Below are 60,948 nucleotides of genomic sequence, written 5' to 3'. Positions count from 1 at the left end.
TCCTGTCCACTTACATGCAGACATGACGTGTTAACTGTCCCTTCAACTGTTCTATTACACTGTCCTATTACAACCATGAAGCGTACTCTGTCCTTTTAGTGCTCAGATCGGTCTGATGATGACTAATAACGTTCGAGAATTTTGTTATAGTTTTGATTAATAATGCGCTGACACTGTAAATTTGATTTGGTAATTCAAAGGAGATGAAAGAGAGAAATCAGTAACCATGTGAGGGAGACCTAGGATGGCCAGAAATGGATGCAAAGTCATCTGTTTTAGGATTGACATTTAATTTGATCATTTGAGTGCATAATCTTATGTCCGAACGTAACTGTTTGTGCGGGATGGAACTTCAACTCGGCCGCAGTGATCATTTGAATGCATCATCTGATGTCCGAACGTAACTGTTTGTGAGGGATGGAACTTCAACTCGGCCGCAGTGAGACCAAAAGTACTCTGCGACAAAATAAGGAAATCACATTCAGATAACAGAAAATGGTCTAACATGACATTGAAAATACCCTCCACTGGCCCTGAGCGTCGATGCTTCCTTCCTCGGAGAGATGTTATGTGATGCGGGATTATATCCAAAGTAACTACATCTGAAGCATAGTTCATGAGTGCGTATTGTTTGACATCTTTATCATCTGTTGCTAGAAACAATTTGATGTCCGTTTGAAAACCTCTTGTTTGCTGTGCTAGGGCGTCTCTAAGATTTTGTGCACAACGGAAAAAGGCCCTGTAATTAAGGTTGTTGGAGTTTGAACCTCTGTGGAGAGCCACATCGCCCATTCTTATATGAATTCCCACTTTTAAAACTTTCTTTGTGAGACCGAGTGAGTGTCGAGCTGCACTTAGCCTGGTTTCTAGCTCTTTAGACTTGAGAAAGAGGAAATCGAAAGCACACCCTACCAAGGAGTTGTTGGTTTTTCTTAGCGATTCATTTACGTTTTTCTCAAGGAAAGGCTTTTCCAACAAGGCGTTTGCAAAATTCCAATTGCTGACAATCTTCTCAACGGGGTGATCGAAATACGATGAGAGGTCTGCCTGCCGCAGCCACGCTTGAAAATCTAGTTTTGTTTTCCACGGCTTCAAAACATCACTTCGAGTCTTCTTGAAATGTTCTTTTTTTCCTAAATAATGTATCCTTGAGTCGAAATGTTTTAAATTCTCCATAGAATAGTTCCACTGAACACCTTTTGGGACAAGGAAACGTTCAAGTGGGGCTCCATGATCCCAGTCTATTAAAAGTGCTCTTTGTGTCAAGATAGAGAGAAATAAAAGTGAAGTAACTCCTCCAAGTCTATTTCCATAACCCGCGCACTCGTATCCTTCTTCTTTGCACGTGAACACGATAAACTTTTGCGGGCGCCGTGCTTGAAGAATGTCCTGGTGAAGTTTTATATAACTTTTCTGCCAGTTATGAGCGCATCTTGCCTCTTTGCGTTGTTCATATGTTGGCATCTGTTCAAGTGACAAACTTTCGCCATCTAGACTGTCATTGGCATGAAATGGATACAAAGAACGCCAGATTCCTAAAAGAATACAACGAAATAAGGGTAGAAAATGTCAAGGTATCTGCAGTGATGAGATAAATATTTTGAAACAAGAAATAGCATTTTTTTAAAATCTTAACCACAACGTTAAAGTTGCTCAAAAACCTTTTCAGACTTTGGGTTATGTTTTCGCCAAACCTAAGGATCCTGTCACGAAAAAACAACGAACCGACGCCATTTATTCTATTCCTTGCAATGACTGTGACAACGAATACATCGGACAGACCAAACGTCAGTTTGGTACACGTTTGAAAGAGCATCAAAAAGCGGTTTTCTTTTGCAAAAAGAAAATTCAGCTTTATCAGAGCACACATGCCTAACCAACCACGCAATTGGGTGGGATAATTCTAAAATTATCACCACTAATCGGCATTACCACCAGCGCCTTTGTTTGGAGGCTTGGCATATTAACTCCGCCCTCGCTCCTTTAAATCGTGACGATGGCGGCTTACTTCCTGGCGCCTTTTTACACCTCGTCAGAAAAAAAAGAGAGCTAATAAGTGATCATATAAAAGGACCTCTTGTTGCAGCGTTTAGATCACCCCGGAAGAGGGCATTAGACAGGAGTGTCGAAACGTTGGGTCTATGCATTGTAACTTCTTTGGTTACATTCATTAAATCTGTAAACCAGAGTAGAATCAAACCATGTCTGTAGTGGTCCTTTGTATCATTTTAATTCTTTAACAGTCCAAACTAATCTCTTATCCAGATCCTTCTCTTCAATTGTAATTGACAACCACTTGGCCGCCGAAGGTCTGGGTAAGAGAATTACGCTCTAAAGGAAGAGAATTAACAACGTCATATTCTAATTGGTTATACCTTTCACTTCCTCAGCTGACTGATATAAGCACTAAATTAACGAGCTGGTACCTGAAATTGGCGTCCCTCCTGTCTGTTGATGGTTCGCTGTTCCTTCATTTCTTTGGACAAGTAAATAAATGGTGAATATGACCACGCCAAGAAACAGAATCAGTTTTCTCCGAGTCAAATTTTCATTGGCGAGTATCCTACATCTCCTCCATTTCCTCATCGTGGCTTCAGATTAATTACAATCAATTATCTACAGAATTAGAGAAGAAAGATAGTTATATAGGAAAATACTTGAGCAAGGAATTTTTAAAGATTCTTGTCATAAAACCATAACAAACTGAACGAAAGCTAGTTGATAATGACAGTGAAATATTAGCAGCCGGCGGGTATAATCTGGGAGCAAATAAACCATTCTTTGGACAAATCGTGGAAAAGGTTTACATTCAAGCTGCAGCTCGTTTATATCTAAGAAGCTAAGGTTGCGGCATTTTTCTGACCCAGTTTCTATAGAGTGAGATAAATCAAAGCAAATAACTCTTGGACTGGTTTGCACTTAGCTTGCACTGCATCTTCAGCTCTCGTTTGAAAATCGACTTCAGACAATTGTGAGTTTTTTTTGCGTCATTACTAGTACTGACTCAGTCGGTAGAAAATTTACTCAAGATTACAATAACCATAAAGTAAAAACCATGAAAGCCTGTGGAAACTAATTGGGCATAATTTTTTTTTCTTTATCCTAGAATAAGGAAAACTTTTTACAACCTCGCACAGTGAGACGAGAGGAATTTTGTAGAGCTCTAACGTGAAGGAGAAATGTGAGAACTAGAACGATGTTGAGAATGCAGTTTTTATTCTTTTACTACTTTTCATTTTCCCTGGTATATTTTTTTTGACGAAATGAGTGCAATTAGCAGTATGGAAATGTACTGCTAATTGTATGTATCATTTAGTTTGAGCGTGAAAATGAACATGACTTGTAGCATTTAAAATCAGGTAGTGGAGCTTGTTTGATTTAAAGCTGAAAGAATATTTATATAGTTTCAGTTTTCGTCTGTTGAAACTAAATTGATATGGCCGTTGTTTTGAACACTTTTGAGTCAATAAACCACTGAATTAACAAGATAGCTACCATAACATTTGGCGTGGAAGTCGCTTAAATGAAATCTCTGATGCTGTCGCTGAAAACTTTAATAGAATCATATTCTTTACTCTGAACATAATTACAACATAGCCCTTGAATCCATTTGAATTTGTGTTCCTTGGCAATGTATGGGTAGATTACATACTGTGGCGATAGGTTTTTCGCGCTAACTCCTAACTGGACTCTTGCGGGGAACGCAACAATAACGGGGGCAAAATAGCTCGGTAGAGACCGACTTGCAGCAGTAACAGAAACTCGTCACGGTTTCTTGGTACACGGAGACTGCTGCTTCAAGCCAACTTGCCACGGTCGTCAAGGATTAGACAGCGTTTTGGTTTTGACCTCTAGTGTACTCAACTTCGCAATCGCAAAAAGCTTTATAAATATAACTTAAACTGCGCGACCGCAAAAATGCATAAAATTGTCCAAAAACTAAAATACATAAATTTTCTCCTAACAATATGTATGTATCAATGTCGATGAAAAATTATCTGATTTGAAAGAAAACTTTGAAGCTAACGCAAATGAAAATCCGAGCAGCTAAAATCAACATTGACATTGCATATATTTTCGTTGTAGTTTATGCCGATCAAAAAAATTTTCGGATGTATCTCATTTTATTTTCCTACCCAAAATAACCACAAGAGTATACTTTCACCAATGGCTTGATTTACTGATACAAGTGCCTGAAGAGGTTAGAAAAGGTTTAATGATCTTGAAATCAGTAAATTTGAACCATAGAAAACTTTCTGAAAAAGTGAATTTTCGGATTTTCTTTTTGTTGGTTTTCGGGTCATGTTGTGAACGAGACGATGAGCTGCATATTTACTAATATAGAATATATTACAATATACTTCTATGGCTATATGAAAGTGTACCATGAATCTCCTGTTACCTTGTAAGGTACTTTTAAAATTCAACGCATCGAACGTACTTTCCAATCGGGCGATTGCGCTTGTTTTGGTGTGGAAGTTATCCTGAATTTAAAGACTGCGTGATCGTATAAAAATCAACAAAGCAGATGCGAAGCTTGTTCTCATATATTATTTGAGGCAAATGCATGATTTGAATATATATAGGTAATATATATTTTTGCTATAATCTTTAACATAATTAGATGGAAGGAAACTTTTATTTGCAGATTTCAAAGGCCTCCTGAGACTACAAAATCATTTAAAAAGTATTGAAAAATGGTCGACTTAGTTATTTCTGGAAAAATGAAGCTCGTATGAAACTTGATCTAGCTGCGTCATTAAAATACATCTCTGCGGTCCTTTAAGAATATGTAGGATCAAAACCGCTCGGTAGAGGTGATTGGTTACTAACGAAAGCCCATAAATCAAAATGAAAACAGCAGTCTTGTAGTTTATTGGCAGTTTTTGTTTTTGTATTCACACATTATATATGACTGAATAAAAACTTGGGGAGCTTCTGTTGGTGAGTTAGCTTAAGTGATTAGGACTATTGAAGTTGTCTGTGGTCAGGTATAGAAAAACCTTAAAAAAACATATGACAAAGAAATTGTTCCGGCTCCTTGGCGATGATCCGACACCACCTTTAACGATGGAGTAAAAAATATGTTATACTAGAAAGTGTCAGGATCGTTACCAATGAGAACATTTGAGCAGTCTTAGTCTTAATTTCTGCTGGTTCGAGTTAAGAAAAAGGCGGTGGAAAAAAATTTTAGCGCGCCGCGTAGGCTTCTGGGAGTAGATGAGGCGTGTATTAGGTAGGGTCCATGAAGGCGGCGCGTTAACATTAATTTTTTTTACTGATGTTTTTATGCTCGCGTGACGGAGTTCTCCGAAAAGTGGGGACTGTTCGTAGTCTACATGGCAACTGATGTACAAGCTGAAGAGCCGTGACGTGTACACGCACCACACTAAGGTGTGTCATTAGATTTCTCAAGAGACACTGGGACGTACGTGTACGTCGTGGTATTCTTACTGCGGCTGGACTTGACGGGACTGAGTACAGTACAGATGCGTTATTGACCCAGAGGATGATGACTGGATATTGGCGAGTTCGTTTTTTGCAATTTTATTGACGAAAACGAAGTCGAGGTCCATAAAAATGCATAAAAGGAACGAGGCTAATATCTAGCCATTTTGTTTGGTCAATAAAAGGATTTATTATATTGCAAAAAGATTATGTTTCATTAATAATCAAGAATAACTTGTTTATTTCGAGAGCCGGGAAAAAAAGCCAACTGTGAATGTAGCACAACAAACCCACGAGATTCGTTTATAATTTTTTGTTTTGACTGTTTTCTGCCGCTTTTTGCGTCTCTGTCGCCAACATTGTACAAGGATTACAAAGTTAGTACTAATTCAGTTGTTTTCTTGCGCAAGATCAAAGCGGGCAATCCCGTGCGGGCACAATGGGCCCATCTTGCCCGCTCGGGTAGCCAATAAAAACACAGGATTTGCTTCATATTGCCCACGCGCGCTGCTATGTTTGTGTATTCGTCTGTGTAATGTGAAAAAAAATTCATAGTTTACTATAAAGACGTGATCTCGATACTCTGAGACTGTAAAACTGAAGAAGGAAATATTCGATAAGTTTTATTAGTATCTTCCCACGCTTCTCGAGTTTTTTTCCCATAATTTTACAAAAGAGATGATAAAATTATGCAAAATATCTGGGTCTAGTGTCATGGAATTGGCGATGGATGGGAAAATCAGAAAACAAGCTTTCAAAAACGAAATCTTCTCCTAATTGTGCAAAACCCTTGCTTCTAGGTATGCCTTATCCCTGATGCTCAAGATCATGTATTGAATTATTACGGCATTGTGGTATTTTCCGATCAAACGGCTTTCATATTTTCAATGCGCACGTCCAGCGGACCTACCTTCGCAAACTTTCATTCGCTCTGACGAAGGGCTAGCGCTCGAAACGTCAGCTTTGAAACTCTTTGCGGTCGCAAATTTACGTTATCAAGTCAGTTGATAATACCAAATTATCTTGTTAAACTCCTCCACCGACGCGGCACCACTCTTTCCTTAGAGCGAACTAGTTAGTCTGATTAGTTCCCAGTACCTACACGTAAAAGGAACGCCTTGTCGTTTAAATCTTAATGGCGCACGAGATCATTCAGCCAACATTTTCACCACGAAAATATTGTCAAGTTTGACCCAAAAAATCCGGTAAATAGTGAAAGAAAGACTCGGAATGGTAAGTTGATGAATTAATTATAATCTTTAAGCAAGAAAATTTTTTTCTTTATCGCAGGAAATAGTCGATCGTAATGGCGTGCAAACTTAAGAGTTCCAAAATTTTATTAATTTATGGTTTCCATTCCTCGATCTTTCTAGGGAGATATATTATTTCCTTTTTTTTTTTGACCATCAGACATTTTTCCTGCAGAATTTTAATTTCCTTTAATGTATCAAGCTTTCGAACATCAAATATAGAAACGGTGTCATGCGATACGAGATATATTTACTTCTGTCGATCAAATTAATGGCACCGCGATTTTTGCCTTCAGGAGGTTTCTGTAGTTTTCGTTTTCTCGTTGGTTCTTTTCTTCCATACCGATAACAACTTTTTTTTACCCATTCCACACTAACGAATTTAAAATGATCTGCTGCTTGGAGTTATATATGCTGAGGTTCAAACTTTTTCTTATTTAATTAAATATTTTTTAGACCAGTTTTGATTTTAATTTTCCCATGTTTCAGAGTATGACAATGAACTCATGACAGAGGGAAATGAAATGTCAAGCTGGTTTAAAAAATTGTACCAAAAAATTTATATGCAAACTGCAATTTTTCATGTACTTTGATTTGTATGAAGGTTTCCAAGGACAAAACTTTTGACCTGAATCACCATAACATGGGATAGTTTGATATTTTGAATTTTATCATTATTATCAATTTTGATAAAATCTTAGCTGCCTGGAGGCAATCACCTCAACCACTACCTCAAAATCTTCATTTACAGCCTGTGTAAAGATCCCTTTTTCACAATGATGCATTTTTGGCATAAATATAAATGCTTTTGAATCCACTCTATTTAAGCAAAAAGGCGTAAAACAAAATTGGTCTATATCCAGTCATTTTGACTTGATATTGAGTAAATCTGAAATGCCTCACAAGCTAAAAAAACAGGATCAGATCATGTGTTGGCACTAGCTGTACTAGAAGGCGACATTGACCTATCTTGCTTGCTGAAGCTATCCCATTTTGTTGCCATGCTATATGTCCTGATAAAGAAGAGTGAAGCAATTCTGGTATATTATGTAACTTGGTGGCATTCATTCCTTTCATCTTATTATTTTGGAGGTTAAGGTTCATTATGAGAGTATTAGTATGATCATCTTACCAACACTTATTTATTATTAGCTTTTGCCCCAAGAATGGTAAATAATTAACTTGATGGCTGTAAAAAAATGAGCTTATATTCCTACAACCTTTCAGCACAATCCATTTTATGTTGGGCCAAACAAATCAAGTTGCTTGTCATTTTTGTTTAATCAGTTTCTCATATCTCAAGATTTTATGACAGATAGTAAAACATTGGTTTACCCAATGCTTTTACGAGTTTGAATATAGAAATATGTGGTTTTAGGTTTTACCAACTTTAAATAATTTATGGGTGATGACATATCATAAATTATTTTCTCTTTAGAAAATGTTCCAGTCATTTTGAAAATTTTCAACAATGAAATTAGAACTCATGGTTTTATCCACAACAGGTTTTTAGTTTTGAATTTCAGAGTACGTGGACAAAAACAGTTATTTTGCAAACTATTCATAAAATCTGAGTTGGGAATAGATAAAATTGTTTGCAAATTTTTGGGCACAAATCTAACTCTAAAGGAGATAATATTCTCAAATGAACTCTATCTGTGTCTTAGAAATACCTTTTTAATTTGTAAAATTCTGAAATATCCAAAGTATGTAATGTTGCAAATATATATAATATGCAATGAGAGGTGCTACCAACTGGTTGAAAAATCAAAGAGAATTATACGTACCTCCAAAGTTCTTGAAAGTTTGCTACTGAAGTCTCTGATGACCAATACTACATGATTCCATACTTCTCACTCCCAGAGAGTATGTTTCAGTTTGAAACTTTTCCTAGATATCTTTGGATTTTTAACCATGGTCTTCATCCTTGTAAACTGGATGTGAATGATGATTAAGTTTATGAATTAATTATGGACTAATTTGTTTATAAGTGGAACTACCAGTTATGGCTTTTAGCAATCAGTGCATTTGTTTTCTAGAGTAGTCCAGACTTTTCTATATGTAATGTTCAGCTTCAGTTTCTTTCTGTAGGTTATTATTTGAATAGTGTTTATGAAGATATCTGGGATTCTGAAACAATATATTAACATTACTATTACTATTGCTGGATTATGATAAAATGTGACTTTCCAAATCTCAAAAAAAAAAAATGACATTTAGCAAGACAAAGAACTATATCCTTGCATAACATTTCTAGAAAGTGTTATTGATGTGCATGAATATTGGGCCTGGAAATCTGATCCTATTCTATAGGCATAATATGATGTTGCTTTTTGTGTTGCAGGCATTGTTTGGGGTTCAGTTTGTGTTGAGTGTTGTTATGGCAACCTTGTTGCAGAAGTTTTCTCCATTTATTTCCCTTGGACGTTGGATTCTTTGCAATAATCAGTAAGCCATACAAATTTTTTATAGCACTGACTCTTTTATAAATCCAGAAATTCATACAGGGTAGGTCCACAGGTAAATTTACTGTTGAAAGCTATAAAATATGTGCCCTTTCTGACATCCAATAAACATTTGAGTGTATTTATTTGAGTTATTGTGTTTGCCGTCCTTCTACATCTATGCTATTAAGATGACAGTGCAATTTTATTCACTCAAAATATAAGACAGTGCACTCAGGGTTCACACAGGTCCTGGAAAATCTGAAAAGTCCTGTAATTTTTGAAATTTTCCAGAACTTTCCAGTTCTGGAAAAAGAATACAGGTCCTGGAAAGTCCTTGAAATTTGTTTAACTTAAGCAATAGAGTTTTTAGAATTTATGTTGAAGAAATGTATGTAGACTGTAAGTAGAATTGATTTTGAAATCTTGGGAATGAAAGGGTTTATGGTGGAATTTGGTGTCATGGAAAATTAGTCCAAGTCCTGGAAAAGTCCCTGAAAAAGAATACAAACCCTTTCTACTGAATAAGCCAAAAGTAAATTACGCCTGTAGAATGTGTCTGTACTTCTAAGACTAAAATTTCCTATTCAGCATTGTTTTTATTGAGATTAATCTCAATCATTACCAACATTCTTGAATGTTTCTTCAAATAAAAGTTGTAATTTAAGAAACCATTGGTATACAATGCAACAATCAACAAAGAACTGTGCCTGGGTTCTCACCCATTAGGAGGTAATTTCCTAATTGTGATATTTTCTTCTCACCATCTTCACCGATAGCCTTGTTCGATATCTCCATCCAACTGATGATGAACTTAAGGGATTGATTGGAAAAAACTCTGTTGCTTCAGGCAAGAATAAAGGAAAAAAAGCCGCACCGATAGATACAAGGTATGTGAAGTTGTTCATAACAGCTATTACAATGTAAACTTAACTTCCCCATCCATAAGTCCTTTACACCGCAATATCTGTATGTATATTCTCTATAGTGTTCTCCATGCAAGAGCTGACAAGGAAATTTGATAATTTTATTTATTTTTGTAATCTTGATGTGGGTTTCAAGGGTGATTTTGTGATGAAACTTGATGCTAGTCATGTTTAGGGGTTAAAATATTAATTTATTTTCAAAAGTTTAAATGCAGAACTTGTTAAATAAGAATAAGATTCATATGGGTAGAATTTTGCACGGCAGTATACGAGCAATTCATGTGGAATTTCTGGGTGTGACGAATAACCGATTGGACCTTGAAATTCATTTGAACACCCATTAAGAGTGATCAAGATAAATTCTACAATTCTCCTTTCATTTTTGTATTCTTTCACATGGACAGGTTTTGAGAATGAAGAAAATTAACGCCAAAGGGATATTATTTTGATACAACACCATACTTAATGATCTAGTAACAACTGAAATAGCGAGGTATGAAATGTATGAGCCCTGGTTGACAGGATGAGCTTTACATTTTAGGCCCTAAAGGGAAAATGATTTTAAATTCAATGAAATCTTCATCAGAAAGCTTAATAAGTTTTGCTCATTACTGATATAATCACTGTCAATATGTTTTTGTCTTTTCTGGACGTTGCATGACTTAACGTATGCTGTATTTTTTTTCTTCTACGTATTCCATGTGGTGTAGAAAAAGGCAGAGTAATGCAGCAGCTGTTGGGGGTAACAACGACGAGGTCAAGACTTTTACAGTCCCGTGCAACATTGATGTCCATCTAGACAAGGCTACGGTACGTTTAAAACTAATTCTCTGTTCTTAAAGCCACGGCTAAAATGAGTGAGAAGACTGCTATGAGATTTCACTGTCACTCGGGACTACTCTGGTACAGTACCATGCCGCTTACATGCCTGCTACAACTCAGAATATACAAGCAAATAAGTAAATACTAGCAAGCTTTGAGCAAAACTATGTGAGTTGCTAGGGGTCGGGGGAGGGGTGGGGGGATTACACCATGGACTACCATTCGCCCTACCGGTTCAAAACTAATACTCGCCTCATGCTCTAACTGACATGCTCTTCTCTTTGTACATGGCATTTAGAAGGAGAGGCAAGGAACATCTTTGATAAAGACAAATCTTTGATTCATTCTTTTTGACATTTTGTTTGCAGATTGAAGAGATTGACTTGTTGCCTCAGTTTCTTTACACAGACTACAAATGGATGGTCGATTTCTCCTTCTGTGCGGCTGTGATAAACGTCCTTGTTGAAATCTTTGCTTTTTTTCTTCCTGAAATCTATACTCAGGAACTTAATTTGGCACTTGTATGGAACTGTCTCGTCATCTTTTTTGCTCTGTATCCTTTGTGTTAAGATTGTGTTTAATTGAAAGTCGTTAGTTCAACAGCTACTGTTACTTTTCAAACCAGAATGTGTTTTTCGAGTCCCAGTGTTTTTCTAGGTTAAGCTTTTCACGCGTTTCACTTTTGATAGAGAAGGTTTGAACATAGACAGACAAGTTGACAAAAAAATGTTACTATTGATACTGAGCCGTCTGGAATTGGCTTTAACAACATTACGAGTGATTGGAGAATCAAAAGCATAAATGAGGATTTTCAGGCTTGGTTTGCAGTACAATAATACAATACAATACAATACAATACAATACAATACAATTTAATTTACGTCGGTAACGTAGGGGGTGATTACCCAATCCCCCGAGCCTAAGGGCTCATGTTGAGTCCGCAAACTGCTTGTAAAGAACGTGTGAGGGTACTGGAGAGAAAATTGCTAAATGAAACAAGTTACCAGAAAAAACGCGACCGTTATCCATCCTTTAGATCTCACTTTACCATCGTAATCCTTTGTCCCTATAAGTAACTAGCATTTTCAAAATTTCTCCTCGAATTATTACCCTTGAATCAAACATTAAGGTCGTTAGAATTAAGGGAATGGTCACCATTTAAAGACGTTCTTGATTGTTAATTAAATTCTCCTTGTCAGCACCTTAAGAAATGTGTAGATAACTGTATGGAGAATGTACATACTGATGTTAGGGTTTGAAGGGTTAAACGGTTCATGCTTCTTAACTGAAATTCAGTAAGGTGTTGTTTTCCTTGGCCGCAGCTTATTGGAGGGGGGATGACACAGGCGAGCGATCCATGTGCCTCACTTTCGGTTTGTTCTTTTTTGTGGTTGCTATGGCTGTTCTTGTGATCGACGAGTCTCTTCTGGACTTCGGACTTGACAAAGGTTAGTTAGTCTGCAAGAAGGCTTTCATAAGCCCGGCAAAACGAGTAGCAAAGCCTCGCCAGCTTTGCCGCACGAGCTACAACGCTAACGCAATAAAACAAAACTGTGGAAACTGTAGAAACCAATAAAGGTGCTAATGACAAACAAACGTTCGTGTAGCTGACGGTACGTTGAGCAAAATACAGTAATTTAATTGGAGAGAGTAAGATTTCAGTTCATTATACTACAGGTTACGAGACGTTTTCAGAAAAAGCGACCGAGTTTATGGAGAAACAAGGGCTGTCTTCCAGGTAGGTTGTTAATGTTACAGTTACTAAAAGTTGTTGCCCAGCGAAAGTTTCGTATCTTTTAATTCCATTCCATTTGCCAAAGCCTTTACACTTAAATTTGTGTACCCTTCAAATTATGGGTGGTCGAGAACACCCGAATTTTCTTCCAACGCCAGCATTTATTGTCCTTTTCTATAAGTACAAAGATATTTACCATTTGGGTGTTTGAGAACTTTATCGAGGATGCTTCTTCTGAACTGCAGGGAGCTTAGCTCCTTAATACTAGTGCAATAACTTCCGATCGACTAGTTTGTCATCCAGGTCAATAGCTATACTTGTGGCCATCTTCATAAAAACCGCGGTAGTGCGAATCAATCTTCCATGCAAACTTATGAAGGCAGTATGTTTATTTTTATGCTAACAGAGGTCCCGCCCCAAAGTGGATGTTTAAACTGTTCTTGGCCGTAGCTTCAGCCATCCTTGGTGCATTTCTTAGTTTTCCTGGCATGCGTTTGGCCAATATGTATCTGGATTCACTGTTCTACTGCAGGGAGACACGTATTATGTTGTAAGTCAACCTGTTATTCATTACACGTTTAGTGCTTAAGACGACACAAATCGAAACCAGCAGCAGGAGCAATCTTCTCGACCTTTCGATCGAAGAAAATGCGTCCAACCGTGTTTTGTTAGTTAAAGTTGTTTGCTAATGCTTGTAAAATCACTTTGTTGTACGCGCATTGCGACCCAGCCATGGCCCAGCTTCCGAAGTAGTTCTCCGTGGCTCATTGCCAAAGCATCGGAGGGCGAAATGTAAAGGTTTGGATTCGAATTCACGCTCGTGACACGACTAGTAACTGTCCTTTTTATGGCGACGTCGTTTAACACCGCCGGATCTTTTTTAATTGAATTTTTCGTAGGGTTCTTCTCCATGTCAACTTCCTGGCTCCTATGTTCCTTATTTTCCTGTGGGTGACGCCCATCTTGCAAGGACCTTTGGTGACAGGTTCGTGGCATGACGACATCGACGACAAGAATGCTAAACCAGTGTAAGTGAAGTGTTAGTAATTCCTCTCCATGTTCACTTGAAAAGAACATGGCTGCGGTGATAAAGGTATTATCCAAGGTTGATACTGATAAACAATTACTCTTTTATCCATATTGAGATAATCCTCGAATAGGTTAGAGAGTTTATCGTCAGGGTTCTTTCCCTCAACATTTGCTTCATTTTGTATATTCTTAGGTTTGAGTTTTATTAGCAATTTTAAGACTGTGGTGATTGGGACTAATCCTGAAAAATTGATCAGTGCGTAATATTTGGCTAGAATTGATAACAGTCGAGTTTCCAGAAGAATAGTCTCCTTCGCAGCCTTTCTTTGGGATGTCACGCAACGTGCTTCTTCCTCATCTAAGTCCTTTCGTAACGGGGACTCAGAAATTTTCCTCTGTCCCACGCTCATGACAAGACGAAAAGAAGATCCGTCTTTGCTCTCATGAAATGTTGGAAAAGATGGTAGGGAGTTTAAGCGTGACGTCAATGGCAACAATAGCCGGCTCTACTTTTAATTTTCTTTCCTTTTATTCTTAAATCGACCCTGTATAAAATTCCAGAAAGAAAACACTTCCCTGTGTACGGTGCGTCACACTTAAGCTCTGTAATGACTAGTTAAGTTGCCGTCTGGTTTCAAAATTTCCCGATCAGGTCTCATTAACTCACGCTGATTTTTGTAGCTTTATCTGAATTATTTCATTTCAGATTGACAGAAAAGGGTTACTACAACCTTCGTTACATCCTGCTGTTGCTCTTCTGTGTCTTGCGGTTGAGTTTGGTTTGGCGACATCTCCAGTCCTATCTTGATATGGCACACGAAAGGATTGAAAAGATGAAGAAAGAAACTGGACGAATCACTAACGTGGAGCTGCAGCGAAAGGTAACAGAATCTTCAACCCTTTCATTCCCAAGATCTCATTAGTAAGTCTCCTTACTGTCTGCAATACAATTCTTATCATGTCAGTTCGGAGAATTTGTATTTGGTCAACTAATAATCCCATAATTGATATTTTTCTTCACTCTAATCACTTGTCTGGTTGATACTTTATTGATATTGTAAGAAAGTATTCTTTCTTGGTCATTCACGCGAGCGATACGGTTCTTTTGAGTTTGGAAAGAGTCTTTTGTCGGTGACAGTGACTGACGTTTCGATAACCAGGGCAGAAGGTATCGTTGGAATCAGTTGAAAAGTTAAATTCGATGAAATTTTACAACTCTGCCTCCTAGAAATTGGTTGTTCAGTCTTGCACCTGAAGTTGTTGGCTCTGGTTGTGTTTTTGAGTAGTGATTAATCAGTTTTTTACTGTTAGGTTAGATCGTTCAGTATGATTCTTTGTTTATTTTGCTGCAGTGAATATTTCTTTTTTAGAATATTGTAAAATTTTGTCTTTTCTTTTTCACAGGTTGCGCGCGTGTTCTACTATCTGTCTGCCGCTGCCCTTCAATATCTGGCGCCGACTCTTCTTCTTCTCTTTTCCGTTCTTATGCTACGAACTCTCGGTGAGTTGAAGGTTGAAGAAAACAGATTGCATATGAGTAACATTGAAAAGCAGAGGCGTGCTTTTTTATTTCGCCCATTTCACCCTAACATCAGAAGTGATATTCTCCACACTGGTCTCTCTTCAAATCCTGTTGTAGGAACAAGGAGAATTTGTTTGATTATTATGAGGTTCATAGCTGGATTGGTGATCATTTCCTTTTTTCTCATGACCTTTACCTTTGATTCAAGGTTGACTCTGTACGGAGAAATTAGATGACAGTCGCACTAAGAGGTTAAAGAGTTAACGTAAGACGACTTAGGCTCATAAACAATTTATCCTGGGTTATCTCCTTGCAGGTTGTTCTGACTGGAACAGTAATCCTGTGGGTGCCTCCCGAATTCAGTATTCATCTTTTATATCAAACAGTACCAGAGAAGCAGCGCTAAATCTGCGGGCAGTCCTCACACCTGCTCTGTTCCAGGGGATCATGTCGTACATGGTTTGGTGGTTGTGCACCTCATGGCTCATTACTACAGTTTTCGGAGTTGTCTATCTAAAGATTTTTGAGGCAAGTTGATCAAGGTCTTCCGTGATCACGAAAAATGGCGGAAATTCTCAGAGAGTGAGCTGCATCGTGGAGAATGGGACGAGAACGAGGCTGAGGTTGACATGTTATGGAAATGACAAGTTTTCCTTATTTGGTGCCGTGTACGGAGTCACTTCCGCAGATCACGAGAGAATAGGGGAACTTATTATAATTAATAAACCTTTACGTTCCTCTTCTGTTTCTGAGCACTCGTGGAAACTTTCCCATGTCCTGTCATTCTTGACATAAGAAATGAATCAATTAATTAGAGTTTGGTTGTTTGTTTGGAGTGCTCAGACAAACTTATATGTGTAGATGTGTGCAAATTGCGTTTTTTTTCCTAGCTGATTTGGAATGGACTTTGTTGTGGGTAATGAACGCCGGTGGACTCGCAATTTTAACGGAAAAGTAACGCCACAAATGCTCCAAACCAAAGTTTCTCATTTTTTTTTTGCGCCTGTCGGCCCGGTGAGACGTACTCCTGGTTGAAAAGTATAATGCTTATAAATGTGTTGCCGAGAGAAGTAAACATGTCAGTAAATTGAGCAGACACATCTGGTACTTTCATTTCCTTGTACTCCTACTATTCTCCTTCCTCCCTATTACAGAAACAAAGCTAACTGATAGCTGAGGCTCTCTACGAAGCCAAACTTTCGACGTGGGATACTGGGATCTTTCTAATTCAAGTGGAAAAGCGTTTTGTCCCTTCAAACGCTGCTGTTTGGCTCAAGTGTTGAACGTTTGAAGTCCACAACCTAAATTGAATTGCAGTAGTTATCTGTTCTGTAAATCGATTATTTCGTGTCAAATGTAGCCTTCTTTCTATCACGGTCATGTCGCCAAAACGCAAAGTCCAACGCAAAACAGAAAAGTGGATAAGGTAACGAGAAGGTTTCCATTGGAAAGAACTGCATATAACTAGTTGCACGCGCTACTGTTCCTCATTGTTCACGCAAGAGGCGCGTCCTACCCAAAATTCTTGCATCGAAATGTAAAGATTTGGAAAAAGGCTAGTTTAAGAAAGTGAGCCTGGTAAAGAAACTGAGGACAACTATTGACTCGCCAAACAATGAGCAGCCAATTTCTCCAACGACCGAAATGTCAAAAAATGACAGGCCGCAAAGGTAAGGAGTTTCTCCCAGCCGATTTAGCTGCTGCATATGCGAGTTATCATGATAATTTGACAGAGCAAAGAAAGCTGGAATGGAAGTTACATGTAATTGAAATTGAGACAAAACTTATGAAGCGTGACTACCGAATGCAAAAAGGAATACTTGAAAGAGAGCTAAAAAAAAACGAGAACGATTTCTGGAAGTGTCATCGGGTATTCTCCGCTGTAAGCTTATTAACTGACTCTGATTCCTTTAAGAAGGACTTGTACATCGGACCCAAGCCAACTAAAGCAAAACTTCCTCGTAAAACTCTTAAGAGATTAAGTCACCTGGTGCGGAGCTTACAAGCCGAGGAAGAAATGGAAATTCATTCAAGATTTGAGCGGTGTGCTCGATATGCACGAAGAGAAGAGCTTCTTGGTCTAGTCCCAAGTTTGATCTTGAGTGACGAGGTAAGCTCTGATTCATTGCAGCTGCGAGATCTGGTGGAGATCCGCAACGAACATTCAGCAAACAGCCGGAATAACTCGGGAAGAATAAATAGAATTCGCTCAGCACCATCAAGAGTCGAGTCTAGAAAAGCAGTAGGGGAAGAATTCGGTCGTGAAAGTCCACTGAGCAATATTTCATTGAAAAGCTCATTGACAGAGAAACCAGTTGAGACCTTTAAATCCGTCACAAAACTTGATGACATTAGCAGCATAAGCCAATGTGAATATAGAGTGGAACCATCTATAAGGCTTGCTTGGGTGGAGAAAGAACAAGAACGGGAGATGCAGAAAGAAGTGATCAACAGTACGTCTAATGAAGGAGTAGCTGTACAACCATGTGTCCATTTCGATGATTCGGGGGAAAGTTCAAGGGGGCAACCACATACTTTGGAAAGTAGCATTGAACAGTCCGCTGACTTTAACTTGCCTGTTCATGTGACCTCATCTCACCATCGAATAACAGCTGAGAGCTTAGGAAAGGATCTACCTGAATCGAATCTCGAAGAATTTCAGCCAAAGGAAGCCGAGTTTGAAAAAGAAAATGTTTGGGGCGCTGAATTTTTTCTGAGTGATCAAACTCACCAAGTGACCTCTCCAGCGGAAGAACGTCGGAAGGTAATTTCGTTTGATGCCATGAGTACAAAAGGTGAAGGTGAATCCGCATCCGCTGTAGGAACATCGTTGATCAAAATCGCCCAAGAATACTGCAGGGAGCTTCCAACACCTACTTCAAATGACTTATCTAAAAATAAATTGTCTCTGAAACTGGCGCCAGTTAAGAAACACGCGTCGAAACGAGGCAATGAATCTCAATCTAGTAATTATAAACGCGAACAGTTTCAGCGTGGAGATGTTAAAATTCCAGATCGGGCCCCATCTTTACGTAATAAGAACGTTTTGAAAACAAAGGTTTTCGAGTATTGCGCTCACGATAAAGCAAAGAGTAAAAGTAACGCTAAAATGACAAAAGCTTTGCCGAAAAGTAGCTTACAAGGGCTGTCAAGCCATCCGAAAACACTCACACCTAGAACTCAGAGAAAACCAACAGAAAAGAGCCCGCCTGTAACGAATGAAACACCAAAGGGAAGGCAGGTGCAAAACAACTCAAACAGAAGAAGTGCTACAGGCAGAAAATCACCACAAAATGTCACAGAAATTAACAAAAAAATTGGGGAGGACGAGACACACTTAATCAAACACGCCCAGAAAAAAAAGAAGTGTCTCATATTCAAACGCAAGTGTCTGTCTGAACTTCTGTACAGTGGACAAATTCAGGTCGAGAGCCAACTAAGAAATAGAGTCCAAGGCTTCCTCAGTAACAAGGACGGAGTGGATGACTCTAACGGAGGGACTGGAAAAGAGACATTCACGCATGTCGACATTGATGCTGTATGAGTTCGAACCAGAATTTAACATAGCGATTAATAACGCGCGGAATCTTACATGTCTGTAAAACGTTTATATGTAATAAAATAATAGCTTTATAATACCCAGTGTTCTTTAAACGGATCAATAAAGTGATTGAATGAGGTAATTTGCGGCCTCTCGCAACCAAAGTCGTATTCGCAAAAATCCCTAAATCTCATGCATCATCCCACACCATGTCTACATGTTTGGTACAATGTATAAAACTCATTTCAATAAAAGTAATTCGCCGATGCACTCTTTCTTTTCTTACCGGAGAGAGTTTTTTTATACCTCTGGGTAAGAAAACCCCTTTATTTTGGCTTAACTTAGTGTATGTCACCCAACAGGGTGGAGATTTTTGGGTCACGCGTCTTAAATGAGTATACATCTATACTTTTTAGCTTCTTGAGTTCTAAAGTTGTGAAAAATGGAAAAAGCCGATATGAACGAACATGTGCTCATGATTCCAAAACACTTGCTTTAAAACTAGTCAAGTTGTATTGGATTGATTCGCAAAATTTCATTTATTTTTCAATCAACGGTCACATGTTTAAAGAAGTGTGACTTGACGTGACAGTTACCGTGACATCGAGAACTTCAGAAAGACCAATAAGAGTTGTCGATCAGTCGTACGAAAAAAATTGGCAACAAATCCCAGAGGGACTTGCAGGGAATTCAAGATGGCTGACTTACAGGAGTGGTAGTGTTTTCCAAATTTATCGATATATTTTGCACAAAAGATGGGTGAAGGGATTACTGATTGCTTACCACTGGCACTACGATCTGTTGGGGATGCCATCAAGCTTGACTCAGACAACAGGATTAAGGTTTGAGTTTTAACCAAGCTCGCGAAAGAAATTCAAAATCACTTACCCGGATCAAAACACTTTTGAATAGCCCCCAGTTTGGAGTACTGAGATGCAGGTTAAATTTGATTCAGCTCTGCCTTTTTCTAACAGATATCTACGCAAATGCTCGGTATTTTTTTGAGCGTTATTTTTGTTATACCCGGAAGGTCATCATCTATATTGCCACGGTCTTTCGACGGTGACGTCATTGCAAACAAGGGATAACAATACGGTGGCAATAAAGTCATATCGAGCTTCTCTGGGATGAGCAGAGTGATTTGGAATACAGAGGGATGAGGGAAATCCCAGGGTATATTTATTAAAAGCCGTTAACATTTGGAAGGCCTGTTAAAAAATCAGTACCCCATTTGGTGGGTTGGTTTTTGACTCAGCACCCTGTAACTGTCCACATTTCATCAGCTTCTCCAAAAAATAAAAATATATATATTTATTCCAAACCTCTTCTATCAAAAACCAGTCATCGTTGGGCAGGGGTTATAGCGCAGATTTAAAAAAAAAATATATAACAATATTGGAAAGGCTAACCATAATTCTACTCCAATTGCAGCCTGTGATAACTCCCTAAGAATGGGAATGTAATCCAAAGTTTGTCTTTACCCTTTAAATCCCAAGGTCTCATTAGTAATTCTCCTTACTGACTGCCTAATGATTCTCATTATGTAAGTTTGGAGAATTTGGTATTGGAATAATTAGTAATCCCATAATTGATATTTTTCTTTATTCCCATCACTTGTCTGCATGATATTGTATAGATATAGTAAGGAGAAATTCTGTCTTGGTCACGCATGGGAGTTAAAGGGTTAAGATATCCAAGGTGCAAGATCACAAAACTTAATAAATTACTTTTGATTAATTTAGAGCCACTAATATAAGTTTGTTGTATGTTGCGCGGTATGATATGCATTTGTCACATGTTACAGTCATCCACATAAATCCTTTAACATCAAGGGCATGAAGATTTTGTTGGCAGATGTATATTCAATACTTCTGACATGATTTTATACTGCATTCATTTTTAAACCAGGAGGCATACTGTCAGTATCTCAGTTGCATCATCTATATATCACAAGTTCTTAAGGATGATGCTTGGGACAAAGGTATATCCTAAGTTTCTATTTTACTTAACATCTAAGTGACAAGTTAAAAAAAAGATCTGCACTCTGCTCTCACAGTTACAATTTTCTAAATAAAATCAATTCTGGAGAAAAAGAAGTTAAAGTTAATTTCTGTACTTGCCACAAAGATAATAGTGTTTTCCATTAAGGATTTTCAATGACCAATTATGGGTCTGGAGGAAGTTCAATGACTGTTTATAAGTCTGGAGGAAGTGGAGAGTAATCAATGAATATTTGGCTGTAATGACTGTTAACAGATCTTTGCATGTTGAGGTCATTAATGCTCTAGAAATCTTGAAAAGTTTTCTTCCAGTTTATTCACCCAAAGAAAAAACTACACTTTAGGATTAAGGTGGAGAAGGAGATGCAAAATTTGCCACCAGCTAGGAAAAGATAAGTTAACAAAATATTCTACCACCAATTGAAAAACATATTGACTTTAAGATTTTATTTAATATTTACATCCATTGTGCCTCTGAATTACTGTAGACCTCCAATTGGTGTACAACAGGGACTCAGCCAAGTTATTCCGTATGCTTCAGCAATGTCAGGAGAGAGCTCTGACAATAATATCTTCTTTGGGTAAGATTACAATATTGTAAGCAATTTTGAAGACTCAGTGCAAAAGAACCAAGTATAGTTTTGATATGGTACAATTGTGGCTTTCTTAGATGTCTTGAAATAAAGAAGAATATTTTTTGAGAATAATTCTGAAAATAAATGTCATCACACATCAACATGTCCTTGATGCTTGTCATTCCTTCAGCAAATAGCACTTCAACAAGTCAAACACCCCCCACTAATCAAATACCTCAGCATCTTCACCCTTCATCTGAAGGTGTGCCACATCGCTATTCTGACAGTCAGGTTCCAATTCCTGGCCAATCACCTCACCATCAACTGGCACCACAAGATGTGACTATTCGTAAGCTGTCTGACACAAATTCTCCTGCAGCAACTTTGGCAAAACCCACAGCTGATGGACACCTTTATCTACCATCACCCCCTGGATCTCCATTACCTCGTCATCGTCGGTGGGTACTCAATATTTGAAACTGATTTTCAGTCTTAATTCCAGAAACATTTTCTAGAGAACTGTAGTTTTAATTGTTATTAGTTTCAAGTTAAGTACAAAAGAAATAATTTTCATCGATTCTCCAAACACTCAGCCAAGTGATCATGACAAATAATTTGGTTGTTCCATTTTACCTTCTGGCCAAATAAAAGATGAAACTGGTCTGGGTAGAAGTAGTGGAAAGGTGTAACAGTTTTGTCTTCACTCGAGATTTTTCTTGTTGTTCAGTAATTGAAAATTGCTGGCTTTTATTTTGTGGCAAAAAAGAATAGGGAGAGTGACATCAGTCTATTGTTTGATAAATGATAACCATATCAACCTTCATTTCGGTAAATTGGGCCACTCAATATTATGTACGAAAGTAAGACAGCTTCATAGAAACAGTTGCCGTTCACTACTGCTGTACATGTTTGATTTATGATTCTCTTATCCCTAGAACTGGTAGCAATGATCCTATGGAGAAAGCTTACACGGAAAATAAACAGTTAATACAAGCATACAGGACAAGAATGCAGAATGCAAACAAGGGGGGAACAAACAAGGATATGATTTCCCATGTATGATAACTTCAATAATTATAAATTGTCATAAATCCCATTCTAAAATGGTTACAATTTATCATTTTCCTGCATTTCTATTAAAAAGTTCTCCTGGCCTTGATCTCATCTGCTAAATTCTATTAGCAGATGACTACTTAGCAAGCCAGTAAAGCATTCTGGGCTTCCAAGTGGTGTTGACCCTTGGACTCCTAAGAGTCAATATCACCCCCTGAATCACACATTGTGGTCATGAGAATAAAGGAAATGATCACCAACTATATACTGAAGCTCTTGATTGTTAAACAAATTCTCCTCATTACCTTAGGAGTTGTGTACAGAACAGTATGAAGAATATACATACTGATGTTGGGGTGTAAAGGGTGAATGTTATGTTATCATGTGGCACTCTGATTGAAAATTTATTGTTGGGATGATGTGACCCTCTACTGAAGTGTGAATATTCTTGAATGCAAATCACCCAGGCTTTCAAAAGACCTATATTAGTATTTTTGAAATCTATATTAATTTCTCTATGAAGTTTGGTATTCAAGCTTCAGCAGGTACTCCTTGATAGCATGCAAAATAATATTTTTAGTAATTGTTTGATATTGGATTCTAGACCACAATTCTACGAAGCTTACAGGGGTAATAAGACTGCAGTTCTCATGTACTTTTTTACTGTTTTGCAGAATCTCAGTTTAATGCGAAGGATGTCAGAAAACCTTGCCATTGAAAAGGCCAGGGAGCAAGCTGTATCCTTTGTCCATTTTTAATTTTATCTGTACTTTTTGTGGCAAAATCAAAGTCATTTAGTGATAGCACATAATGAAATATGCACTTTACCATTGATAATGCTGTAATTTTAATGTAACATATAACTTTAACTTCAAGATAAGATAAAGCAAAAATTGTTGGAGCGACAACGAAGATTGCAAGAGGAAACAAACAGGTGAGAAAGTGATGATAGGTATCCTTTTGTATGAGTGATTATCATCTAATTTCTCCTAACAATATCCCCACTGAATCAAACATTTAGGTCATGAGAATAAAAAAAATTATTGCCAGCTTCAGTAGTTCTTGATCGTTAAAAATTTTCTCCTAGTCATATCATATAAAACTCACAGAGAACAGTGTGGCAAACTGACCTTCGGTTGCAAAGGGTTAATGCCTTCTTCAGTAACAGCCTGATTGTGTTCGTCATGTAATTAAGTCATTGATGTGTTACAGACGTCTTGGCCCTGCAGTATATTCTACCAAGGAACAGCAAGAACAGCGTATTATTTACACAAAGATTTTGGAGTTTGAACAAGAGACCGTAAGTTGGAAAGCATTTATCACCATATTTGAATGCATGGATGGAAGTGTGCTTCATTTATATTAAATACTCCAAAAATTTACATCTCGTTTAATATTGTATATAAAGTGACACCTTTTCCGGTGCGCTTATTTATTATTGCAATGTGTGAAGTAGGTTTTCCACTAAGACTTGCAGCATAACTGAAAAAGCCTCTCAAGAGAATTCAAGATGCAACTGGTTATTTTATGTTTCAGTTTTTTTTTTCGCCTGTATCTTCGATTTCACGTGTCTTAATATGTAGAGATAAGTAGCTATTGTATATTTCATCATTTTGAAGGTGTGGCCGAAACTCTTACGGAATAAATTGAAACTTTCGCCAGAAGATTCCAAGTTGATCAAGGAAATAATAGCTAAGATTTTCAGGTGAGACTTAAAACTCTTTAGTTTATTATACATATTGTCAAGTTAATTAAGCATTAAACCGCATTTTCCATTGGTTTACCGTAGTAATAACTAGGCTGGACGTTGGGAGAACACGAGTTTGTAAATCACGAGCCAGAGGCGAGTGATTTGCAAAGTCTTTGAACTGATGATAGGTTTTGACCAATCAGGGCGTACGCATTATCTTAGTAATCACAAGACTCAGAAAACTAAGGGCATCTTGTCATCTCTTCAACACGGTATATTTTATCCACAAAAAACCTGGTTAAGAAATAAAAATTGGCTTACACTTGCTGTACAATAAGTTCTGCAATATGACATTGAAACTAGCTTAATGTTTCCCATCATACAGCTCATCGGATCATCCTCTTACCCAGTTTCTCCTCCAGTATCAGTATTACGTTTACCGGAAACTGGCACCTCTTGTGAAGGATGTGGGATTTCCTGATGTAAAAAGCGGAAGAATAGCTACCAGCGAAGGAACTGGTACAGTTATAAAGGAATCTCACTCTGACGAGCACGTGAAGAAATCGACAATCATCGATGATGAACAAAACCGAGGGAAAAACCTTAACACGGTAACTAATGCTGGAGGTAATTTTGAAGGTCACTTTTCATCTGAGACTAATATTGAGGAAAGTTTGAAAGGTACGAAAGAAATTGTGAATGGCACCGCTGAGGAAAAGGAACACGAGACAGTCGAAATTCATGATGCAGCGTTCGTAAACAATACTAGAGATGGTGGTAGTGTAGAAAAAGGAAAGGACGGTGATAGCGCATGCGCGAGCTCTGGAACTGATTTAGCGAAACTCAAAAATCTTCTTGGAGACGATCTTCAGTCGGAAGTCTCTGACACTGATACTTCGCAGCCTACTGCTGTTGCGACATCAGGTGATGCGGCATCACTGGAGACTTATTTTGAGGAGCTAGAGGACGATATGTTTGGCTGGGATAGCAACGAAGATGAAAGTACGGACACGGACTTTGAAACTGTTGGTGGAAGGAACACACAGACAACGGCAGATGAAAAGACTTGCAGTGAACTTAAAGAAGATACGAGTCAAAATAGGGTAGAGGATGCATCCCATACTGTCGCGAGATCTGTTACGGAACACAGTCAGGCAGACTCTTCAGAAGTCTGCGCAGATACTCCTTCACAACTCAGCGTGGACTCGCTCAGCGTTGAGTTGTCAATAGCAAGTAAAATCGGTAAAACCATCCAAGACCAACCAGACGATACAAATCCGTTTGAAGCAGATGAGTTTATTTCAAACCTAAAAGTTGAGGGTAATGAAGAAGAGACAGCAAGAAACAACACCAACGGGGAAAGTCAACAACCGCACAATAGTCTGAAGCCGCTAGGACAGGTTGGTGAGGAACAGATTGCTAGTAATAACACCCAAGGGGACGGAGATATTAAACAATCAGTGGAAAGTTTAAACGAAGGAGAACAGGTTGGTGAAGAACAGATAGCTATTATTGACATCCACAATGATGGAGAAATCCCGAGACCAGTAGAGAAGTCAAATAAGTATGATACTATAGGTGAAGTCCCATTTGATCAGGCAAACGGTGGAGATGAAGAGAACACACAAACACCTCGACTGTCTGGGTTTGTTAGTGAACGAAGTGGCAAGGAGGAAAATGGTAGCACAACTCCCACTACAACTGCATCTGACGAAAGGAGGAAACAATTGAAGGACGTTTTGGTGGATGTGAGATTTTTTCTTGGTATGTTTGTGCAGCAAACACTCATCTAATCATAACCAAAAGCCATGTATGATTTAGACCTTACTCAAATACATGTGGTTGGTTATAAAAATGCGTAATCATCATGCAATTGTTCGTCCCCTAGCTATACCACAAGCGAGAAGCCAGAAAACTGTTCATATACAGTGCTCTTGACCATACAATTTAAAAGAAACTGTCTTTTTCGTTTACTCTTATCGATGTATTGCATCGTTTACATGTCTATTGTAAGATCCCTTTGTAATTCGAGGTGTAAAAGGGAAAGGTAAATTATTAATATTAATCGTAAAAAGATCCAACTCTTGTCATGTTATGTTATCTTCCAGAAAATCTTCAGAAATTATTAATCCTTGCCTATGAACAACTGGACACACCAGCCGGCCGAGATCTTTGTTACTCCTATTTGGAATTCCCTTTCTTTAAACCTTTGTGGCCTATGTTGTTGGCTGTGCTCAGGTAAGAAGAACTATGCATCGTGGACGTTACCACCGCGCTCAGTCTGGTGTTCTGTCCACAATGGAAATCAAAAGCAAAAAAACGAATTTACGTGAAGTTTACTATTTGTTTTGTGGAATGTCTCAAAGCAAAGCTTGCTCTCCGGTTCTTTGCTGTTCTATTTATCATGTGTTCTCCGCCTCCTTTTTTCATCCAACAGACAAGTTAATCATGAGAAGGAACTCACACTGGCGGACGTGATGTCGGAGAACATCACGAAGGATCCGGTAGATTTAGGCGTGCCACATAGACTGTGTTTGGAGGATCAGGTACTGTATATCTGTGAATGGATTTCGTAACTTTCTACCTAAACTATATTTTAAGAAGATGATGAGAGGGGCTAACCAGATTTTAATAGTATGTGACTAATTACTGGAGTAGACATGTCAGTAAACAAAGTTGTCAACTTGGTCATCAGTAAAGTGAGGAATATAAAACGACAACATGCAGTGCTTTGCGTGAGAGTGGGAAGGGATGGCGCAGTGACCGAGTGAGCTCTCTTCCCACCGCTGTGGCCAGGGTTCGATTTCCGCACCTAACATGTAATTTAAGTATGTTGTTGGCCTGAGGATTTTTATCCGGGTATTCCTTGCTCGCTTTCCACCAAAACTTACACTTCAAATTCAAAAATAGACCTGGAAAACAGTGACAAGGAGCTAACACTTGGATGGCCACAGCTAAATTCCTATATATTATTTGTTTATTCATTTGAAGAAGACTTTCTAGCACTTTAAGCTAGTGTTATGAAAACACGACATAGTTTGTTTTGGGTAGAAGTATTGTTATGATATTTAAACTTGTACGTCTTTTAGGCGGTTTTGGGCGCAACAGGAAACAAGTATCCATATCAGATGGCGGTAGATGAACTTCATAAAGTTGCTTCGCTGTATTGTCCGTTGGAGAAACTAGAGTGCTTAGGTATTCAAAAGACGCATATTTTTTGTTTCTTTGTTTCTTTTTTTAGCTGGTAGTATTTGAATTGCTTTTTCTGATTTTAATGGATTGTTTTTTATTCTCTCTTGAATTTTTCGGTAGAGATAATGGAACTCTTATTTATCTGTCCACAGTTCGAACGTCGCGCTGCGTCTGTCAGTGTGTTGAGGATTACTGGGAGACGAAAGGAAAGTCGCGTCACTGCCCAGAGACAGCCATGTATGTAATCTCTGTCTCCCTTGCTACAATCTCAGTTTACTCAGACGCACGACTGAAGAAAATATCATTCCCTATAAAGCGCTTCTCTTCTCCGCCTAGCGCTCAACACTTCAGAAATAGAAAAAAGTTATTTCAGTTAGATTTGCGGGCGATACTAGGACGAAACCCATTGGCCTTTCGGGTTATTCTTTGCGAAAAAAAATTCTTACGGTAAGTTTAGCTGAGTGAACTTACGTCTTAGTTCCCTCTGCGAAAAAAATAATTCCTCGCAGGAAGTCTTGCTAAGCCAACATATTAAATCCAAATGACTTATGACGTATGGAAATTCTATTTTATCCACAGTGGATGTGATGATTTGTTGCCCATTCTTAGTTTTGTCATTATTCGAAGCGGAATGGCGCAGCTGATCTCTGAGTGTGATGCTATGGAGGAATTTATACCCGAGGGGTGAGTACGAGGGACCTTCAACTACCTCAGGGCTAATGAATTAACGGGGGAAGTTTCTGAAGAAACTGTGGTGCTGTGTCAGTGGGAGAGTATGACAGGGTAATTTGGTGTTATCAACTGAGTTGAAAACGTAAATTGTCCACCGTAAAGAGTTTAAAGGCTGACGTTTCGCGCGTTAGCCCTTCGTCAGAGCGACTGGAGGAATTGTGGGTTGTGTGTGGATTTATATGCATAAACTATTGGTGGGAATATGGTGACGAAAAACAAAAATACATTAGTTGAATGAAAAGCGCTCTTTGATACCGTGCGGATTGATTACCTCAGGGCTAGCCGTTTTCCCCCGTTTTCGGCAAAGTCCGTCGCGCAAGTTAAAAAAAAAAATCAGTATAAATGAAATTGCCATCCTTGCGCGCCGTGTGGAACCCTAAGCAAACTCTCTGACAAAGTCTGTAGTTGCTACTTTCCTTACGCCTCGCTCCTAGAGCTCCTCTTGGCGCGCGAACATCAATTTTTTCACTTTTTTTTTTTTAACTCACGCGAGGGACTTTGCCGAAGAGTTTACCGGGAGAGTTCCGCCCTAGGAACAAGGTACTAAGTAACATCTACATCCAAGGGGTAAAAGCGATGAAAATTTGAATTTGAACCTTTTATGTTTAACCATTTTACCGATGTGGTTCTTGTTCAGGTATCTGATGGGGGAAGAAGGGTACTGCCTCACGACTCTTTTAACAGCCCTTGCGTATCTGGCCACCCTGAAGCCAACTTGAAATGACCGGCCTAATCACCAAGCAAGGAGAATATTAGAGAGCGGGATATATAACATCATAAGGTTCAAGATAAAGGTTGGAGCTACAAGCCATGACGGGCCAAAAATCAGTTAAAATTTGACAGCGAGCCACCACACCGATCTTTTACTTCAAGTTAATGTGCTCCATTTATTTTCGCTCTGATCGAAACTCACTGAGTTTTTGGCAACAGTTACCCTTGACTTAAAACTAAGGTGACCAGGCAAAATTGTCGAAGAACTGATATTAGAATTAATTTATGACTGTTACAAAAATCAGAATAAGGGGCATTTTTCCACAATCTGTTAAAATGATTAAAAATGACGTTTCAAAGTTAAAATGTAAGGAACGTGAAATTTACTTTTCCCAATGAAGATGCCAATAGTTTTGTATGTGATTGAGAAAGTGGAAACAGCAAGGAATTAAACGCCAACCACAAGTTTTTTTTTTTTGTATTCTGTGGCCCACAAATAGAAACAACCTCCAATCATGCAAATCTTGTTCGTTTGGCTAGGAAACACCATTGTTCTCTTCACTGATGACGTTGGGAAAACGTTCGCGTCATTTCAAAGGATTTAACTAAGAACTAATTTGTTAATCCTTTTAACTGCCATAAGTTATCAACATTCCAATATGTTACCTTGCAAGTAGATCATGGGAGCCTATCAGTTAGAGAGCATAATCTTGATACAACTCCAAATTCTCTTTGCTACTTTGCAAGGAATTGTTCGGCAGTTAGTAGGGAAAGTTATTGATTAGATCGTGAGAATTTAAGGGTTTAGTAAAGTTTAGTAAAGTTTGCTGGGCACCGCGACCCCATCGCCTGCTCGTCGTGTCGATCACTATTTGGTTGACAGGATGAAATAAGGTAGTGTTTTCTCTCTAACAAAAAAAAAGCAACAATATCGAAATTAATTCGTGATATCCTGTTAATTAAATAAGATTTTGAATTAGCGAGGAACAATTTGCATAATTGAATTATACAAGTGCAAAACTTGACTTGTGAGGTCTTCAAGAACAAACCACACCTGCTGACGTAAAGGAGACAAAACATAAAAATAGCTTTAGACATCAAAGCCATCGAAGTAGTTTTACCCTGTTCAGTTTTACTACGGAGATTGCATCCCCAACAGCTAAATTCTAGATACTGCATGAAAAACCAGGGTTTTTGAATTGAAATAGAATCCAACATCGTTTTAGAAATAACTTTTCTCGTTACGGCATACTGTACGTCTGTACCATTTGTTAACAACTTATCCATCTAGTCAAGTCAAAAAAGGGCTTTTTCCTATAAAAACAAAGCGGTCGCACAATGGCAATAAAAATATATTTTAAATCGCCTAAAGTAATTGAGGGAATTTTAATCCAAATTACATACAGACGTAAGAGAAAAAAACTGCTCACAAGCTTACGTGTAATTGAAGGCGAGATCAGAAAATTACAAAATTCTTAAAAAAAAGAATGCTTACGGTGGCATTTCATTGTTGCTACATCCATTAAGATAAGTTTCTGTCTATTATTTTCTTTGTTCGATGACTTTAAGTTGGATTGTCCCCTGAATAAAAACCTTCGTGAGTACCCAAAAGCAAAGCTCGTTTTTAAGTTTTAATCAATCATTTTTCTGCTTAACAGCTACAATTCAACATTAACTCTCTGAGATGTTCTTCCCATACCAGCAGAAACAAAATGTATTTCATTATCTGGTTTTAGATAACAAGAAGGCCGTTTACAGCTTCACCGAGCGAGTCGTCTGGACGTTAAAGCTAATCTGACGGATCGAAAAAAAAATACGAGATGTATGTGTGACCAGAATGGATAGAAGCAAAATCCTATGTTTTTTTTTTTTTTGGTGGTTGTTGTTGAAATCTGATATCGCCAATTGCTAGTTACAAGAAATCTATATTTTGAAAAGAAATTAAGTTGGGGAATATAAAACTATGGAAGCACTGAATAAAATTGGTAAATAAGCTTGAAAGAATGTATAGAGGGAAAAAATTAATTGGAATGATACTGAGCAAATTAAATGATATATTTAGCTGGGAGGCTGCCGGAAATATTTCCATGATTATAAACATAGCTACAAAAAGTAATTATAATTCTTTGCGGCGGTAAGATAAGATTCTTATGCGCTCATTGATCCCTAGTGTACCACACTCACCACCTTCTGCTTTAATTTGATTAGTGAAACTTCTTTGCCAATGTTAAAAAATAAGTGCTCTCTTCAGACAGAGTCTGACAAGTACTCGTTTTAAGCGTTCTTTTCTCGCCAGGTGACGGCTTTAGTCCGTCTGTACGATTCAGTAAGATGTTATCATGATTGCTGCTTGGCTATCAGGGAGAAAAGAATACCGTTTTGTACAATTGAGTCGCTACAGTACGAATTCAGATCTTGATCAGAAGAATAGGCTGTGATGTAAAACTAGAAATTGCCATGAAGATGAAGACGAAAGTAGTCGATGCAAATTAGATGACGATCATTGGGAAATTGATAATTGGATCGAGAGTAAAGTGCATCGTCATTAGGGGATTTTTCTCTGCGGTGAACTTTGATCAATTTGCGGTTTGTTTTATCGCAAGATCGCGTGATTTATGAAAGGGCTTTCATCAGCCAGTCCGTTTTGAATTGCACCCAAGGCACTTGGAAATTCCGCTTGCACAGTCCAACGGTGTACACAAGCAATGCAAATTTTAGTGATAGCCACGCTTGTTGTTCTTCTCATTCACAACTTGTTTCATTTTCCACAGATGTCAACAAGAAGCAACTTTCAATGAATATCAAAGTTCTAACTTTCAATTCGTTTTAAGAGAGACTGATTTTACGGTGAAATCTCCAGCAGGGCCGGAAACCCACACATTTACAATAAGAGGTTTAGGAATAATTTACTAATGAAAAACACTTTTCGCCGCATTCCACTTTAAGTACCGGCTTGTAGCTCTCTAAGACGTCGATATTCCACAATCCATACAAGTTTTGTCGTAAAAAGGGAAGAGAAGTGTTTTTTTCTTTTTTCTCAAACAGAGTCGGGGTCTCAAGGCCTTGGCGGCACAATCCCCAGACTTCCGAGAAGTCATTGTTCCCCAGGTTGTCTTTCTTCTCTTCCACGAATATTAAAATAAGCGAAGCAAAAACGAGTACTTTTGATATTCTTCCAAACTATTTATTTGAATGCCAAGTATTTGTACCGTAGGAAAACCACCTTTCACAGAACGCTTTTTCTTGATAAAAACAAAAAAAACAAAAAAAAACAAATTAAGAACAGGAAAAGCAACCTTGACCTTGCTTTCCTGTAACTTTATTCACGGCTGACCCAAGCGAAGTTCACGATGAAAGATGTGTATCACAGTGGAACGCCTTTCTATACAATTAATTTCACACCGAACTTTGACGAACGTCCACAGTTCATAATGGTTTTGCTAAAGCGGAACGTGGAGAAATTGAAGAGGATCTGAGATGTTTCTTTTGACAAATGGAGGAAAAAAAAAGGATAATTTACTCAAAGATTGATAACTGGCCGAGAGAAATTGCTTTTACTGTGACTGTCCGTAAATGCTTTGTGGAAGTATGCGTCAACAATGAATAGTCCGTTGAATCAGCATTTGTCCCTTTCAGGACTACGCCAAGTCACTCATATTGTTGTTAAATCCAGCTGATCTTGTTTTCTCTTCTTTGATATCTCGGCCGGCAGAAAATATGGACTCATAGCTTTTTCCGATCACAGCATGAGTAAACAAGCTCAAGTATCTTTATCCTCCTTCAAACAATGAAGACAACAAAAGTGCAGTTTTTTAAGGATTTAATTCAAACTCTTCAAGAATAAACATACGTGCGCAGTAAAACTTTTCAGTCTTAAGGAAAAGACCTATCAAAGCCGAAAACTACATTGAGGGCGTGCGGGAATCCATAAAATGAGTAATAACTTTGTTTGATTAGGTTTTGGTTGTTGGAAGGGTAATTTTATGCTGTAGTTCTGATAAGCCTCTTTTCTTCTATGGTTAAAACGTATAAAAAAAAGGACTAAAATAGGAAAATGAAAATGATTGATCACCAAGCTTGACAATGTATTGGATAAACTTAATTCCACCAATCACAGAAAGGGTTGCATCCGCGTCAAAACAATGCCAAAAAAAACCCGTCAAACGGGTTCTTATTGTCGTAATACAAACCTCCAGCCCATCCTCCAGTGCCTCCCACAATGAGAACATACATGCGACAACGACACGTAACATACTTTCCCTTAGCCATTTGAGCTTGGAAATAGAAGAGCGGTTCATTAACTGACCAAAAATACTTAAGGCGTTTCTGCTTTATTCAAGGTAAGCGAAATATGTTGTTTTGGGAAATAAAACCTGATTTTCTCCTCAAGATCGCAGTAAGAGTTGGCGAAATAACAGAGAATCTTTAGGGAAACAGGAAATTTGGCTTGGAAGAAATGGTTTGTTTTAGATTGACAATTTCTCGTTTTAGTCAAGTATTATTTGGTAGCTTGTAAGATGGCGCGCGTCTCTTAGTTTAGGGCGTTTCTGCTTTGTTCAAGGTTGGCGAAATATGTTCTTTTGGGAAATAAAGCCTGGTTTTTTCCTCAAGATCGCAGCTGGAGTTAGCGAGATAACAGAGAATCTTTAAGGAAACAGAAAAATTGGCTTGGAATAAGAAGGATGTTTCAGATTGGTGATTTCTCGTTTTGGCGAAGTATTATTTAGTGACTTGTGAGATAGCGCGCGTCTCCTAGTTTCCAGTTGGATAAAGAAGTTAGGATTCTTTCAGATGATTTGTGATTAAATAAATTTGGTCTGAACAATGCTGTGATCAATCAACTCTCACGTCACAGTTGTGATGGAAACCGCATTCCTTCTGGGAGACCCACGGCTTTACTCACCCCTCATGTCAGTAAACCTTATTTATATCTAATCTAGAAATCTTTGCAACAGAAACTTTTCCAAAGATTTCTCATTTTCCCGCTATGACCCTGTCTTACAATGAATCTGTTGTACTTCAAGACTCCACGGACTGAAGTCAGCCCTTCGAAGAACAATGTTCTTTTTTGTCGGGGCACTTAGAACCGGAAAACTAATTTTTGCAGCAAAGTGTTGCAATAGATAATTCATGTAGATTTGATTTGCCTGTCATTAAAAAAAGATTAAGAATATCTCAAATTAATGATACCTTAGTAATATCTTTTATTTTCCATTCGACGTTGTTTATCATCGTATGTCTACATTCCATTGGAGTGCTGACAACTCCGACGTCCACAGAAAAGGAAACAATCTTTAAAATATCGTGAGCATAAAATAACTATGATCGTAAGGTAAACAGTACTACTTTTTTGCGGTGATCAGAATCCTCTTAAAACAGTGAATACCGGAAATTAAAACGGAAAAATGATCAGAGATAATGATCAGAGATAAGGCTCAGCACATCAATCAGTGTCTTATTAATTGAGATTCTGTCGATGTAACAGAGGAAAAAAAACCTTTCTCTTCGGAAATGTGAACATTTGTACAGCTACAGCAAGTAATATAGTAGTAGTAGTAGCCCAGAGAAATTACATCACAGTATTTTCAGACTGTTTTCATGTAGTAGAATTACAGAATCACAATCACGGAACAAAAACGATGTCTTTTCCGAACGGAGAAGACACTCTTTTATGCTATAGTAGTAATAATGATATTAATAAAAACGATAGCAACAATTGTAATACTTAAGCTGCAGTGAACTTTATCCAGCTTACCTGCATGCAATCCGTTGTATTTCCCTAAAACTTCACTATTAATTCCTCAGTTGGTTCTTCAAAGTTTCTCTTAGTTTTACTTTTGTCATCGCACTTTTAAACTGTTTTGTAATCATGTATTTAGTTGATTGAGTAATCACAGCCGAAATTACACATCAATGCGTTTAACCTAGTCTCCTTCAGCGTGCTGTCGACCTCTAATTTTTCTGAAAAAAGCGAACAAGAAGACCATTAAACTGAAATCAACCAACCTTTCCTTTTAATGACAGAGCGCAATGATGTAACTCTATTTCCATATTTTATCGATCGTCCAGCCAGTAATTTGACCGTCTTTAAGGCAAGGCCTTGTTTATTCGTATTTCACAAGCTTACCCTAAGGCGGTGGCATATCACACGTATTCACCAGAAACCACAGAATATACCATGAAAGTGCTTCAACATCTCTGAGCTACTTAAGTAATTAAGACTAGGAACACGCGCGGTAGGCTGTGAAGAATATATGTTTTTTTTTAAGTAGACGCAAACTAAACAAAGATTCTGGAAAGTGTTCAATAGAAGATTCAGTTACGTGTCATTGGAGCTAGTTCATGATTTTTCAAGTCGTTCAGGTTTTGTGCGATGTACACAATTGTCTTTAACGTGATACAAGCCATCATCTGAAAATGTTGCTTCTCGGTTTCATGCATATTCCAATTGCAGCAAATACGAGCAAAGATTGAAAACAAATAGCTAAAGGATCACAAGACTGAGAAGAATTCGAAACAAAGAATATGATATATTTAGGCTAGGTATTTCAAAATAAACCCCTAAAATGTGATCTTACTTAACTGCAGTAGTCGGAACAAGCGCCAGGCTCTTCGCATCTGGGGATCATATCATTGATCGCGTTTTGGTAAAACTGTCGGTCCGTATCGGCTTTTATTTGTATACACTTGTTTCATTCCATTTTCTGATGTTTACAAATATGCTTAGAAGTTTGTTTACAAGCATTAATAAAAGTGAAACGAAAATTCTTCTGCGAAGGCCGATAACGGGTCAACTTTGACTTTTGCTGATATGTTATTTGCTGCTAGAGTTACTCAGTTACATTAGAGCCTCTATGAAACGAAATACTCAGTAGGACGAACAATAATCTTCGGCCCGGAAGTTAGAACAGACAGAACCTCGATATAACAAAATCCTCATTATAACGAACACAATCCAGAAACCCAAACGTATAACATACCTTGATATAACGAGCAAATATTAACAAGTGACAGAAGACAAATGCGAAATAGACCAACAAGATTCAAAATCCTTCAATTCTACAACAGTAGAACAATTTTACGGTTAACAGCTCATTATATATGCCGACGCTGACACTATCGACACATCTACAGATCCGCTTTATCCTCTTTGTCTCTTTTGAAGGCTTCTTGTGGTAAAGGTATAGGAGGCAGGAATTCACAGTCCAATGCCTTTTTTTTCTCCGTTTGCCAGCTACTTCTATTGAAATTTGTCCTCTGCTCTTTAAAAACAAGGTGCTGTAGCAATGTACATCCTGTACAGTGTGCTGTAGCGTCATACAGACATTAAAGCACAAATGTTATTTACAGTAATCGTTCCAATCCCAAAATGCTGATTAGCGCGACGTCGCACCACAAAAATCAAATAAAATCAAATAAAACTAAATAACAACTATCCTATCCTCCGATATGACGAACATTTCGGATCTTTTTCCGCAAATTTGTCAAATCAAGGTTTTCGTAATAACAAACCCTCGATAACAAACCAATTTCCCAGTCCCTTGACACTTCGTCAGATCAAGGTTCCACAGTACCTCGTATTACTTGCTTCGAGGTTTAATATTTCTAATCGAGTATTGTTTTTTTTCCGCACCAGAGCAGACATGGTTGATGTTCTTAGCACCCACAACTGGCTGATAATGCGGCTTCTCCTTCCTTATTCATAACATTAAGTCACCCATTACACAAGAGATGAGGATCGACACGCGACAACTTTATTAAATCCATTTTGAAATCACTTGTGATCCTTGCAATCTGATTGGCTCACTGGTGCGATGTATTCACAAATCACACCATGTTATGCTCTAAATTGCATCTTATTCCCAGATTATGAGACAATTTTACTTAAACACAATAACTAATCAAATTTCAAGGCTTGTTTAAAAAAATCACATTGCAGAAAAACTAGAGAAAAATTTTGCAACTTTTTACAACCAGCTAAATGTACTTCGAATAATTGGATCAATGAAATAAGTCACAAAGAACATAGCACTTGGTTCATTTATGTTCAAAACGTTGATAATCAATCAAGAAATTTGCATAAATTGAAGTTTTCTACGAAATTGTTGACTTTCCTGTGCTTGATATGTGCTCTAAACCTATAGTTTGCTCAAACGTTGCTCAGAGAGGCAAAAATTGCGCGAGGTTGCTAGAACCGCAAAATTTTACTCCAAACGTCAAAAGTTGATCAAAAGTTGCCAAGCACAATCGGGACACGTGTGCTATGATTGGTCAATTGAGCGGGCCGTATTTCACTGTGCCGCACGCTAAATTAAAATTTTGTTTGATTTTAAATCTTCTCCCTCCATTTGAAACCTGGGATAAAATAAATATCTTAATAACCCCTTTCTCTTGGTCCTTTCTGTTAGTCATGGAACTTCGCTTCGCGCTTGGGCCATAAGTCCGTGCGAAAAAAGCTAGTTCCATAACTTACAGTACAGACCGAGAAAACGAAGTTAGTAAGTGATATTAATCATACCGCCCTGGGCGCCAAATCCCGTAGTGAAAGCTGACGGCTTGATGTGAGCCTGGTTTTTAAAAACCGAAAAGAAAAGTGAAGGCAAATAGAAAAGTGCAACAAGGAAATTAAAGTTGTTTGGTAACTTGTTCATTTTTTGAATTGCTTTCAGAAGAAAGTTGACCAGGAAGCCGTTTTGTTGGGCTCGACTTCTTCCGCCTCCGGTAAGTTTTGACTTAACAAGGTTTTTGCACCAAGAGATTATGAATTGTTTATAGTCTCTTGGATTGTGCCGAATAAGCCTGGACTTCATTTACGCTTACTAAGTTAGCCTCGACTTAATGCGATGGCGTCAAGTAAGCCTCGACTTCGTGTGTTGCGGCGCAAAGGTAATGGACATAGACATGAAGAATGGTACGAAGAGACCCATTCTTTAGTTTTGAACGTTGTTAGTGTTTGAATCCCAAGAAGATTTCTTCGTGCGCGATAGATGGGATTGCATAACCGGTCTCCTCTCTGCTCCGCCAATAGTGACAATTAGATGACGCTGAAAATTTTGCTCTTGTTGAAAGACGAGTGAAATTTTTTAGCTTCTCAATGTTAAAAATGCTGCTGAGGTGGAAGGCAGTTGACAAGATCATGATCGGATCGAGTTAAAGAGTTTTAAAAGTTTTGGTAACATGAGCGTTAAAAACTTTTTAAAAACTTTAATGGCTTTGTGACGTTAAGTCAGCGTCAAACTCTCCTTCCCGAGCGTTTATGGAACGGCCAAAGTACAATACAGAGTACGCTTTGTTATATATGCATAAAAGGCTTACTCAGAATTGCTTGGGTGTAACTGAAAATCAGCAGCTGAGGTTTTTTCGTGAAGTGATCAAAGACTTTCTTTTTAAAACTAAATGGGAAAAGATTTTTTCGCGAACTTTTGTCACTAGATACCGCGTTTCAGAAATTTAAAAGCTGTCAGCAAAGTGAGTTTTAGCTGTGAGTACGTTATCTTTGTTTATTTTTATTTTAGGATATTATGTTTATTTTTATTTTAGGATATTATGTTTATTTTCTGTTCGTGGATCGACTTAAGCCGCTTTGTTGCGTTTGTTTTTCTTTCCTTTTCTTTATTCGCAAAAAAATGTTAAGGGAAAAATTTACATTCTTTCCAGCGGTTTATTCAATGTCCATAGAAATAATCCGACGTTTTCTCTCTATCGGGGTTAAAATTCAAGCTGACGGTAATGTTAATTGCAAGCCTAACTGAGAAGAGCAACTACACTTCTAATTATCAACCACGGTTCATTTGAGAACTCCACGCAAGCTCAATGAGAAAGTAGCTTTTTTCACTTTTTTGCTCATGAGATATTTTGCTTTCTTCGCTTGTAACCTCTGAACCCTTTTTTTACGTAACAAAAAGATCCAAAGCTCGCTGAAGCCGTCTGCCGAGTGACTTTTAGCGTCTTAAGAATAAGGGTCAACTTTTTATCTCGGTATCGGTTATAGGTGTTGTAACGAGGAAGTATCCTGAAATATTTTAAAGAGGTATGTTGCGATATTTCTCTTTTCATCGCTTTCAGTCCTCATGGAGGTCTTTTATCTGATCCAGAATTCTGATTTTTCGTTTCCCGGCCGGTTAAGGTTTCTGGAATCTGCGCTCTTACTGTTTATCACTCCGGCAACAACTGTTGCGCGACGCAACAGAGGATGACAGTGGCCAGACTTAAAAAATTGTCAGCAGATCAAAAATTTGTCCGTTAGTTCAGAAAACCTGCGCCGATTAATCTCGAAGAGTTTCAAATAGACAAAACAAAGCAAAAGTTTTGCATTAAGTGGAAACCCTAAATACGAAGCCCTTGTGACTATGGGAGGTTGGTTGGCAACGCACAATGACGATGATAATGATTTGAATAAGAATCGATAGAAGTGCCCAATATTTGTGCTAAGCATAAACTCTACGATTGGAGAGTTTTGACTTGAACTGTGATGGGTCCTCAGCAAATTTCTTAGTATTTAAGGTGGTCTCAGCCGCTTACAACGCACAATGGGTGGTCGCAGATGGACTTCTGGCAACTGCAGTACTTAGTTTAACGCTGCCTGTGAACAAAAATGTTTCTAGGTCATGCAAAATTACTGTAAATCAATTTTGAGCAGCAAGCCCATTACTGAGCAAAGAGTTGAACAAAATTATTCACAGTGAAACTTGGCTTGATATCAAACGAAGTGCGTGGGACAGGCCGGCAAAATTTGTTAGTTCAGTTACAAACGGGGTTCAGACACTTTCCCATATACAACTGAGTGTTTAGAATATCACTTGGGTCGTACACAATATTTTTGTGGTGAAGCTTCGCTATACAAAGGTTTTTTCACATCCTGGTTTTTCAAATTGCATCAACAGACTCGAGGTGCCATAGTGTCGCTGTCTATAGGTTAATTCTATGCCCTTTGTCTCTACCTTTGGGCTTACAATGCACGCAACGTTCTATTTGCTGTTTGTTGTGCCAGGGCTTTGATACATAAGGGATCGTTATGAAGGACACGTGTTGTATTGAAGCTTTTATATTCGGCCTCCACAGTTAATTTTGAAGGTAAGAATGATCTTTGCAGTAATGAACACTACTTTAGCAGTAGTGAAATTAAAGCCTCCCAAAAAAATGATAGGTTTGTACAGGAGTTGAACTCATGACCTCTGCGATACCGATGCAGCGCTCTACCAACTGGGCTAATAAGCCATTAAGTTCTTTCGTAATTAACACGTAAGCGGCGAATGAACGACTGTGATATATGAATATCATTCGTTCGAAATTAAATGCGGATAGATAAATGAAGATAAGAATGATCTTCGTCGTAACGAACACTGGTTAAGCTGTAGTGAAAATATTATTTTCTTCAGTGAGAACAACGATCATAGCGTATCAACTTTTATTTCATGTTTTATCAGGAATAGTACCACTCGGATAATCCTCAATTCGATAGAAATTTGCTGCATATCTCCACTGAAAATTCGCATTTCAATAGTATTGAATAAGAGAAAGACTGACATCCGAAACTGTTAAACATGTATATTGCAAATTTGACGGAAAATATAGTTTTTAAATACAATTTTACTGAAGTTTTGATTAACAGCTCTTCGTCGACCATCAGATTTAAAGTGCAGCTGTTGTATTACTCATATAAATACACACTTGATTACATACTCTGTTATCTAATCTACGTCGGAAAATGTGAATTAAGACACATGTATAGACATGCTACATGTATCTATTTTTTCTGGTTTCTCTCAACTTATGTGGCTATCCTAATGTAGAGATTTTGTAAACTAGCAGAAAATCAAATACGTTCCCTATTCACGCTGCGCAAATGGAATTTAAGTTTGTTTGACTAAGATGATCAAGCACTTGAACTTGCATGTTTGCTGTGAGCTTCACAGTTTTTTATAAAAAAAAAAACAAAAAACAAAGGAAAGAAAAATTCACAACTCGCCGGTCCTAATCATATTATGGCATTCGTGCAACTCTCATCACGAACTCATCAACAATAATTACCAGTCTTGCGAATTATCTAGATGGATTCTCTGGATGGATTTCGATCCACCTCCGACGCTGAAATTACGTTTGCGCCCTTTTTGCGTGACAACAGTTTTATTCGCGAGACCAAGAATAAGGTGCAAGTTGAAATTCAGTCAGTCCTATTAACACATTATTTTAGCAGTGGTGCTTGCTTTGGTTTCCAAATGACTTTCAGAGGAGAGGTTCTCTCTTAGTTAGTATTACTACCATGGTAAAGAATTGCGTGCTGGAATACAAATTTAAAATCAATTAAAAGAGTAGAGAGTATAATTTCAGCTAAGCGCTTTAGAGAGATGAATGTTTAAAACTTAAGCGAGCACATGGCGTGGGGTACGATCCAACAAAACATTTGTTTAGTCACCGAATGATTTATAGCATTGGTATACAAAGGAACTTGTGCTTTGCTTGCAGTTATAAATTCTATTTCAATCCCGTTAAAATAATTTGAAACCTCTGTGTTTTCAATCAAAACGGAATGACGTAGTTATTTCAAGTGTCTTGTGCAAACGCACCAACTTGTTTGAGGAGCGATCCGTTTAACAGTAATGCGTAAAGTAGTTTAATTCGCAAGATCTCAGGATAAGTTCCTTTTCTCTTGCAGTAACTACTTTGTTCGAAACATCATCTTGGCTTCACGTGCTTGCTCTTGAAGAATAGGTCAAAAGTTACGTTTGCTGAATTTGATCAAAGCCGATCTTTCAGGTAATTTAGACTACCACAATAGACCGCGGAGTACCTAAAATTAATTAATTCCCGTAATTCTCAGGTCTTTTCTCTTTCCTGTAAGTAATGTTAGAATTAAGATCTATAGTGTTAGAATTAAGATCTGTAATTTTAGAATTAAGATTCCTTCTAGTTAAGGAGAACAACATTTATAGCCAAGTGAGTCCCATCGATCAATACATCAGTGAAGACATTGCTGAATAGTAAATTGGAAGACTTCTCTATGATCCAGCATTAGATGCTATCGATGGCTCATTATTTTAATAATCGGCTGGTCCTGTTCCAGTTGCATACAGTGCAGTTGATTTCAGACAGCCCTCGAGGCTTAAATGGGCTTACATCACTGGACACTTCACTTCGCTAATCTCGAGAGAAAAGACTCTTTCGTGATGGCACGTATACCTTGGACTCTACACAAAAGCTACAATTTTATTTAGTTTACGTGACAAAAGAACGAGGTATCTTGCGGAAAGAACATCTCATCCTAAGTGTGCATAAGCTTATCTTTTAAATGCCTGCATTAAAGATAGCAAAGAAGCACTTTACTGTTTGCACGACACCGTGAATTTTTACGTACGCATGCACTTGAGAAGGCTCTGAGAGCGGACTTTGATTACTTATTGTTACTCTATATGAGAAGAGGTATGTGCAAAATGACTCAATCAAAACTGAACCTGACTAACCAACTCGGTTTCAAAGTTTAAGACTGTTTTAAAAGACGGTAAGCTACTTCGTTTTTCGTCATCTAGGATCACGTATTTGCTTTTCAACCAGGTCTTGAGGTCTTTGTATTCAACTTACAGTATTGTCTATAAGTTACATACGTCTAACTGAGTATTGTCTGAATTATGATATAGTTCTACAGGAATCCTTGCAGTTTTGGATTCACCACCGAGCAATAGACTTGCAAATTACTAATTTTAAAACGTACGTGCTATTTATAAATTTTGATACTACACTATAGACGATAAAATTCTGAGCCCACGACTCTGCTAAAATCTTGTTTACAGTAACTTGGCATGTCAAGTGACATGTGTCCTGACTCATACTCACTTGCCATGGCAATTGTTACAAAAGTTTGACAGTCTAGAGAGATGGAATGTTTTTTTTTTTAAACTTCGATAGATATCATAGCGGTGTCGGTATTGAATAGTTCGTTACCCACAGCACGAAGGGCTGTCAAAGCATGAATGCTTTGAGCTGGCAAGGCTTCGAAGTTTGCTTTGGATCGTCAATGGTCAAGATAAATTCTCACACTATCTATTTTCTTCTTTACAGACTCTAATTCCGAAAGTGATGTCGTCTGTTGCAGTAGCCGCAGTATTTACATTCTGTTTCCTGTGTTTCAGACTCACTGTCAGCCGTAAGTTTCTCGAGTTGAACAAAACTATATGATTTAATGTACTTGGCTTTCTCTGATAAATTCGACGAGGTATTTTAAAACGATTTCAGTCTATCTAGTCAGCATTTAAAGAGACTTGTCCGAAATTAAAAAAAAAAACAACCAGATGAATCCATAAAATCTTCTTTCTGGGGAAAAGGGTTTGAAGTAGGGGAGGGGAGGGGAGGGATAAAGAAAAAGAGGACCTTGTTCCCTTCCGGCCCCATCCCCATCGTTTTATGTGCGCCTTTCTCCCCCTTCTCATAAGTTTCAATAAGGTCTCCGTAAAGGCGAAGTCATTTGTGAGAAAAGAAAATTTACATAGCTTAAAACGTTCGCAGTTTACTATCTTGTAACTGCTGCTTTGTCCGTGCTAGAAACTAAAAAGACACCTCTCTCTTTTAGAAACAAAATTTACAAAGGAGCCTCCTAGTACCGTGTCTGCAGGTTTGGGATCCAGTGCCATATTTTCGTGGGATTTCAGTTTTGGAAACTTGGCTGACTGGAATGATTTCGAAAAAATCGTATGGGGGGAAACGGATAAAAACGACCGGATCCTGGATAATTACATCACCATTTGGAAAAGCGGATCAGTAGAGAAAAACCCAAAACACGACAACTCATTCAAATCTAGATTGAGCTGGGCCGGAAATATCAGTCAACATGGCGGTCTGTTTGATTTCATCTTCAAGAATGTTACAAAATCAGATGAAACTCGCACTTACGGTTGTACAGCGTATGTGTCTGGGAGTGATTACAGGAGTGGTCCCATAAAACTGGCCGTTCTCAGTGAGTATGAGCATTCTCAATTATTTTTCGGTGTTAAATTTCAACCAGATAACTTGGTTTTATCCTTCACTCTGACGAGTGGCTAACACTCAAAACGTCAGTTTTAGAAACTGTTTTCGGTGGCTGATACGCTTTATGGACTCAGTCTATAAATAGAGAATATTACATGGGTGCGCGTAGATATGGAATTTCTCTTCGAGATATTTTCCAATGGTCGATTTTTGTTTTCAGCCGCGAGAAACTAAACGACATTACTAAAGCCACTGAGTTCGTAACTCGGTTTTTTCCTTTCATATTTTGGTTTTCTTCCATTTCTAGGAAACTTTGAACGTCACTGTCTGTAAGCGATACGAATTTTTCAGTGTTTTAGCAGCCATAATCGTGGCGCGAAAGGCGAGTGATGTGTCTCAGCTGATTGGCCGCGGCTTCAAACACACGTGAAAAATTATCGTATTTTTTTCACGTGTGTTGTTACGGCTTTTATCAAGGCTGGACTTCCTTTATATCATAGCAGTTTATATGATAAACCCAAATCATCATTGTAATACACAATTTCTTTAGAAACCTACCCCTTTTATTCTATCTCGATATTTCGTACTCTTTTCTCGTGAGTGGAGCGGAGTTGAAGTAAAAATATTACGTGACGTTCTAAAGTAAATGATAAAACCGACCATTTTTTGCTATTCCCTCGCTTAAATTTGTTTCAGTTCCACCGACCATAACCGATCGATCCAACAAGACTATTGATGTTGAAGAAGGAGTTAACGTCACTCTACATTGTGACGCAAGAGGCGACCCTACCCCAAGTGTCCTATGGGTTAAGGATGGTAAAACGCTACAAAATGGCACCTCAACGCCTACGCTTCAAATTCCAAGAATAGAATTGCGAGATGCTGGAACTTATGTCTGCACAGCCGCGAACCAAGCTGGCTCCACGAGTTACAGCGTTCAAGTTAGGGTCGTACGATGTAAGTTAACTGAAATTAACTCCTTTTCTCAGAAGTACATTCAATACTCATATCAGCTTGTTCAAATCCCTCACAGAGTTAAGATTTAAGTATGTACCCGTGAGTCATAGAAACAGGAAAGAGGATTAAAGCAGGCATATCACGTGCTTTGCGCTTTTGCTAACTTTAAAAGATTGAAAAAGACGTGGTAGAGCAATTTCATGTAAATTAAGAGAATTACATTTTCACGAGAAACTTCACGGCACGTAGACCCCCATCGAAACTTTCATTACTTGCTGTTACATTTGATGCATGCAGCTGAAAATTTTCCCGATGTTTCTGATGATACCATGAGCTCTAACTACATTTTAATATTCGCAAAGCCGATAAACTTCTTCACATTGGACTCTTGGGAGTCTGGTTTGAGTTACCTGGGACCTCCTCCTCACCCTCGTAAGAAGTAGAAAAGTGGCGGTCAATAATAACAATGCATTGTGGGATACTCCAAAACCATCATAGGGAGCCGAGATAGGATATCTCTATCAACAAAATAGGTCTATCCCCCACCCCGTCCAAGCATTGTACCATTTTTTGTTTCTGAAACAAATTCTTATTTCAGATAAACCTTACATTAACAAGACAGCAACTACAGATCCTCTCATAAAATCCTGGATTAACCACACGACAACCTTAAAGTGTGCAGTGGATGCTAATCCGTCTGCAAATTTTACCTGGTTTAAACATGGTCAACCAATCTTAGCTGGGGTTAACTTCATGCATGACATGAGTACACTAAGGCTGATTCCAAAGACTATGGGCGACTTTGGTTTGTACTCGTGTAAAGCTGAAAACGAGAAAGGGTCAATGGTGTATAATATTACAGTGGAGCGCCTCTGTAAGTGTTAACACTATTATTTACTTTTAGCTGTTTCTATTTCCGTCACTGCTGAAAGTCTCCAAAATACATTTTATATTAATTTCAAGTTTACCGGCGCTACGTTTTGGAATTTACCTAATCTACTTCCTGTAAGTTTCTAATAAAATATCATCGTTTCTTCGCATTGCCAACACTGCTGCAATACAGGACTAAGAGAGCAAATCGTTCAAACATCCTGAAGGATTCCTTAGCATTCCAAAGAGTTTGAGGCTCTTATTTCTGATGGTTTGGCCTCATGATAAGGCCTTAAAAGAAAGAATTAGAGCAGGGTTTATCTCTTGCCAGTTTTGTTGGACTTCCATGATCCTCAAGAGTGCTTTTCGACTGAATATCATAAACCAAAATGATCATTACAGCTAATTCTGACATGAAAGTGTCAGTAAGAAGCAGCTAATGCTGACAATGAAAGCGTCAATAAGAATCTAACGTAGGTGTGTGTTATTGGCTTTAAGCTTGGCCGCTGATCTGATTGGCTGAGAGGGGGAGGGCGTTTACGACCCCAGTCAGAAAACGCGGTGCAATAAAACCAGAGACGATCCTTCAAAATCAGTGATTTCTTTCGGAAGGCATTTGAAAATTGCTCTGCTTCACCTAAGGTACATGATTGTTAACTTCTATCTGTCATGAAATCAATTTTACTATTAAACATTTTTTTAGACTCACCGGGGCCGCCCGTAATAAACAAATTTACCTCAGACGTGCTGTCCGTCAATGTGTCATGGGATGCACCACAAGACGACACTGATGGTGGTATATGTGACTACAAAATTACAATACTTGAGGAAAACTACCGAATGATACAGCAGCATCATGGAATTAAACAAACGTTCTTCAGCTTTCAAAATCTGAAACAAAACAGATCTTATATCGTTTTCTTACAAGCAAGAAATATTGTTGGTTATGGTGAGTCCGCAAATGGCACTGTTAGAACGCTTGAGGCAGGTAAGGAATACAAATTTCGTTAATTAAACAGCTTGTCATTGCCTGTGACAGCAGTTCACATAAACAGCTAGTGCGTCAGTTAGTCAATCAAGAGAGAGAGAGAGCCAGCCAGCCTTCCAGTGAGTCAGCCAGCCGATAATTATGAGTCATTCATAGTGTCAGTCAGTTAGCCAGCCAGTCAAAATAATTTTGGTTTCATCAACTGAGTTTATAATGTAAATTGGCCACCGTAAAGAGTTTCAAAGCTGATGTTTCGTGCGTTAGCCCTTCGACAGAGCGATAAACGCAGCACCACACGGCTTCTGCAGAAACTTACCGCCTCTATTCACTAGTCAGTCAGCCAGTCAGCCAATCAGTCAGTCATCAATCAGTCGGTCAGCCAGTCAGTCAGTCAGTCAGTTAGACAGTAAGTAAGTAAGTAAGTAAGTAAGTAAGTCAGTCAGTCAGTCAGTCAGTAAGTAAGTCAGTCAGTCAGTCAGTCAGTGAGTAAGTCAGTCAGTCAGTCAGTCAGTCAGTCAGTGAGTAAGTCAGTCAGTCAGTCAGTTGGTCTGTCATTCAGTCAGTCAGTCAGTCAGTCAGTCGGTCAGTCAGTCAGTCAGTCGGTCTATCAGTCAGTTAATAAGTCAGTCAGTCAGTCAGTGAGTAAGTCAGTCAGTCAGTCAGTCAGTCAGTTGGTCTGTCATTCAGTCAGTTAATCGTTTAGTTGAACGTAATCATTACTTAAGTCAGTCTTTCGTAGTAAGATAGAGAGTTTAAACAGACAGACAGAAAAAAGCCAGAGAGATGTCATAATGTGGTAAGTTCTGAAGGTCAAACCGGTGATCATTCAATATAGTTATTCCGTTATTCAGCTATCCAGTAAGTTAAGTTATCGCTCAGTCGGTCATGGCAAACGATCGCTCGGTCGACTACTAAGTCTGCCATTCGATCGGTCGGTCAGCCGATGAGATAATCTGTTTCCAGAGCATACAGTATAAACATCCAGGCAGTTAGAAGAGTCGGTTCCAGCTGTGTCGCATTCAACTGAAAAGTCAACTGAACAAGTCAGTAGTGTCGGATTGATTACTGAGCTTGTTGAACAATCTTAACACCTATCTGAACTGCTGATAACAAACCGATATTTCTTTTGCAGACCCGCCAAACCCACCCGATATAAAAGCGATATCCGAAGTTCTTGCGTTAAACATAACTTGGCACTCATCAATTGAGGACAGCAAAATTGAAATACTGGATTACAGAATAAAGGTTATAGATAGTATCACACACAGACAAGAAAATGAATATACCGGAATAAGAAGTACATCACTACTTATTGAAAACTTAAGAAGAAACAAGACGTACATTGTATTCATACAGGCAAGAAACGAAGCTGGCTACGGACAGTTTGCAAACACCAGCGCAACAACTCTTCTACCAGGTACAACAAATTGTCATACAAAAGTAACGGATTAAAAAAAAAAATTATATTTTTGGTAAAAAAAAGTCGGCGGGAGTGGCTCGTCGACAAAGCAAATAAACGATAAAAATCAATAACAGCACCGTAGATCGTGTTTAACTGGATCAGTTGCTTTATTCATCCGTTTTTGCCTGAATTACACTGACTCTTAGAATAATCATAGCAATTAGGGAAAGAAAACAAAATGGATAGCTACCGTCCTAGAGCAGCTGCACTCTTCCTGAAACTGATAGCAACTAAATGCGATAGTGTTCTTTTTGAAGTGAATGGGCACTTGTTTCTGCATGTTGATAATTAAGTGGAGCCAAGTTTGTTTCCATTTGAGTAAATCAATCAAAAACGGTCCAGAAAGTTAGACCTTAAATGGAGGATCCCAGAAGATCATGAGTCTAATTTTCATCCAGAGTGCTTAGCATTTGACGATCCTCTAATCATCCGACTTAGAAAACGCACAAGCTATGCTACATACCTTTTTACCATAATACTTCATAGGTCGAGTTCCTTCGTTAAGATTGGTTTTCTCTCTATTTGTCCTCGATATGCCAGGGCCACCAGACACACCTTTTATATCAAACATCAGTGTTGCTGGTAAACGCTGTTTACTGCATTGGAGGACACCATACAATGGTGAAAGCCCGATAAAGATTTATATCGTGCATCTCTGGGTAATAATAACCGCGGCAAATGGCTCATCGCACAAGGAACATTTGAGTTCCTTGAATACTACAGAAATGAGTTACGCTTTGGATCTAGATTGGGACCGAAACTACTCGGTGGCCATATCAGCTTGGAACAAGTATGGCGAGAGTTTAGGGTTGTCTCTGATGGAGAGACAATTTAGCACTACGAAAGAACCTGAAGGTAACTGATACTTGTTGATAAAGGCATGTATAACGTTATTGATTCATTTATTATTAAGTAAGGTGGCTTAAGTTAATACCGCATATCAAAGACTTACGTGACGTCTTCAACCTCAGAGAGCTGCGCTAGTCAAGAAACCATCTAAAGCTCAAAAATTGTGTTCACGTTGATCAAATCTTACTTTTTCAGAAGAAAGCACGACAACAGAGTCCAGTACTGCCGCCACTTTATCGCACACTACGTATTCCCCTTCAGAAGGTAGGGACTCAAATACTGCCAATCTTGCCAGTCTCATGAAGCCGTGTGAAATGAAAATGTGGCAAAGAAGACAGAGCACCAGGTCACTTTCGTAACTTAAAAGAAAAATTGGCCACCCGTCCGAAAACCTGAAGAATTGCTAGAGTGAAGGGGGGGGGGGGGGAGCCTTTTGATGCCCTTGCTTTTCATCCACATGGAGAAGCAATATTTCTCATCGCTTAATGATGTGGAAACTGTAGATTAACAAGCTCATGTACTACAGTCCAATAAGTCGAGTGCAGACCTCCTTAATTGATAGAAAAATTTTTTTAATCAAATCTTAATCTTTTTTTAAATCAAATCTCACTTTTTCAGAAGAAAGTACGACGACAGAGTCCAGTGCTACCGTCACTTTACGACACACTACGTACTTCCCTTCAGAAGGTAGGGACTCAAATACTGCCGATCTTGCCTTTTAAGTCATGAAGCCTTCTAAGCCGTGTGAAACAAAAACGTGACAAAGAAGACAAAGCACCAATTCACTTTCTTAACTCAAAAGAAAAATGGCCACCTGTCCGGAAACTGAAGAATTGCTAGAGTGAATCGGGAGGGGGGGGGGGGGGGGGGGGAAGGAGGAGCCTTGTAATGCCCTTGCTTTCATCCACATGCATGGAGAGGCGATATTTCTCGTCACTGACCTATTGATGTAGAAAACTGTAGATTAAGGTCACGTACTACGGTTCAATTAGTCGAATGCAGACCTCGTTAATTGATAGAAAATTTTCTTTTAGTGACAGTTGATGAAACGATAATCATATATCCGGGAACCAGCCACCCTTCCCATCCCAGTCTCCGACAAAAATGTTGAGTAAACCCTTTAACTCCTATGAGTGACCAAGACAGAATTTGTCCTCAAAATATCAATAAAATATCAACCAGATATGTGATGAGTGTAAAGAAAAATATCAATTTGGGAATTATTAGTCGATCCAATACTGACATCTCTAAACTATCATTATTAGAATTGTATAGTTGACTGTAAAGAGAATGACAAATTTGATTTGGAAATAGAGAGGGAACTTCAGTTTCTTTAAAGTTTGACTCTTTTCTCTTTTTCATTATCAAGAAAAGTGATCTGACCTAATTCAGTTATCAGAGCCATCCGTGCCCGTTCTAAGACACAATAATCTGTAACTATCTTATAGAATTGTCAAGCAGCACTGTAGTATCTCAGACGGAGTTACCTGTAATAACACAAGGTATACATTTCACCCTTTTAATGTCTATAAGGTCTAGAAATTTTTCGGGAACCGTTGTTTATTACGATACAGAAATTTAAAAAAAACTAAATAGATTTATGTCTATAAATGTGTTATCAGTTTTTGTAACGGTGTACTGAGCGGTCACTTGAGTGCACGTTCTCTGTTCCTATCTGGCGATTTGAGCATCTATCGTTTGCTTTTTAGACGGATCTTACATTATAATTCCGACCTGGATGCTCTCTTTTCCTCAGACTATTTCCCTTACAGAGGGCGACAGTTGCTGTAATTATTATCTAGTGTTTATCTCTGTTTGAAATGAATTTGAAATGTTTTAACGAAGATTCCTTTTTTCTTTAATTAATGTCTACGAACGCATTTTTTCTACCTTTCTCATTAAGAATTAAAAGGATCTAGCGCCGAGAGAAAAAGCGAAAAGGATACGTTTGCTTACCTTCTTCCACTGTGGATTATCTTGCTGGCATTCGCAGTGCCTATAATTTTTTTCCTGTCCTGGAAAGCATCTAAAAAGAGTAAGTGGATCTTTTTGGTTTCGATTTTAGCATATACCACACGGCAGGTGAATAGTGTTCTTTCGCGCGCAGTGATTGGCTGGTTCGGATGAGACCAGTAAGTACTATTCTATTCCGAGCAGCCGAAGGGACAAAATCGCGTGCTAACAATTTAATTTCCGACCATTTTTGTTATATTGACATAGATAAACATTTTTTTTTTGGTTTCTATGCGGCATATACTAAAACCATTATTTGCTACAATGTCGGTGAAAGCAGTGGATACTTACTTCCAATTCGGTTAATAATTGTTAGATAGTACATTTTGAAAAGTTATCGTGAGACTGAAACCAAAGTAATCATACAGCGCGAAGGTTTGTTTCTATCTATTAAACAGTAGTGAAAACCAACATTGAAATCTTTGCGTAGATTAGAGTTGCTTACAAATTTTTAAAAACTTTGGTCGTAATGACGAGTAGTTAAAAATTATCTATGTCAGTGTATTTTGTTGTGACGAATAATTAAATTCTAAGGCTTTGCTGTTGTGTCTCATATCAAAAAAGAACAATGTATGTTCTCCAATGACATCACTAGTTATGAACAGCTAAATATTAGTAAATAACAGCTTGAATAATCAATTGCTTTTCAGTCACTCGCTGCCGCGGTCTGAAAGTGACAGATTTTGACGGGTAAGTATGCCAACCACGACAACCAGATCTCCATTGGTCTGAAATAGACCGTTTTATTCAATAGTATTCTCGAAAACATTTTGTCCTCCTTCCAATAAATAATACATTCGCTTGACCGAGGCACAAATTGCGTTTCACTAATGGTTTCACTTCAGCCAATATTACCGAGGCTTTCTTACATGAAACATAATCAAAGCAATGGTATGTTTTCCCCTCGAATTACTTGAGTGACAGATTTTAAGATGTAAGTATACAATTTTTCTTGTGTTTAATCTGCGACGCTTCGCTGCGTTGTTCTTTTTCCAGAGCTTTGCACACGCCATGCATTCTCGTGAGTAAGAGTATCGCCTTTTCGGGTTTTTTTTTCATCTTCCACGTTCTCATCCCGTTCTTCGTCTTCAAATCATCATGATCGACCGTTTACCTCTTTCTCTCTCTGTTTATTTCTATAGAGATTGTGAGCAAGGCAATGCATTCTCGCTGAGTAAAATGGAAAAACTGAAGGAAAGAAGGGTAACTATTTCTAGTATTCTTATAGGTCTTTCACCCTACGAATAGTTTGCTATGGCTTAATAATTGTCTCGAATGAAGTGGAGTTAGTCTCCAACTCGCAAAACACGTGTCTTAATCAGCGATGTTACAAGGGCGTAGCAAGGGGGGTCCTGGGGTGCCCGTGCCCGTGCCCCCCCTTCCCCTTTGTTAGCCTTTCTTTGTCACATTAAGTAAAACACAGGGTGGAGTACCCTCTGTGTGACACAGTATGCCCCCCCCCCTCCTTCTGAAAAATCCTGGCTACACCCCTGTGTTATGGACCAAAAATTTAGCCGCGCCATACTGTGGTGTTTATATGACTCCGTTGATGAAAGTTAATGCGATCTTGTGAAGTATTTCAAAGCCATTTTTTTTAAGGCTGAATTGAAGGTAAACGGTATTAATTACCTAATTCCATTCCAGATTTCCAAACACTACGAGACTTTAATAGAAGATTTAGAAGGGCATCGTAATCATGGTCACTGCATGGAGGACGAAAGTGTCATAGACAATGGGAACCCTGTGACAGATCACCAACAGATCCCAGGAAGCATTGGGACGTGTGATCAGACTTACGAGAAACCAGACAGTCCTGGCTCAAAACAGGTTAGATGCAGCATAGAATCAAGTTATATCGACTAAAAAATCAATCACCGGAAAAAAAAGACTATCACTTAAACTGCGCGACTTATTGAGCTTCAATTATATATATATATATATATATATATATATATATATATATATATATATAAATAAATGAATGTGGGGTTAGAGTCTACCTTGGCATAAAGTGCTCAATGCTGTGGAAGCAGAGCTAAGTATACGTAAGTTAAAGAATTAAAGAGGACGCATCGATTCTATGTGACTCAGAGTTTCGCGCCTAAGTGCTCGTCAGACAGAACTTTTCATATATATATATGTATGTATGTATGTATGCGTGTATGGGTGCATGTATGCATGTATGTATATATATATATATTTTTTTTAATTTTTAATCGGACAAAACTCAGACTTCGCTTCTCAAGCGATCCTGGACTTGAAGAAAAATCATTAGGCCCACCAATATCGCCAACACGTCACATTAAGCTGAGAGTAAAGATGAATCAGCGCCCTCTTGAGCGAAGAGTTTCTTTTCTTTTTATTTTCCAGGACTCCATCGATCTGACGAAAGATGATGTAAAACCCTTTGAGAACTTCCAAATGGCGCTTAAATGAAGACAAAGGCTAATCCAGGCTCTTCGGATGATGATCTGATGCAGCAATGAAACGTGCTCTGAATGAAATTCCAGTATTCCTTGTCGACTTTTCTTAAACAGTACATTTTACTTCAAGTCAGCACCAATCTTTTCATAATCAACATTAATTACAATTTAGTACAATTTACTAAACATAATGAGGAAATTTATTGGTTGTTTTTTGACGTAAAGAAAACAAATTAGTGGTAAATAGCTGTGAAACTGCAAAATTAGACGACTTTTTAGTTCTTGAACTTGAGCATTGTAACATACTCCTTCGTGGGCAATCTGATTAGCTTTCAGCCGTGTGATTCACTCAGGAATCACACTAGCTTTTTTTTCTTTTTTTCGTTGTGAATTAGATTGGAAAACTAGAAAGTTAAAAAAATCAGATTTGTAGGTTTTTCAAAGTTAAACATTAAAATTGTAGGGAAATTAACACCAGGACTTTAACATGGTCGTATTAAAGCTAGTGGCGATTGAACTTAGTGTTGTGCAAGTTTGGTATAAAATTGTACATGTGATTTCAAATCGAACTCGCGCTATTTGATGTTTTAATTCTATGTTATAAATGATATGTTGTACTATAGTTTTTAAGCAAAAGGTGCAATAAAAATTGTGTCTATCCACGATTATACACGCGTTTTAATTGTTTTTACAAATGATCTATTGGAGGACACACGCATAGGTGACGTCATCATTAGCAGCATTTTGACGTCATCTTTGATCTGTTACTTGACAGAAGACCTTATCTAAGATTTATGTTTTTCTGGGGAGATATAAAGTTTCTTAGTTTATTTTGTTCAGGTTACGGATAAGTAACATTTGCATTTGAAAGTAAAAGGAATCAAAGTTCGGGAATGTGTTATTTTCTGTGAGAGTCAGTTCCATCTCCTTAAAGGTTTTCCATCCCTTCATCAACATCCTGAAAATCTTTGCGCAGATTTTAGCTGCTTACAAGTTTCTGAAACTAAAGCTGTAATCAAGAGTATGCTAGTGTATTGTGTTGTAAATTTGCATATTTGTGACTTATTAAGCAGCCATGAATAATTAAATTTTGAGGCTTTACTGAAATGTGTAATGTGAAATAACGATCGGAGTATGTTTGTTCTTGGCGTGTCTTGAGCGTATAGAAGCAATGATTTACTCCTTTGAGTTTGCTGCTTTCTTGATCGCATTTGCACAGATATCATGTGTTTCGTCTTTTGTGCGAGAAGGACATCTTGATCTGGACGGTTACGTAAGTAATTCTTGTTCTTTACGTGAAAAACTTCTTTAGTAATAGAATTCTATGTTCTTCTGTATGATTTCCTTTCATCAACTTTTCTGAAATTATTCGACTGCACATGCAGTTCTTTCATGGTAATAGATTCCTTTTTGCAGAATTTTGCTTTCCTTGCAAGCTTCTGTGGCAACTACACCGGACCAGCTGTTCAGTATAATTTTTCATATCCCAAGGTAAACAAATTAAGCCAACCATTATTATTCACTGAAACTCTGTTTATAGAAATTAATTTTCAGAGTTTAATTGAATTATTTACCGATTCCTACTACTGCGACGATATGGTTTTAGTTGAATCGATTGCTTGATTTCATCCTCGAGGCCAGGAGGCGTGACAGGCAGTAAGTTAAAAAGTAAATTTTTTGCTGTTCCATTCTATTAACGAATATCGTTGCCAATATGACCGTAGTTTTCGAGAGAGAAACTACTTTTTCCAATCAAAAGATGTTGGTAAGATTGCCTCGTTAGCGCAGTTGGCAGCGCGTCAGTCTCATAATCAAACAAGATTTTTTTTCTATCAAAGCCCGGCTACCTCCCGTAAAATTGCTTAGATAGGGTACTTAAAAATGAATGCCCCGTGTGAGGATCGAACTCACGACCTTCAGATATCTATTAAGATTATGAGACTGACGCGCTGCCTATATAATATTTAATATCTAATATTATAATATTAATTTTGGTCATTTTGCTAGCCAGGCAAGTAAAGAGGTTGTATTTTTTTTTTTATCAAAGTCACGCTGCCTCCCGTAAAGTTGCTTAGATTAGGTACTTAAAAATGAATGCCTCGTGTGAGGATCGAACTCAGGACCTTCAGATATCTAATTAGACTATGAGACTGACGCGCTGCCTACTGCGCTAACGCGGCCGGTTGAATGAAGAGAATGTTATGTGGCTTCATGATTTGGTATTTACCTCAGATTTAAATGCATGATACTACCTACGACGATTAACTAACGGTTATAATGTCCCCACGATATTATATCTTATTTACTTATCAATTAATTATTATTTCCACCATCACGAATGTACCTGTGGTGAATTGAAATAAGGCTCTCTTCTTCATCCAGCCGCATTTACAACAGATCGCATTGGGGATATGAACATATATAGCAAACGATGTAAGCCCGAAAATATCTTATGCGAGATTGATAGGTTTTAAGCATTGGAATTTACCGCCTTTGAAAATAACTGTTCTTACTTTTCACTTTTCATGGGCGTGTTAGACAAACATAATAAATGAGTCGAACTTCAATTCAGAAATCTAACAAAACTGACTAATTTCGCAGCTCACACATCGCTGCACGGTTGTGCGATGAGAAGGGAGTAGAGAGATTCCATTCATGAGTCCTTTTTTTAAATCTAGACTGGGTACTAGTTGTTCCGATCAAAATCTAACGCAATATTTCCTAGGCGTCAGGTCCAGCCCGGTTAGCTCAGTCGGTAGAGCATCAGACTTTTAATCTGAGGGTCATGGGTTCAAGTCCCATATCGGGCAGAGCATCAATACTTTTTTTCTTGCTCAATCCTTGTTGTTGGCTCAGGGCATGATAGCGGCTGGGTTCCGTAGAGCGAAGAAGACCTAAGGTAGAACAGATGACGTTGTGGTAAAGAAATACCGTTGTCCCGAGGAAAATTAAAAAACAAACTTACAAGGCAAAACAGCACGGAAGAAGTCTCTCAAGCGATGCGTTTTGATTGGCTCTCTCTTTGGTTATCATCTTTTGTAGGACAGACGCATAGGTGACGTCGCTATTAAAACTTTCTGCTTCATTATATTATTTTTTAGCAATGGAGAACTTTTTCCGTGTTTACATACTCTCATCTAAACACAAGGAGGGGTTGAGTTAAGCAAACCCGAATAAAGAGATTGACGGATGCTGTAGACAGCTTTTGAAACCGACCTCGGCAAAAATTTGACTATAAACAGATAGCACAGATGCTATTCCTTCTTACGCAGTTTCAAGAGCCATAGTCGAGCTTACTCTTCACTTCCGGGCGGAAGTAACCCCATTCTGTAGGGTCAATGGTTAAACATTTTAATTTGATTTAGTAAGAAAAGTTTATGGTAAGAGATGTTGAGGTCAAAAATACTTTAATAGAGACTAAATTTAATAATAATCATTTTGGTCCTTGCTAGGCAGACAAGTAAAGAGGTTGTATTTTTTTCTATCAAAGCCACGCTGCCTCCCGTAAAAATTTTTAGAGTAGGTACTGAATGAATGCCTCGTGTGAGGATCGAACTCACGACCTTCAGATATCTAATTAGATTATGAGACTGACGCGCTGCCTACTGCGCTAACGAGGCGGTTGAACGAAATGGTAAGCATGTGGCTTCATGATTTGGCATTTACCACGGATTAAACTGCATGATACTACCTACGATGATTGACTAACAGTTACAGTTCCCCCATGATATTATATCTTATTTACCTATCTATTTCCTTATCAATTCAACTTATCACGAATGTACCTGTGGTGAAATAAGACTCTCTTCTTCATCCACCAACATTTACAACAGATCGCATACGGGATATGAACATAGCGAACGATGTAAGCCGAAAAATCCCTTATGCGAGATTGATAGGTTTTAAGCATTGGAATTTACTGCCTTTGACAATTACTTGTTCTTACTTTTCACTTTTCACAGTCGTGTTAGACAAACATGATAAATGAGTCGATCCTCAGTTCAGAAATCTGCCAAACTGACTAATTCCGCAGCTCACACATCGCTGCACGGTTGTGCAACGAGAAGGGAGTAGAAAGATTCCATTCAACAGCAGTTTTAGTACTAAAAGCTCTGTGCTCACCACCAAAAGTTTTTCATGGTCACTTTTTAAAATTCATATTAGATTGGGTATAGTCTTTCCGAGGAAAATCTAACGCTATTCTTTGGGTTAAGATCAGCCCGGTTAGCTCAGTCGGTAGAGCATCAGACTTTTAATCTGAGGGTCATGGGTTCAAGTCCCTTATCGGGCGGCGCACAACCTTTTTTTTTTCCTCCACAACTTGACTAAACGCATTAGTTTAATTCAGGCTTGGTTGTGAGATCTTTGCTAGAGAGATCTAAAGAGCATGGTGTAAACATGCGACTTGTTCACACTACCCAAACTTCTGCCGTTTCATGAGAGCACGCGATCAACAGGAAGGTATCATGAGATTGCACGTTATGGTGGGCTTAAGTCTGAATTGAGGGTTAAGCCGTAAAAAAACTGTAAATCGGTGATGGCCACATGATAATATCAAGAAAGGCAGAAAATATTCCAAAGATTTTTGAAGTTCGCTATAGTCCCATTTGATAGAGTGAGCTATCTAAAGTAACAAACTGAAATATACCATTACCAGTGTTATCGCCCGGTATAGGACTTGAACCCATGACTCTCAGATTAAAAGTCTGATGCTCTACCGACTGAGCTAGTCTGGCGACTCGTCTTTATCGTCATGTATTGCTCTCATTGAACGTAACTTCCTACCTAGACTATATTTTAAGAAGATGATGAGAGGGGCTAACCAGATTTTAATAGTATGTGACTAATTGCTGGAATAGACATGTCAGTAAAGTGAAGAATAGAAAACGAGAACATGCAGTGATGTACGTGAGAAGGGATGGCGCAGTGACCGAGTGAGCTCTCTTCCCACCGCTGTGGCCAGGGTTCAATTTCCTCATCTGACATGTAATTTAAGTTTGTTGCATTTGTTGGTCTGAGGATTTTCTCCGAGTATTCCTTGCTCCGCTTTCCACCAAAACTTACAATTCAAATTCCATTTGAGGTTGACTGAGAAGCGAGTCAATTCAACAGAAAAACACATTAGTTCTTTTCTGCAGCTTAACATGATTCTTCAGACTTTATACATGCCGTGAGTGATAATGATGGAGAACTGAACGACTATATAACACCAAATACAGACAGGAGATTATCACAAAAAAAGTCAAAAAACCTTTTTAAAGGCTGCCCAGAAAAATTCTCAAAAAATGTCTAAGAAATAGCTGTTCTAGTTAAATAACTACGGTTTGTTTTCTCGCCAGTTCAAATTCGAAGAGAGTAATTAAGAAATATGTACAGCAGTTTTTAAGCACTGCATTTTGCCTTTTTTTCCAAATGGTAAAGCTATCAAGGTGGAACCCTCTGTCAATTTCATTTTCTCTAGCCGTCTGGTTGATCGTCAAAACGGCACGAAATATGTAAAGTTGTGCTTATTTACATCGGAGTTTTCTCAGTTTCAACCAATGGGATCAAATCACAGTAAATCTACTCACACCAATCAGATCAGAGAACAGATATAACAAGTTCGTGGTCAAGAGTCTCAAGAGCATCGCCTTCGTTCGTGCCACAAAGGCTCTAGAGTTTTGCACATTACCTCAGTGCAATTCTTTCACACACATCTTTTGAGTGACGTAGAGGTCCAGAGAGAACTCAATGCCATACATCGAGAAAAGAAGACATGGAATCGTCCGCGACACAAAAGATCTCCTATGTTCCTCTGGTTTCATCTTACAGCAGCCGTAGTAAACGTATTTCTACTCTAAAAGGTATTTCGTCGCAAAGGTTCCAAAATACTTCCAGACTTTTTCTCACCTGACGAGCTGACGAAGAAAACTATGAATGATGAAAAGTTCGATCCTTCTAATGGAACAGACATAAGGAAATATTATTCTTGGGAGAACGAAGAAAAAGGCCGGTCTGAAGTGGAAAAAATCAAGGAATCTTGGATGATGTACTTTGGCCTTATCAAGGCATGATTCTACTCTAAGCTTTGACTGTAACTACGTGATGTTCTCTTTGAAATTAGATGTTCTCATAAGCATTCAAATCTGATCGAGATTAACTTTTTTTTCTCAGTGAGTCATTCAATTTTAGGGGGTTAACAAATATGATTAGTCGACTAAGGAAAAGGATGAACCATTTTGAAGAAGAGGGAAATCAATTATTGTGTGTTTTTACTTTTCAATATTTTTGCCTCATTTCTTGTTTAATCATTACTGTTTTCAACGTTTTCCTCAAATATGGTAGTCTATGAAACAAAATGTCGGAACTAAGTGACTTTGAGTCGAGATTATCTCACACGTCAACGGATCAAAAGATATTATGCAATAAAATCAATATTGTTCATTTGAGATCGACCAATAGGATTGTATGTTCATTAACAAAATGAAGGATTTGCCTCAAACAATCGATCTCAATGCAAATAATTGCTAAGGCACTGATGCGTTTGTGAATTATTATTATTTCATCGGTAAAATAAAACAAATACTGCCACGACCAGGATTATATGAATTCGATTCTCATCATCAAAATTAAGCAATCATTGGATTACGGCGTCAAAGAACTAGAAAATGGAACATCAAATGGTCTCGATATGGATTATACGCTAAGTTTTCGGTAATTTTAATGTTTTGTTGCACCATCGAGGCCAGGTTCGTTTGTAAGTCATTAAGTTCACTTAATCTCAAAGCAAGTCTTAGCGCAAGTTTCATAATTTATCACTGTGGATTATAAAAACGATTGTAGAACATAATTTAAAATAAAATAAAGGGAAAATACTACGTGAGCGGCGTGTTAATCTATTTGAATTATACAACGGTCAAAATGCGTAAAAAATATAACGTTATATTTCTTTTTTCATGCATTGCTACTATCAGGAAACGCCCTTGCTTTTTATTGACACCGCGTTAATATGTTTACCTGGAAAATTTACCCCGACTGGAGAGGAATAGCAAAAATATCAGCACGTTCGGAATTTAAAAAAAATCAATATGTCTTGTTGTTTTGTCACCCAATTCGAGTTGATTTGCATAGACCCGAAATGGGTCTTGACGATATAAATTAAACAAATGATAAAACAGATACTGATAATGGTAACATGTTGTCCACTTTTAAAGTATTCATTTTCCCCATTCCAGTTCTTCTCTATGTCCTACATGTCATGTGATTCCACTGATCTTTTTGGGCTAAACCATGAAGTCATGGAGAATTCGTGTCACTGCCGTTTTCTTGCATATGTGGGTAGAGCCTCTTTTAACGCTGTGAGAATTAACTCTCAACTCCCATAAGTGACCAAGACAGAATGTCTCTTTCCAATATGAAAAATAATACGAATAAATACTAATACCAATAAGGAAATTATGAGTTGATCCAATAATAAATTCTCCAAACGAAAACCATAAGAATTTTATGGCAAACATCAAGGAGTATCTGTGATAGGATCTTGGTAGTGGAAGGGTTATCCATTTCAGAAGGTGTGCTCAGTTGTAGTTGTTTTTCCTCACCCGCATCACCCTTGTTTTTGTTTCAACTTAGCAAACTATGTCACCTATGTATCATTGATTTATCCCGCGTGATTCCGCATATCTTTAGAACGTGGTTTTACGATCCAACATGTATCAGGAATCAGTTTGAGAACAGTCAAGATTGCATCAACACTAATGATATATATTCAGGAAGATG

The 60,948-nt window shown here is 38.1% G+C and overlaps 4 protein-coding genes and 4 non-coding genes across 25 annotated transcripts; 5 read left to right on the top strand and 3 right to left on the bottom strand.

Moving 5' to 3' along the window:
- Positions 1-270: 270 nt before the first annotated feature.
- Positions 271-8,785, bottom strand: LOC113667038 (uncharacterized). Of its 2 annotated transcripts, none has more exons than XM_089198994.1 (3): positions 8,486-8,785; positions 2,427-2,616; positions 271-1,535 (listed from the first exon to the last, which is right to left on the bottom strand). In XM_089198994.1, the coding sequence occupies exons 2-3, from the start codon at positions 2,584-2,586 to the stop codon at positions 316-318; spliced, it is 1,380 nt and encodes a 459-aa protein (XP_089055120.1). In that variant the 5' UTR covers positions 2,587-2,616; positions 8,486-8,785; the 3' UTR covers positions 271-315. The 2 variants fall into 2 exon arrangements, with proteins under 2 accessions (XP_089055120.1, XP_089055121.1); XM_089198995.1 differs by lacking the exon at positions 8,486-8,785 and adding an exon at positions 4,403-4,525.
- LOC113667083 (transmembrane protein 161B) lies at positions 6,501-16,272 on the top strand. Its single transcript, XM_027182885.2, has 12 exons — positions 6,501-6,681; positions 9,043-9,146; positions 9,922-10,032; positions 10,779-10,878; positions 11,259-11,443; positions 12,187-12,338; positions 12,568-12,628; positions 13,032-13,175; positions 13,525-13,653; positions 14,361-14,535; positions 15,059-15,155; positions 15,493-16,272. Exons 1-12 carry the CDS (start codon positions 6,679-6,681, stop codon positions 15,711-15,713), a joined length of 1,482 nt encoding a protein of 493 aa, XP_027038686.2. The 5' UTR covers positions 6,501-6,678; the 3' UTR covers positions 15,714-16,272.
- A 3,113-nt stretch (positions 16,273-19,385) lies between these two features.
- LOC113667091 (uncharacterized) lies at positions 19,386-29,144 on the top strand. 2 transcript variants are annotated; one of them, XM_089198954.1, is made up of 16 exons: positions 19,386-19,656; positions 20,626-20,698; positions 21,206-21,298; positions 21,483-21,750; positions 22,228-22,348; positions 23,020-23,082; positions 23,227-23,279; positions 23,558-23,645; positions 23,965-24,050; positions 24,421-25,799; positions 26,144-26,273; positions 26,473-26,581; positions 27,125-27,230; positions 27,380-27,464; positions 27,807-27,911; positions 28,597-29,144. In XM_089198954.1, the coding sequence occupies exons 1-16, from the start codon at positions 19,651-19,653 to the stop codon at positions 28,676-28,678; spliced, it is 2,847 nt and encodes a 948-aa protein (XP_089055080.1). In that variant the 5' UTR covers positions 19,386-19,650; the 3' UTR covers positions 28,679-29,144. The 2 variants fall into 2 exon arrangements, with proteins under 2 accessions (XP_089055080.1, XP_089055079.1); XM_089198953.1 differs by having other exon boundaries at positions 19,388-19,559.
- A 3,702-nt stretch (positions 29,145-32,846) lies between these two features.
- LOC113667037 (neogenin) lies at positions 32,847-53,858 on the top strand. Of its 16 annotated transcripts, XM_089198961.1 has the most exons (19): positions 32,873-33,010; positions 37,340-37,391; positions 41,326-41,426; positions 42,305-42,374; positions 42,726-42,810; positions 43,234-43,617; positions 44,325-44,585; positions 45,184-45,459; positions 46,159-46,443; positions 47,576-47,860; positions 48,446-48,760; positions 48,950-49,018; positions 49,373-49,441; positions 50,203-50,256; positions 50,658-50,789; positions 51,418-51,457; positions 51,910-51,970; positions 52,412-52,594; positions 53,138-53,858. In XM_089198961.1, exons 5-19 carry the CDS (start codon positions 42,744-42,746, stop codon positions 53,201-53,203), a joined length of 2,547 nt encoding a protein of 848 aa, XP_089055087.1. In that variant the 5' UTR covers positions 32,873-33,010; positions 37,340-37,391; positions 41,326-41,426; positions 42,305-42,374; positions 42,726-42,743; the 3' UTR covers positions 53,204-53,858. The 16 variants fall into 16 exon arrangements, with proteins under 16 accessions (XP_089055088.1, XP_089055087.1, XP_089055093.1 ...); XM_089198967.1 differs by lacking the exon at positions 42,305-42,374 and having other exon boundaries at positions 49,376-49,441; XM_089198960.1 differs by lacking the exon at positions 42,305-42,374 and having other exon boundaries at positions 42,724-42,810.
- A 1,427-nt stretch (positions 53,859-55,285) lies between these two features.
- Trnam-cau (transfer RNA methionine (anticodon CAU)) lies at positions 55,286-55,370 on the bottom strand. The gene is given in 2 exon segments: positions 55,286-55,321; positions 55,334-55,370. It is a non-coding gene; the product is annotated as a tRNA-Met (tRNA).
- Positions 55,371-55,927: 557 nt separating this feature from the next.
- Trnak-uuu (transfer RNA lysine (anticodon UUU)) lies at positions 55,928-56,000 on the top strand. Its single transcript has one exon. It is a non-coding gene; the product is annotated as a tRNA-Lys (tRNA).
- A 725-nt stretch (positions 56,001-56,725) lies between these two features.
- Trnam-cau (transfer RNA methionine (anticodon CAU)) lies at positions 56,726-56,810 on the bottom strand. The gene is given in 2 exon segments: positions 56,726-56,761; positions 56,774-56,810. It is a non-coding gene; the product is annotated as a tRNA-Met (tRNA).
- A 598-nt stretch (positions 56,811-57,408) lies between these two features.
- On the top strand, positions 57,409-57,481 carry Trnak-uuu (transfer RNA lysine (anticodon UUU)). Its single transcript has one exon. It is a non-coding gene; the product is annotated as a tRNA-Lys (tRNA).
- Positions 57,482-60,948: the final 3,467 nt, after the last annotated feature.

Source organism: Pocillopora damicornis, chromosome 3, assembly GCF_964200805.1.
Source record: "Pocillopora damicornis chromosome 3, jaPocDami1.2, whole genome shotgun sequence".
In the NCBI taxonomy this organism is placed as follows: Eukaryota; Metazoa; Cnidaria; class Anthozoa; order Scleractinia; family Pocilloporidae; genus Pocillopora; species Pocillopora damicornis.
This window is presented reverse-complemented; position numbering and strand designations above follow the sequence as displayed.

Excerpts from the sequence above, each read along its gene's own strand:
- LOC113667038 (XM_089198994.1), bottom strand. The coding sequence starts at position 2,586 with ATGAGGAAATGGAGGAGATGTAGGATACTCGCCAATGAAAATTTGACT. Across the intron at positions 1,536-2,426 it reads AGGAGGGACGCCAATTTCAG|GAATCTGGCGTTCTTTGTAT; the intron begins GTACCAGCTCGT and ends GTATTCTTTTAG.
- LOC113667083 (XM_027182885.2), top strand. Across the intron at positions 11,444-12,186 it reads CTCGTCATCTTTTTTGCTCT|TAAGGTGTTGTTTTCCTTGG; the intron begins GTATCCTTTGTG and ends ACTGAAATTCAG. Across the intron at positions 13,176-13,524 it reads AGGGAGACACGTATTATGTT|GGTTCTTCTCCATGTCAACT; the intron begins GTAAGTCAACCT and ends AATTTTTCGTAG.
- LOC113667091 (XM_089198953.1), top strand. The coding sequence starts at position 19,473 with ATGGGTGAAGGGATTACTGATTGCTTACCACTGGCACTACGATCTGTT. Across the intron at positions 19,560-20,625 it reads ACTCAGACAACAGGATTAAG|GAGGCATACTGTCAGTATCT; the intron begins GTTTGAGTTTTA and ends TTTTTAAACCAG. Across the intron at positions 22,349-23,019 it reads ACAAGGATATGATTTCCCAT|AATCTCAGTTTAATGCGAAG; the intron begins GTATGATAACTT and ends ACTGTTTTGCAG.
- LOC113667037 (XM_089198962.1), top strand. The coding sequence starts at position 42,744 with ATGTCGTCTGTTGCAGTAGCCGCAGTATTTACATTCTGTTTCCTGTGT. Across the intron at positions 44,586-45,183 it reads TCAAGTTAGGGTCGTACGAT|ATAAACCTTACATTAACAAG; the intron begins GTAAGTTAACTG and ends TTCTTATTTCAG. Across the intron at positions 50,257-50,657 it reads GTTACCTGTAATAACACAAG|AATTAAAAGGATCTAGCGCC; the intron begins GTATACATTTCA and ends TTTCTCATTAAG.